General features: G+C 41.3%; 3 protein-coding genes and 1 long non-coding RNA gene across 4 annotated transcripts in view; 3 read left to right on the top strand and 1 right to left on the bottom strand.

Moving 5' to 3' along the window:
- The window catches only part of LOC131444100 (NLR family CARD domain-containing protein 3-like), a 20,148-nt gene extending 4,285 nt beyond the window's left edge, over window positions 1-15,863 (top strand). Inside the window, exons 4-11 of the mRNA XM_058614243.1 lie at window positions 4,804-4,896; window positions 4,978-5,091; window positions 5,916-5,926; window positions 11,371-13,165; window positions 13,262-13,435; window positions 13,533-13,706; window positions 14,646-14,692; window positions 14,773-15,863. Of these exons, the coding sequence (XP_058470226.1) occupies window positions 4,804-4,896; window positions 4,978-5,091; window positions 5,916-5,926; window positions 11,371-13,165; window positions 13,262-13,435; window positions 13,533-13,706; window positions 14,646-14,692; window positions 14,773-15,299 (2,935 nt within the window). The 3' untranslated portion in view covers window positions 15,300-15,863. The remainder of the gene's footprint in view (window positions 1-4,803; window positions 4,897-4,977; window positions 5,092-5,915; window positions 5,927-11,370; window positions 13,166-13,261; window positions 13,436-13,532; window positions 13,707-14,645; window positions 14,693-14,772) is intronic.
- Window positions 15,864-25,202: 9,339 nt separating this feature from the next.
- On the bottom strand, window positions 25,203-29,003 carry LOC131444099 (putative nuclease HARBI1). Its single transcript, XM_058614242.1, has 4 exons — window positions 28,729-29,003; window positions 26,624-26,768; window positions 25,692-26,394; window positions 25,203-25,561 (listed from the first exon to the last, which is right to left on the bottom strand). The coding sequence occupies exons 2-4, from the start codon at window positions 26,741-26,743 to the stop codon at window positions 25,203-25,205; spliced, it is 1,182 nt and encodes a 393-aa protein (XP_058470225.1). The 5' UTR covers window positions 26,744-26,768; window positions 28,729-29,003.
- Window positions 29,004-29,593: 590 nt separating this feature from the next.
- On the top strand, window positions 29,594-30,408 carry LOC131443529 (uncharacterized). Its single transcript, XR_009233639.1, has 2 exons — window positions 29,594-29,703; window positions 30,248-30,408. It is a non-coding gene; the product is annotated as an uncharacterized LOC131443529 (long non-coding RNA).
- Window positions 30,409-50,738: 20,330 nt separating this feature from the next.
- Window positions 50,739-63,676, top strand: LOC131443508 (NACHT, LRR and PYD domains-containing protein 12-like; the record flags this gene model as incomplete). The annotated part of the gene is made up of 6 exons (XM_058613194.1): window positions 50,739-52,804; window positions 52,901-53,074; window positions 59,960-60,133; window positions 60,232-60,405; window positions 62,926-62,972; window positions 63,053-63,676. Coding segments are annotated over 6 exons (3,162 nt in total), but the record flags the coding sequence as incomplete, so codon positions are not given.
- Between the last annotated feature and the right edge of the window lie 8,413 nt (window positions 63,677-72,089).

Below are 72,089 nucleotides of genomic sequence, written 5' to 3'. Positions count from 1 at the left end.
GTCTGTGTTGTTTACGTGTGTGTTGTGCGTGTTGGTGTTGTACGCGTCTGTGTTGTTTACGTGTGTGTTGGTGTTGTACGCGTCTGTGTTGTTTTACGTGTGTGTTGTGCGTTTTGGTGTTGTACGTGTCTGTGTTGTTTACGTGTGTGTTGTGCGTGTTGGTGTTGTACGTGTCTGTGTTGTTTACATGTGTTATGTGTGTTGGTGTTGTACGTGTCTGTGTTGTTTACGTTTGTGTTGTGCGTGTTGGTGTTGTACGTGTCTGGGTTGTTTACGTGTGTGTTGTGCGTGTTGGTGTTGTACGTGTCGATGTAGTACGTGTCTGTGTTGTTTACGTGTGTGTTATGCGTGTTGGTGTTGTACGTGTCTGTGTTGTTTACGTGTATGTTGTGCGTGTCTGTGTTGTTTACGTGTGTTGGTGTTGTACGTGTCTGGGTTGTTTACGTGTGTGTTGTGCGTGTTGGTGTTGTACGCGTCTGTGTTGTTTACGTGTGTGTTGGTGTTGTACGCGTCTGGGTTGTTTACGTGTGTGTTGTGCGTGTTGGAGTTGTACGTGTCTGTGTTGTTATGTGTGTGTTGTGCGTGTTGGTGTTGTATGTGTCTGTGTTGTTTACGTGTGTGTTGTGCGTGTTGTGCGTGTTGGTGTTGTACGCGTCTGTATTGTTTACGTGTGTGTTGTGCGTGTTGGTGTTGTACGTGTCTGTGTTGTTTACGTGTGTGTTGTGCGTGTTGGTGTTGTACGTGTCTGTATTGTTTACGTGTGTGTTGTGCGTGTTGGTGTTGTACGTGTCTGTGTTGTTTACGTGTGTTATGTGTGTTGGTGTTGTACGTGTCTGTGTTGTTTACGTGTGTGTTGTGCGTGTTGGAGTTGTACGTGTCTGTGTTGTTTACGTGTGTGTTGTACGTGTCTGTATTGTTTATGTGTGTGTTGTGCGTGTTGGTGTTGTACGTGTCTGTGTTGTTTACGTGTGTGTTATGTGTGTTGGTGTTGTACGTGTCTGTGTTGTTTACGTGTGTGTTGTACGTGTCTGTGTTGTTCATGTGTGTGTTGTGCGTGTTGTTGTTGTACGCGTCTGTGTTGTTTATGTGTGTTGGTGTTGTACGTGTCTGTGTTGTTTACGTGTGTTGGTGTTGTACGTGTCTGGGTTGTTTACGTGTGTGTTGTGCGTGTTGGTGTTGTACGTGTCGATGTTGTACGTGTCTGTGTTGTTTACGTGTGTGTTATGTGTGTTGGTGTTGTACGTGTCTGTGTTGTTTACGTGTGTTGGTGTTGTACGTGTCTGGGTTGTTTGCGTGTGTGTTGTGCATGTTGGTGTTGTACGTGTCGATGTTGTACGTGTCTGTGTTGTTTACGTGTGTGTTATGCGTGTTGGTGTTGTACATGTCTGTGTTGTTTACATGTGTGTTGTGCGTGTTGGTGTTGTACGTGTCTGTGTTGTTTACGTGTGTTGGTGTTGTACGTGTCTGGGTTGTTTACGTGTGTGTTGTGCGTGTTGGTGTTGTACGTGTCGATGTTGTACGTGTCTGTGTTGTTTACGTGTGTCTTATGTGTGTTGGTGTTGTACGTGTCTGTGTTGTTTACGTGTGTGTTGTGCGTGATGGTGTTGTACACGTCTGTATTGTTTACGTGTGTGTTGGTGTTGTACGTGTCTGTGTTGTTTACGTGTGTGTTGTGCGTGTTGGTGTTGTACGTGTCTGTGTTGTTTACGTGTGTGTTGTGCGTGTCTGTGTTGTTTACGTGTGTGTTGTACGTGTCTGTATTGTTTACGTGTGTGTTGTGCGTGTTGGTGTTGTACGTGTCTGTGTTGTTTACGTGTGTGTTATGTGTGTTGGTGTTGTACGTGTCTGTGTTGTTTACGTGTGTGTTGTGCTTGTTGGTGTTGTACGTGTCTTTGTTGTTTACGTGTGTGTTATGTGTGTTGGTGTTGTACGTGTCTGTGTTGTTTACGTGTGTGTTGTGCGTGTTGGTGTTGTACGTGTGTGTTGTACGTGTCTGTATTGTTTATGTGTGTGTTGTGCGTGTTGGTGTTGTACGTGTCTGTGTTGTTTACGTGTGTGTTGTACGTGTCTGTGTTGTTCATGTGTGTGTTGTGCGTGTTGGTGTTGTACGCGTCTGTGTTGTTTATGTGTGTTGGTGTTGTACGTGTCTGTGTTGTTTACTTGTGTTGGTGTTGTACGTGTCTGGGTTGTTTACGTGTGTGTTGTGCGTGTTGGTGTTGTACGTGTCGATGTTGTACGTGTCTGTGTTGTTTACGTGTGTGTTATGTGTGTTGGTGTTGTACGTGTCTGTGTTGTTTACGTGTGTGTTGGTGTTGTACGCGTCTGTGTTGTTTATGTGTGTGTTGTGCATGTTGGTGTTGTACGTGTCTGTGTTGTTATGTGTGTGTTGTGCGTGTTGGTGTTGTATGTGTCTGTGTTGTTTACGTGTGTGTTGTGCGTGTTGGTGTTGTACGCGTCTGTATTGTTTACGTGTGTGTTGGTGTTGTACGCGTCTGTGTTGTTTACGTGTGTGTTGTGCGTGTTGGTGTTGTTTATGTGTGTGTTGTACGTGTCTGTGTTGTTTACGTGTGTGTTGTGCGTGTTGGTGTTGTACGTGTCTGTATTGTTTACGTGTGTGTTGTGCGTGTTGGTGTTGTACGTGTCTGTGTTGTTTACATGTGTTATGTGTGTTGGTGTTGTACGTGTCTGTGTTGTTTACGTTTGTGTTGTGCGTGTTGGTGTTGTACGTGTCTGGGTTGTTTACGTGTGTGTTGTGCGTGTTGGTGTTGTACGTGTCGATGTAGTACGTGTCTGTGTTGTTTACGTGTGTGTTATGCGTGTTGGTGTTGTACGTGTCTGTGTTGTTTACGTGTATGTTGTGCGTGTTGGTGTTGTACGTGTCTGTGTTGATTACGTGTGTTGGTGTTGTACGTGTCTGGGTTGTTTACGTGTGTGTTGTGCGTGTTGGTGTTGTACGCGTCTGTGTTGTTTACGTGTGTGTTGGTGTTGTACGCGTCTGGGTTTACGTGTGTGTTGTGCGTGTTGGAGTTGTACGTGTCTGTGTTGTTTACGTGTGTGTTGTACGTGTCTGTATTGTTTATGTGTGTGTTGTGCGTGTTGGTGTTGTACGTGTCGATGTTGTACGTGTCTGTGTTGTTTACGTGTGTGTTATGTGTGTTGGTGTTGTACGTGTCTGTGTTTACGTGTGTGTTGTGCGTGTTGGTGTTGTACGCGTCTGTGTTGTTTACGTGTGTGTTGGTGTTGTACGCGTCTGTGTTGTTTACGTGTGTGTTGTGCGTGTTGGTGTTGTACGCGTCTGTATTGTTTACGTGTGTGTTGTGCTGGAGTGACTTAGAGAGGCTTAAATGTCTGGTGTAATACTGCAAACTTGCCTTATTATGGGATGTGAACATGTCCTGGTTCCTCTGAACGTGAAGAAGGCCCAACCCTTTTGAAGCAGCTCTGCTGACACAGTATAAATGCTGACATCTGCTGGTTGACATGTGATATTACACACTGGAATCACGTGGATGCTCAGAACCCACGAGCTGAACTTCTGTATGGTCTTAATTCACTGAGTGATGGTTTGACATCAAACATATTCAAATGTAACATCTATAAACACAAACTCTTGTTAACGACCAGATGTTGTTTGGAGCTCAAACGTCACCTGGTTGTAACAAAAGACTTTTCTACAAGTTCACTGTGTTTGTTTTTGTAGAGAGAGTCGTGTTCCTTTGTCACAGCTAAAGAATCAATCATGGAGTAAAAGTGACAGCTACAGTGAAAAGTGGAATTTCCTGTTCAATAATTCCTAAGATATGAACTCGCTTTCTTTTACTTTGACCTTTGTCTGAAAAGTGGATCCTCTCTCAGCTAACTTGGCTAGTGCTGCTAACTGCAAAACAATCACTTCCCTGTTACAGATCCATCATGTTCTTATGACCTAACTCCGCCTCCTCTGACTCATTCTGTCTCCATCAGCTGTTTAGTTTATTTCACATAGAAACAATATAAAAAAACACATAGACGATAACACATAAAAGTACATGTGACGTGCAGCAGAAACACGGATTGAAAAAGAAATGCACTGAAAATGAAAAAGTTGTGACTTTTTGTCGACGTGATGTTTTTACTGTGAAGCTCATGAATCTCACGTCACTGATTCTGTTGTTCAGCGACTAAAATGTTTGGAAATCACTGGTTTAGAGGACATTTGTGCTTTTGGTGAAAGAGAAGTTCTGCTGGACTGAAAGATCAGATAGTGACTGATAATTTTATGTTTCCGGTGAAAACAGATTACAGCCATTGTAGGTGAAAAAAAAGGATCCAGAGGACGAGGTCATATTTTGATAAGATTTAAGAAACTAAAGTTAAATTAAACGTTTATTCTCAATCGTCACAATTAACGACATCTCTTCAAAGTCCAGATGTTTAACATACATATGTATCTATCTATTGGGCAGCTTCTTACCTGACCACCAGAGGGCGGGCTCTTCTGTTAAACCAGTGGACTCACCTGCAGTGAAGGGCTGTAAAGTGTGACGCAAACAGCGTCTTGAGTGAGTTGTGAGTCGAGCTGTGACGTTCACGAACGAGTCAAATCTTTTTAACGGCTCTTTGAAATTAACCAGTGACTGAGTGACTGACAGTCCATTATTAGCATAAACTAATGGGCTGTGCCGATTGTTCAGTCAGCCAATGAGGGTCATGTCGGCCAATTCTGTGGTTAAAAAAAAGTCTTCTTGCTGACCGGCCCACATTAGGTCAATGTGGTCCACCCATGTTAGCAGAACTTGTAATGAGCGAGTTTTATTCTCCCAGCAGGTGGCGCTCTGCTATGAATCAGATCAAGGACAGTGAAGAGGAAGCTCCGCCCTCTAAAACCACTCTGTGTGAGGAACATGAGGGTCAGAGGTGAGATGAGGATCTCATGGATCATGTGACTCGTCTCCATGTCACAGCTCAGTGTTTTATTTACACATCATGTGTTTGTAGGAGGATCCATCAACAGAGACCAGACTCTGCCGGACCTGGACCTGGACCCAGCTGTGTGTCCATGAAGAGTGACCGGTCCATGGATGAACCTGTGACCTTCAAACAAGAACAGAGGTCAGATGATGGAGGGTGGAGGTCTTCACAGGTCAACAACTAAAATGATCCACCGTGTAGCACCAGAGACACCTAATATTTGAGAATTCAGACCCAGACCCATGCAGACCTAAGACATTCTGGACCCAAGTCCCAAACAGACCCATCCCCATTTAATCTCAGATCTGGACCCATGAAAAAATAAGAAATGTTGAATAATTGTGGAACAGTCCTGGCTCACGTGCTTGGGTTTGGGTAAAGTGATCTGACTGAAGATGTGGAAGTCTTAAATGTGTTAATCAGTGTAGTGTTTGGCACCATCTGGGTCACACTCAACCATTTCTGACACAAACCTGTTTTCCTTGTGTCTCCTGATACTGTAGATCATTAATTAATTTATTTATATATTTCGGTCATGTCAGTTAGATCACTCATCACACAATACACATAACCGAAAGGGAAAGCGGTAGAAGCAAAAGCTTATCTAGTCCCGCCCCCAATATCCACAGAATACATATTTTCATCATACAATACATAAATATTCATTTTCTTAGGACATTTTGACAAACATGTTTCAGCATCAGGTAGCACTCAGAGATGTAGTAGTCTAGCTCTAGACAGTCAATCAGACTCCCATCCGTCCCCATTGTAGCCAGCCATGAAGGTCCCATCTGGGCAACTAGGTTCACTAGAACCTGCACTTCTTGTTGAGAACACTTTGTCGATCACATTCAGTGACGAGCTTAGCAGTTCCATCTTGGATCAATTGATTCTCCATTGTGACTCGATTCACAGGGGCAGCTAAGTACTTCTCATGTGTAGACATTTGTGCTTATCAATGTCAGCTGTTGTTTGGGTACATTCACTTCTTGTTTTTGTTTGGTTACATTTGCTTCCACTGCCGTTCCCACACGGTGTCTACAGATTTCTGTCCCTGACGTTTGTCATACTTTCTTCCTGGGTCATTCAGTATTGTTTAATAGTCATCTCCACATACTTCTTTTTAAATACACTCCGTTTTGCTGATTTTTTTCATCTCCTCGTCCAGTTTATTCCACTGTCTGACCCCCGTGACTGATATGGTAAAGGATTTTAATGTAGTTCTTACCCTTCTCTGCCTGAACATCATGTTGCCTCTTAGATTGTGTCCCTCCCCTCTGTTCAGGAATAATATCTGTAGATTGTGAGAGAAGTTTTTGTTGGCAGCCCTGTAAATCATCTGTACTGTGTGGTATTTTATTAAGTCATATAATTTGAGTATTTTTGATTTGATAAAGAGTTGATTTATATGTTCTCTGTAACTGGCATATTGTAGAATTCTCAAGGCTCTTTTTTGGAGTATAAACAGGGGATAGGTAGTGGTTTTGTAAGTGTGTCCCCAGACCTCTGCACAGTATTGCAGGTGTGGAGAGACTAGTGCGCAGTACAACAAGTATAGTGCCTTCTGGTTAAATAGTTTTTGTGCCCTCCAAAGTATGGACACACTCCTGGCCAGCTTACCTTTTAAGTGTCTGGTGTTATCGTATCGATATCGAGATATGAACATTCAAGATATTCATATCGAAAAAGCAACGATATAAACAATATAGATTTTCCCCCGCGCTCGCCCTGCATGAACAGCTCTGGCGGTCACAGTAAACTTCATTTTTACGATTGCACTTGAATGCACCACTACGGCCAGCCAACCACAAACCTTATTTCATGCTTGCTGTGGATCGACAGCCGAAGCCAACCAATGACAAACATAGGAGGGCGGGAGGGAGACGGAGACTGAGACGCGCACACACACACACGCGACATACACAGCGGGAAAGAAAAGTGACATGAGCGCGGAAGATAATGCGGCCGGTGGCGATTTTGTGCCAAAACATAAATCATCCTCCATTATTTGGAGGTATTTTGGATTTAAAAAGGATGATGTCAACCCGAGCGAGGTGTTGTGCAGGTCGTGCTTGGCGAAAATTGCGACGAAGCGAGGTAGCACAACAAACATGTTTCACCACCTGAAACAACACCATCGCGTGGTGCACGAAGAGTGTATTACAATGAGAGAAACACCGGGGACTTCTCAGTCAGATATCTAGATATCTGGCATGAATATCGAGATATGAAATTTTGTCCATATCGTTCAGCCCTAGTCTGGTGTGTGGCTTCCAACTTAACATGTCATCAATAATCACTCCCAGAACTTTGTTCTCACTAACCCTTTCAATATCCACTCCATTATCTTGTATGTTAATACTAGTCTTGCAGCCTTTTTTACCATACAGCATATATTTAATTTTCTCTAAATTTAGTGATAGTTTATTTATATTAAACCACACATGCAGCTTGGCCATTTCATTATTGACTGTTTCCACTAATTGGTTCAAGTCATCCCCCGAACAGAAAATATAAGTGTCATCTGCGAATAGTATTAATTTCAGAATATTGGATACCTTGCATATGTCATTAATGTATAGTATAAACAGTTTTGGACCCAGCAGTGACCCTTGTGGGACCCCACAAACTATGTCCAAGCAAGTCGATGTGTGTTATCGCCCATCTTAACATATTGAGATCTGTTGTGAAGATAACTCTTGACCCATTCCAGTACTATGCCTCTTATACCATATCTCTCCAGTTTAGCTATCAAAATATCATAATTGATGGTGTCAAATGCTTTTTTCAGGTCTATGAATATTCCTATTGAATGTCATTTCTGGTCAACAGCATCAGTAAGGGTTTCCACAGACTCAGTTAAAGCTCGCGCCGTCAAGTGGTTTCTTCTGAATCCATATTGACTATCGTATAGCAGATTGTGTTAATGAAGTTGTCTAGCCTATCGTTAAATAGTTTCTCCAGAATTTTTGACAGTTGTGGTAGTATTGAGACTGGTCTGTAATTAGTACATTTCTGTATTTCACCTTTCTTGAACAATGGCACTACTTTCGCCACTTTCATTTTGGTGGGAAATGTTCCTGTTTGAAATGACGGGTTGCAGATATATGTTAAAGGTGAAACAATTTCAACTATTACTTTCTTAATTAGCTTCATGTCGAGGTCATCAACATCCGTGGATGTTATTGCTACGCATTTGTTGACCAGGTGTCTAATCTCTCAGTCCGTCTCTGGGGTGAGAAACATTGTGCTGGGGTTTCTGTCTCTGTCCTTATCAAAGTGGTCCCAGTGAAGGAGTGAGTCAGGAATGTTCTTCACCAGATTCGGCCCCACATTGACAAAGAATTCATTAAATCTTTCTGCTATGATTTCCTTGTTATCTTCCTTCATGTTATTGTCCAACCTTAATGAGATCAATCACAGCAGATGTTGTATTTACATGTCATGTCATGTGTTTGTAGGAGGATCCATCAACAGGGACCAGACTCTGCCAGACCTGGACCTGGACGCAGCTGTGTGTCCATGAAGAGTGACTGGTCCATGGATCAACCTGTGAGCTTCAAACAAGAACTGAGGTCAGATGATGGAGGGTGGAGGTCTTCACAGGTCAACAACTCAAATGATCCACCATGTAGCACCAGAGACACCTAATATTCAGAATTCAGACCCAGACCCATGCAGACCCAAGACATTCTGGACCCAAGTCCCAAACAGACCCGTCCCCATTTAATCTCAGATCTGGACCCATGAAAAAATAAGAAATGTTGAATAATTGTGGAACAGTCCTGGCTCACGTGCTTGGGTTTGGGTAAAGTGATCTGACTGAAGATGTGGAAGTCTTAAATGTGTTAATCAGTGTAGTGTTTGACACCATCTGGGTCACACTCAACCATTTCTGACACAAACCTGTTTTCCTTGTGTCTCCTGATACTGTAGATCATTAATGAGATCAATCAGAGCAGATGTTGTATTTACATGTCATGTCCTGTGTTTATAGGACGATCCATCAACAGGGACCAGACTCTGCCAGACCTGGACCTGGACCCAGCTGTGTTTCCATGAAGAGTGACCAGTCTATAGGTCGTATTATTAACTTCAAGGATGGACAAAAACATGGTGAACTGATGTAAGAATTTCACACATAGTAACACACACTTACATGATCCTCCACCAGGGGGAGCCTGTCTAGTCCAAAACATGTTGAATCCAGAAAAACACTCTTCTTTTCTTTGGTGGACCAATGTTGTTTTTCTGTCTCCACTAAACGTCTTCAGCCTGTCCTCGTCTCAATACGTGTCCAGCAGTAAATCTAGTCAGAGTCCGTGATTGGTCAGGGACCTCATGGACAAGCCTCTCTGATTGTGTCTTTGAGACTTCACACATAACAAACACTAGAGACTGTCCTTCAGGGACTTTTGTCTTCAACCTGTCAAACTCATGTCATGTGAACTTGGCTGAAGAAGAATCGTAGGTGCAGCACATTGAAAACCTGGTAGAAACAAATGATTGTTTAGTAAATGACACTGAATCTTTTCTCCTCAGAGTTGATCAGCAGAGGACAGAGGTTCTCAGTGGTCAGTCTGTCCAGCAGCATGGAGCAGACCTGGACTCCATATTTAAGGTGTGTAAATGTACAAACATGACACTACTGTTAATACTGAAGCAGAGTCCTGGGGCCTCATGTATAAACCGTGCGTACGCACAAAAAGACGGCGTACGCTTGCTTTCACGCACAGACGGCATGTATAAAAATGTACTTGGCGTGGAAGTTTGCGCATCGCAGCGCAAACTCTCGAGCTGCCGTGAGAATTTGCCGAGAGCTCCGCAACCTCTTGTCAGGTGGAGACGCTGCAATATTAAGCTCTGAAACTTATCACAGTGTTTGAAAATAATATTATTAATGTGTCTACAGTGACAAACATGAATTTTCTGTGACAAACAATACTGATACACCACGTACGTTTGAACATATGTGGATAACATCAGAGAGGACACTGAAGACAAAACTGATCCTGTGAGCGAACACACACACACTACAAACCTGTGTGTGTGTGTGTGTGTGTGTGTGTGTGAGAGAGAGGGAGACTCACTTATTTACTTTGAGCAAATTACTGAAATTAATTTTCCACAGATGAATATTTTCTTTATGTAACACAGTGATGTAAACACAGCTGCTGACATGAACACATGAACACATGAACACACGTCAGTCTATAATGTTTAAAACGCAAAATAAAGTTACAGACTCATTTGTTGTAAGAAAACGGGACTTGAACGTTGAGTAGAACATTTTCTTTATCCCATTTTAATCCACACGATAACGAAATAACTACGAAAAAGTTATTCCGCCACCGCTGCGCCTTTCATCGGAAGAGAAAGGCGCAGCATCCACAACACAATCAGTGACAGTAATGAATGGTTACATGGAGTAACTCCGTGAACTCTGTCTGCTTATTTTGTGCGTAATGTGTGTCGATGATGACGTGTGACACTTATAGATTGTTGAAATAATCTGTAAATTCAGCTCACATGGATCAGTCATGTCTAAACATACATGTTACACCAGAAAAAAACATGCACAGGATCAACTATCAATGCACAGCCAGTTTTTTAAGCATCAATATTAATATGAGAGCAGTCGCTGTGACCCTGACATTTAGTTCCTTTGTGTTTATAACTAATTCCAAAAGAAACCAACCAAAATAATCTATTTTTACAGATTTATACATCATAAATTGACGAGTTGATCGTGCACTTTCTTTCTTTTTTTATTTCCCTCTTTCTTTGCTGCCGCAGTTGTCCTTTTTCTTCAGGACGAAGGCGTTTTAGAGTCATTTGTATATTCATTTGTGGGTGGGCGTGGTGTGTTCCTCATTCATCTCCGCTCAGTTTCACGTTTGATGGGATGTATAAAGAAAAGGTGCGCAGGACTTGGCGTACGCACAGTTTTATTAATCTGAGATTTTCTTTGCGTACGTACTTTATACATTTTGTGCGTATGCCGTGTTTTAGTATGAAAGCTGCGCACTCTTTTATACATGAGGCTCCTGGTCCTGACAGTCTGGATGCTGCTCTGTGGACCTGCAGGACTTCACTCTGTCACTGATCATCTGAGGTTAAACTTCACATGTTCTGTTCCAGCTGCTGGAGGAGAACATCATCTGCTTTGTGAAGAACGAGCTGAAGAAGATCCACAAGGTTCTGGATACAGATCACACAGAAGTCTCAGAGAGTCAGAGGGAGGATGAGGAGCAGAGGAGCAGCAGAGAGGCCTTTCTGAAGATCACAGAGGACTTCTTAAGGAGGATGAAGCAGGAGAAGCTATCTGACAGTAAGAGGACTTTTAATGTGAAAGGAAGAACATCTTATTATCTCATTCTCCACTCACTGATTTATTTTCTTGTGTTCTGTCAGAAATCAGAGCTTCAGCTTGTCGACGTGAACTCAAATCAAACCTGAAGAAGAAGTTCCAGTGTTTGTTTGAGGGCGTGGCTAAAGCAGGAAACCCCACCCTTCTGAATGAGATCTTCACAGAGCTCTACATCACAGAGGGAGGGACTGGAGAGGTCAATGAAGAACATGAGGTCAGACAGATTGAAAGAGCTTCCTGGAAACCAGACAGACCAGAAACATCCATCAGACAAGAAGACATCTTTAAAGCCTCAGCTGGAAGAGACGGACCAATCAGAAGAGTGATGACAAAGGGCGTGGCTGGCATTGGGAAAACAGTGTTAACACAGAAGTTCACTCTGGACTGGGCTGAAGACAAAAGCAACCAGGACGTACAGTTCATGTTTCCCTTCACCTTCAGAGAGCTAAATGTGCTGAAAGAGAAGAAGTTCAGTTTGGTGGAACTCATCCATCACTTCTTCACTGAAACCAAAGAAGCAGGAATCTGCAGGTTTGAAGACTTTAAGGTGGTCTTCATCTTTGATGGTCTGGACGAGTGTCGACTTCCTCTGGACTTCCACAACACTGAGATCCTGACTGACGTCACAGCGTCCACCTCAGTGTACGTGCTGTTGACAAACCTCATCAAGGGTAAACTGCTTCCCTCTGCTCTCCTCTGGATAACCACACGACCTGCAGCAGCCAATCAGATCCCTCCTGACTGTGTGGACATGGTGACAGAGGTCAGAGGGTTCACGAACCCACAGAAGGAGGACTACTTCAAGAAGAGGTTCAGAGATGAGGAGCAGGCCAGGAGGATCATCTCCCACATCCAGACATCACGAAGCCTCCACATCATGTGCCACATCCCAGTCTTCTGCTGGATCACTGCAACAGTTCTGGAGAACATGCTGAAAACCAGAGATGGAGGAGAGCTGCCCAAGACCCTGACTGAGATGTACATCCACTTCCTGGTGGTTCAGTCCAAAGTGAAGAAGGTCAAATATGAGGGAGGAGCTGAGACAGATGCACACTGGACTCCAGAGAACAGGAAGATGATTGAGTCTCTGGGGAAACTGGCTTTTGAGCAGCTGCTGAAAGGAAACCTGATCTTCTATGAATCAGACCTGACAAAGTGTGGCATCGATATCAAAGCAGCTTCAGTTTACTCAGGAGTCTTCACTCAGATCTTTAAAGAGGAGAGAGGCCTGTACCAGGACAAGGTCTTCTGCTTTGTCCATCTGAGTGTTCAGGAGTTTCTGGCTGCTCTTCATGTTCATCTGACCTTCATCACCTCTGAAACAAATCTATTGTCAGAACCAACAACGAGCCAGTTGACCAGACCGTTTAGAAACAAACCTGAACTGAATCATCTGCACCAGAGTGCTGTGGACGAGGCCTTACTGAGTCCAAATGGACACCTGGATTTGTCCCTCCGCTTCCTCCTGGGTCTTTCACTGGAGACCAATCAGAAGCTCTTAAGAGGTCTACTGACACAAACAGGAAGTGGTTCACAGACCAATCAGGAAACAGTTGAGTACATCAAGAAGAAGATCAGTGAGAATCTGTCAGCAGAGAGAAGCATCAACCTGTTCCACTGTCTGAATGAACTGAACCATCGTGCTCTTGTGGAGGAGATCCAAGAGTCACTCACATCAGGACGCCTGTCCACAGAGACACTGTCTCCTGCTCAGTGGTCAGCTCTGGTCTTCATCTTACTGTCATCAGGAAAAGATCTGGAAGAGTTTGACCTGAAGAAATACTCTGCTTCAGAGGAGGCTCTTCTGAAGCTGCTGCCGGTGGTCAAAGCCTCCAACAAAGCTCTGTACGTGGATCAGTATATATATATTAATAAGACATATTCTAAAGAGCACAAGACAAACATGTTTAACCTTTTGTTCATCCCTGTTTTCTATCTCAGACTGAGTGGCTGTAACCTCTCAGAGAGAAGTTGTGAAGCTCTGTCCTCAGTCCTCAGCTCTGTGTCCTCTCGTCTGAGACACGTGGACCTGAGTAACAACGACCTGCAGGATCCAGGAGTGAAGCTGCTGTGTGATGGACTGAAGAGTCCTCACTGTTCTCTGGAGACTCTCAGGTCAGAACCCTGACTCTGACTCTTTGCTTCTTTAGGTTCTTGTTGATAAAGATGTTTTTTCTGAATCACTGAGTTCATCATATCCTCTTAACTCCAGTCTGTCAGGTTGTCTGGTCTCAGAGGAAGGATGTTCTTCTCTGACCTCAGCTCTGAACTCCAACCCCTCCCATCTGAGAGAACTGGACCTGAGCTTCAATCATCCAGGAGACTCAGGAGAGAAGCTGCTGTCTGCTGGACTGAAGAGTCCTCACTGGAGACTGGACACTCTCAGGTATTCTCCTCCTCCTCCTCCTCCTCTTCCTCTTCATGTTCATCAGCAGTATTCAAACTTGTCAGCAGGTTCAGGTTGAAGATGTCCTGTTATTATGTTTTCCTCTGTCAGTGAGTATAACCAAACATTAGTGACACTTTTTAAACACCTCGTGAGAACGAGTGAATGTCACATAGTTCAGCCTGAGAAACGACCAGAACCATGAACTGGACAGATCATCTGCACAGAGTAGCAGCATCATGTGAGAAGTCCTGGTACTGGGTACAGAACAGTCCTGGTCCACTTCAAACAGTCTACGGTCAAACTAAAGTAAAGATGTCTTTATTCTGTGGTGTTTGTCGTGAGTTGTGTACGAGATGTTCGTCATCTAACAGCTACAATCAAGTTGTTCTTCATTCTTCATTCAACGGTGAAAACACACAAGTTTTGGAAGCAGCAGTAACAGCGACGAGCCTCCGCAGCAGCAGCTGCATAAGTAGCCATGTGTTTCCTCTGTGACGCGCAGCTGAAAAAACCACGAAAGCACTGGAAACTAGGTATCGATTCAAGCAAGCGATCAAACAACCGTAATTCAAATACAAAGTTTATGCTTTTTAGACCCACAATACTGCGATTTGAAAAACTGTAAAAAATAAAAATGAAATCCCTCATTTTTATCTATTTTCTTTGTTTACTTGGTTTGTGCTGGGCCAACTTGTTGCTGGTTTACTCGTGGTGGGTTTCAAATGTATAAACAGAAGTTGTCTTCTGTGTTGTCCATGTGGTGGCGCTGTTGAGTAAATGCGTAGCCTCCTGAAACTGTGGTTCTGCAGACACCGTCTTCTCTTTGAAACACACCTGTCCTTGTAGTTCATCATTGTGTCCACCAGAGTGCGTCATTAAGACAACAGTTTGGACTCATGTTGGACAGAAACTCATTCAGACTGTTTCTTCCTCCAGGATGGACCATGCTGGAGAGCAGAGGTTAAAACCTGGTCTCAGGAAGTGTAAGTATGGATTTACAGGAAATAACAACATATCAGCTGATCATCAATAAACTGCAGCTGTGTCTCGTTGTCTTCATCAGATTCATGTGAACTGGAACTGGACACAAACACAATGAACAGAGAACTCAAACTGTCTGACGACAACAGGAAAGTGACCCGTGTGACAGAAGATCAGTCGTATCCTGATCATCCAGACAGATTTGAGTTCTTTCCTCAGCTGCTGTGTAGACCTGGTCTGACTGGTTGCTGTTACTGGGAGGTCGAGTGGAGAGGAAGAGTTTATATATCACTGAGTTACAGAGGAATCAAGAGGAAAGGCATCGGTTCTGACTGTTTGTTTGGACATAATGATCAGTCCTGGAGTCTGTTCTGCTCTGATGATCATAGTTACTCTGTCCGTCACTGTGGGACACAAACACCCATCATGTCCTCTGTCTCTCACAGAGTATCAGTGCATGTGGACTGTCCTGCTGGGATTCTGTCCTTCTACAGCGTCTCCTCTGACTCACTGATCCACCTCCACACATTCAGGACCACGTTCACTGAACCGGTTAATCCTGGGTTCCTGGTCTGGCCTGGTTCCTCAGTGTCTCTGTGTCCTCTGTAGGACATGAAGAGACAGCAGCTTCAGTGGTGGACGAGGTCAAAGCTCAAATAATATAAAATAAAATTCAAGGTTTTCAATCAAATAGAAAACAAAGTAAATAAAGATGGTAAGAGTTTGACTCTTTTTCTGAAGAACATCATCTTCTCATGGAGCCTTTCTGTCCCAGCATGCACTGCTTCTCCTCCTCCTCCTCTTCATGCTGCCTGACAACAGCGCCCCCTGCTGCATGTGAGCAGAACAACACTCAGAGTTACGCACACACACACACATGAACCTCAGCGGAGAAGGGGAAGGGAAAATGAAACACACATGAGCAGATTATGCCATGAATGAGGAAGTGTGGTTTCTGCTGTGATGCAGGTGGTTTCTGTGTCTGTGGCTTAATGAAGAATGACATTTTCAACATCAATAAAAACCACATCATATCACTTTAATCTACTTTGTTGTGTTGATGACGAGGTACTGACACCTAATACAATCTATGTCAGATTAAGTCTACGCTCTTTTAGGTCATAGATTAACAGCTCCATCCACTCACTCTCCCACACCAAAGCCCATAGAGAAAACCAGTGATTTTAGCTGCGGGGACACAGGAGCTGCTGGTCCTCTTCTGCCTCGTGTGGTCACTTTGTGTCACTGACGTCAATCTGAACAAAGGATTTCAAACACTGAAGTGACAAAATAAGACATTTGAACTTAGTGATGGAGGCAGCAGGGTGGGAGAGTGTGTGTGTGTGTGTGTGTGCACTTGTATTTGTGACAAATCAGGACATTTTTATGATAACACACCAACAATATCAGTACGTTGAGAGATATGAGGACATTTTAGAGGTCCTCATTTCTCTGACCATTATATGGTGTTCTGGACCCTCCAAACATGCTCCCAGACTAAAAATCTCCAAAGTCCTAAAATGTCGCAATATTCAAGAATCGAGTGTGTGTGTGTGTGTCAAAATTTTTGATTACTAGTGGCCAGTGTTGGTACTTAAAGATACTTTTAACACACTTGTACTCATGTGTCACTTGTGGACACACTCACACACTCTCCAACATTTGAGTCAAATAAATATATTCTCAATTGTTATAGTTGATCTAATTGTCTTATGTTTTATAAGAATGCAATATTTATGTCCTTTGCCTTGTGGCACAAAATCAAGATATGTGCATCTCTTTTCCAGGCCACCTGAGGTATCAGAACATGTATGCTACAGCAATTATTACATGAATGTATTTTTATCTGACCATAAAAACAAAAAAGAAATTGGAATATATACATGTTTGTGTGTGTATATGTATATATATACATATATATATTTATATGTATATATACAATGTTCATATATGTATATATATATATATATATATATATATATATATATATATATATATACATATATATTTAATCCACTTAATTCACTCATGTATTAAAGACATTTGAGATGAATGCTGCCACACACTGCATGTTTGGTTACTCAGCAGTCAATAACACAGCCTCTGATTGGTTAGCAAGTCGACAAGGCAGCCTGTGATTGGCCAATAGACTGAGCTGAGGCTTACAAAGATGGCTGAGTTGCTAAAATTGCTAAATAATCCACAGTGTAGGATCTATCATTGTGAAGGTATTTTATAAAGTCTGCCATGGTACAGAACGGTTCATGGCTTGATTTTAAAGCTTCTGAAACGTAGACCACACTGGCACTCTTGACGATCGTCCCATCCAGGAACTTCAGTACTGTGGAGATATCCATCTTGGCATATACAAGATCTTTGACGTCATTTGCAATGCGGACACGCTAACGCTGATCTGAAGAGGTAAGTTTCAAGGTAATTTAAAAGGAACTACAAACAAATTATTCCAACTGACTAGACGAAGTGCCTGATCATTAATTTTTCTTTATTGTTACCTTAATACATTCATTGTTAATTATGGCTGTTTAAGTTTTAACAATCCCCATGTGAGCTTAACTTAGCTAATTAGCTAACAATTAAGGTGATGGACACGCTGTCAAACTAACCAAACAAAAGTTTTTCTTCATTTTAATCTACAGAGACAGTTGTCTAAAATGTTGTCAACAGTTTGTTGTTACCCGACAATAGAAGATGCTGGTAGTTATTGACATGAGTCATAGATGTGTTCAGTCGTCAGGTCCTCATATTGTTAAGCTGTGAAAGACTTGAGTGTGTGTTTGGTTTGACGTCCTCATATGGTCTGACCCACTGACTGTAGAGTGTGTGTGTGTTACAGTGTCCCCATATTGTTGGGAAGTATATCATTTACAGTGTTAACAGTTTCTATAGAGTCTGGAAGAATAAGTCCAGATCCTCATGAAACAAGTGTGGTTATGTTTTATAACCGGGGGGTGGAGTGGCTCAGTGGTTAAGACCCTACCCTGTGTGCGAAAGACATCATGGTCGCAAGTCGCTGGCTGATTGTACTCAATTCCATTGTAAGTCGCTTTGGATAAAAGCGTCTGCTAAATGACATGTAATGTAATAACAAGTTCTGCTCTACTGTATGTTATAGTACACAATATATCTGACTGTGTACTGTTGTGTTTTGTTGCAGACATCAAGTGTTGAGATTGTGACTAATTCAGCAGACCCTGAAGTCAGCGAGAGATCCACTGCATCCTATGAACAGGTGATTACACATGTATTTTTTTCTATTTGGAATATAATAGATATCTCAGTTTGGTCCATTGCACCATTAAGTACTGTATTAAAACAATAATTACTGTATCAGTTGATGAAAAAATGTCCACAGAATTAATACTCTCATTACTTTACATCTGATTCTTAATTGGGACAGCTGAGAGGAAAATCTGCAAAATCTGAAGCAACACCATTCTTATTGTGAGAAACGTTATGATGAAGCCAAAATAAAGATCTTTGAGAGAGAGAGAGGCTTAGGACTTTGTGTCTGGCAAGCAGAATTAATAATTCTGTGAGTAAATAATTTAGCTGAAAATATTTTATTTACAAAAGTAGCTCATTCAAAAGTAGTTATTGTGTTACACTATTTCTTGGTCTCTTTCATATCATACATTGCAAACTGAAAACTGTTGTGCAAGTAGGGATTACTGTCCTATTCAATGAATTTTGATAACTGTATATTGTTAATAATGGTTTTCAAGGTTGAACATCCCTCAGTCCATGATGACAGACTTCATGTTGTAGACTCCTCAAGCTGTAGTGACCAGGTAATTAATCTGACATATAAATTACCTATTAAAACAAAAATTACATTGAAAATATTTATTATAATTGTTTGTTTTTAATGGCTCATCAAAAGCCATGTTATGCACACTGTAATGGTTTCAGAATGATACCCTTGCTATTAATATTTTTTTAAGATAATTTTGTTCTCCAATTTTCACTTAGATATCGGATCATGATTCCTCAGATCATTCGGATTATGAAGATATCGACTATGTTCCAGACTCATCTGGCAGTTCTTCAGACACAAGTCTTTGCAGTAGGGAACTAAGAATCTCAGAAAATCCTCTGGAAAAGGTCTTCAAGGACACATTTATGGGTATAGCTTCAACACACATTGGAGAGATTGCAGGTTCAGAAAAGCCTAGAAGTTTTAGTTCATCACCAATAAGCAACAGTCATAGTTCTTCAGTAAGAAGGTGCAGTGCCGATTCATCTGAGAAGATTCCAAACAATGACAGCGCAAAAAAGCAAGTACAACAAGAAGCAATATTGTTTGTATTGTAAAAAGCCCATTTCTAAATTGGCAAGACACCTTGAATCTGTTCACAGTAATCAGCCTGATGTTGCAAAGGCTCTCAGTTTTGATAAGAAATCTCGCAGAAGAAGAGAGTTGTTTAGGTGTCTTAAGAAGAGAGGAAACTTTGACCATAATGCCACTGTGGCAATTGATGGTGCTGGAGAATGGGTTCCTTGTCAAAGACCTTCATCAGTGAAACAATCTGATCCTTTCAGTCATTGCAAATATTGTCAAGGACTTTATGCAAGAGATTTCCTTTGGAGACACATAAGAAGGTGCCCTCAGAGGTCAGTTGAAGACTTTCCCACTGGGCAGAAGAGGATCTGACTTGACTTACCAAAACCTCATGAAATTCATGAAGCTGTTTGGAAGATTGCCTGTGAAATGAACCAGGATGAGATTTCCTTGGTAGTAAGGAGTGAAAGAGAAATTCTTTGCCTTGGCGAGTCATTGTACAATGCAAGGAAACCACATGAGAGAAGGAATGACTATACAAGCCAAAGGATGAGAGAGATTTATGCAACATGGCAGCTCATGGACATGCAGCGGCTCCTCTCTCTCCCGTCAGATCGGTGTTTTTATGTTTTTTGTGTTGTGCACCTACGTGCATATGTTCGTCACTGTTACGTCCAGCTAACCCAAGGCGCACATACTCCCGTGAGTTTCTGCTCGCCATCAGCAGAACCACAATCTTTCAGGATTATTACACAAATTACATAAAGACTATCAGCACTTAATGACTGTAGATTCTCTAACATGAGATTTCTAGAAAACGTCAGCAGGTGAATGACTCTGTGTGGGATTATTGAACCTTTAAAACTTTGCATTAGGCAACCCTCTTCACAGGGTAGAACTCTTTGCTCCCTGATACTGTATGTGGGCATTCTGAAAGGGAAAATATGTAGTTATTCTGGTACAAAGCTTGCATGCATCATTGCTAAACGACTGTAATCAATGGACTATAGAGATGGATGATAGGATAAATATATGGGCAGTCATCAGTGCTCAAATGAATCAAAATCAATTCAAATGACTGTTTCATAGAAGAGTAGAGCACTTCACAGCAGATACTAGGGTATTTTTTTTGTCTTTGAAAACCAAGATCACACCAAAATCATGTGTCAGTAGACGTGTCTGTTTACAAAGAATGGACACACTTACTGTATGAAATAAGGGAAATGTGTAGCAATGAGACCAGTGGGGAAAATAAAAGATCACAGTCTCATTCACTGTCAGCTTATGCTCTTACTTAAGAACATCTAAACTGAGACTGAGTGATGACCAAGACTGGACAATGCAAATCCCACACTACAGGACATATTTAAAATGAAAGGTGGAGCATTCAAACTATAAGCACATTCATTTAGAGTGGCAACAATTAATCAACTATTGATCAACTACTACATTAATCAAGTATTCATTTATTTCATTATGATTTTATCCTCTCGGGTCAGTGTGAATACGTTTTACTCCTCTATGACTGTGTGCTGACTGGACTCTCTAAAACTATTATGGACAAAAATATCTGATTACTTCATTGTGGTATACTTCAATTATATATATATATATATATATATATTTTTTTTTTTAAAACCATATTCAGACAATTATGGATTGACATTACAACACACCTTTCCTTTTCCGTTTCAGCACTGCACTGGGAGCAGGACAGCCTTCTTCCACAATGTCATCTATTACTGGAAAAGATATAAAATATGTGATCATGATTAAATAATGTGCTGACTATTACATCAATGTGAATAACATAAACAATAAAATCTATCACTTTAGAATTGGAGGCTGCTCTTGATGTGTCAAAAGGTATTTAAATGTTGTAAAGCTCCTGTGGTTTTCTATTGCATCAGAGATGCCTGGCAATGTAAGAATACAAGTTCACCATGAAAGCTCATAACATGCTCTTCTTTCGGGATGAATGGCAGCACACAGTGAACATTGTGGGTAAGTTGTACCCTTAAGGATGACCTGGCTTCAGCATGCTATTACAAACATATCTAGCTGCTGAAGTACTGAATGACTTCTACAACCCTTTCGGACTTGATAAAGTGGATGATTTACAGCACTACACTTGTACTTCATATTTAACATTTAACTGTAACATCCTCCACATCCACATTAATAACGTGAAATACTTAAATCAACTCCTGAAAGTGTCTATGTACCTGAAGCACCGGAAGCCATATGAACACCCAGAGACAATGTGGTGCACAGCAAAACACAGCACAGTGCTGTAAACGTCTGTGCTCCATGCTTTATGGACTATGCACTGTAGAGCATCAAATCAGGGCCCTAAGTGTCCTAACACAGTCTTTGTCCCTGGCCTCTGAAGGTGGGAAGGTCAGAAAGAATCCCAGAAACACAGGCGTGATGTATGATATGATATGTAATGTAATGTAAACAGCTTAATGCTAATACCTGTTTTCTTCTCTAGCCCTTTTTGTAATATATACATTTCTGCCATTCTTGTACACAATGGGATGTCTGGTGCTGAGAATTTATTAACATTTTCACATTGCACAAAGTAATAATATGGTTTTGTGGGGCTTGCCATTTGTTTCCTACATACCTTTTTCTAAAGCAACTGGGGCAGCTGGAGTTCCTTCTGAGGAATGGGAACCAGAGGTTGATGGTCCAGTTGGGGCTGCTGGTGGCCTAGTCAGGAACTTCACTGATGTAGTGGAGGTTGCTGAGGGACAAAAGGAAGCCACTGCTACTGGTGGGTCTGGTGGGGCCATTACTGGTCCAGTTGGGGCCCTTCGGGGATCAGGTGGAGCCAGTGTTTGCTGGGGATCTGGTGGAGCTACTGGTCCAGTTGGTTGTTCGACTGGGGCTGATGAGGGTTCATCCAACTGGCGTGTGGCATCTGGTAGGACCCAGTCTGCATAGCAGAGGAACAGGAGTCATTTTACTTTAGTAATATTACTTTAATTAAATTAACAGCATAATCTGCTACAAACAAATCAATGTAGAAACTGAAATATACATAATCATTTTAAATCATCACTTATGGACCACTAGAGGTGGTGTGGGGTAGTGGAGTGACATGCCTACTAAATGAGACCTGCTTAATGAAACGCAGAACCACACGAAATGTGTGGCGATGCCTGCTCGGTCAGATTTTGCTTTCCTCTGGATGTTTATTATTTTGGTGTGTAGTTGCCAATCAATAGAGCACACAGGCATTGATGAGCTACACATCCCATTCTATATCTATTTCTTCTGCAGAGAGCTGCAAAAAAGTGTGTAGGATTGTGTCGTCTGTATTCACACACAATCTGGTGTTATGCAGAGGTGTGGGCCTGTTTATTTGTGCTTTAAAATGTCACTGCAGTGAAACATTGAGTCAATAACATTCCTTTTTAACGTTTCCCCAATTCACTTCACTTATTGCATTAAACAATGATACCTAAAAGGATCATTTGGCACAATGAAATTAAGCTTCCTAAAATTAGATACTACATTTCATTGTATGACAGTATATTCCAAGTTGTTTTTGTCAGTAAGTAAACGTCAGTGATGTTTATGTTATAGGAGCAATGTGCAATAAAGTACAACATTTTAAAATTTGCATTTGGTCAGAAAGTGAGTATCCTGCTCATAGTTAAATTAAAAAAATATATACCACAAAGCATTTTTCCAGCCAGGCTGCTGTCAGCTGAACAGTCAATCACAGTGGACAGCAGGAGAGGAAGATGTTCCATTAACCTAATCAAGATTCTCACATTCTCTTGGATCTTTCTGTGTGGAGTTGACATGTTCTCCCCATATCTGTGTTGGTTCTCTCCAGGTACTCAGGCTTCCTCCCACCGTTCAAAGGCATGCATGAAGGGATAGGTTAAGTGTGTGTGTGTGTGTGTGTGTGTGTGTGTGTGTGTGTGTGTGTTGCCCTGTCATGAACTGGCAAGCACAAGTACTTGCGTGTGTCGGGTACTTGTGCCCGAAAGATGCTGGGATAGGCTCCAACCCACCCTGGCCTCAACAGCAGTAGAGAATGAATGAATTGATGGATGTTAACCCAGTTTAGCCAGAAAATTGTGTGGACTCAACAGAAATAGCTTTTTACTCTGCTAAGACCAGTGTTACTAACTACAAAGGTGTCACTCCGGCAGTTTGCCCCGCCCCCTACTCTGCCGGCCTGCCGGCCCTGATAACACACACCTGCTGACAATTAAGCCATGTGGACTTTAAAAACTCTCTGGCCGTTTCTCAATATCCATACTTGTGCGTACTTGCGTACTCCCGTACTTGTGAAAACGTCATCAGCCTCAGTCCAAGTACTGTTCCAATTCTCAAGTAAGCGAACAGCGAGGACGGTTCTCAAACCTGGAAATGTTCTCGCTCCGCCCATCTTTACCAAGTATGCATCGGAGGTGACTTAAGCGTACTTGCGATGGCCATGTATCCCAGAATACATTTCGGCGATTGACGATGGAACGCAGAACGCACAATTGTAAGTAAAAAAGCTTTAATAAAACCGTTCTTGTACCGCGGAACGTAGTTTTAAGATCATTACTGGCGAGAAAGTAGTAATTTAGAATTAAAAAATGTGGTTTGTGTATTAAAAATACCAAGTATTTATAGTTTGTCAGCGATGTTTTCGGAGGTGAACAGCTCCACTGTTCGGACGCTCAGTGCTCACAGTGCCCGGCACGGAGCAGCGTTACCTCGGCCTGAAATGATGAATTATCCGCTTTCTCAAATGCTGGTGTGATCAAGAGATTTGTTGTTGAAGCATTATTCTCCTTCTAAAATAAAGTTATGGATATGAGCTGAAAGTTTGGATATATTTACATGTAAATTCAGTTTGATATTAATGAATGTACTCCTTTTAATGATTATTCTAAATATAAGCATTTGTTGTATTACTAATACTACCACTGCTGTTATTTTTGCACATACTATTATATCCTACATACATGTATATGTTACATATATATAAATATATATATACATATATATATATATATATATATATATATTATATACATGTATAATACTTTACACTGTTGTAATGAACTTATTGTCAACATGATTCTGTGTATTTTACTTTAGGGACAAATGAAGAAACCCAGGCTCTCATCGAGTGGCGGGTGGCCAATGAGAGCCTGTTCACAGGGAGGCGAAATGCGTCCCAGACTGGATGGGAGTGAGTAATGATCAGTGGTCATGTTATCTGTCTGTGAAAGTGATTGACAAACATTTCGCCATTCAACCTATATATCTTCATGAAAGTAACAGTGCATCACTCTGTGTGCTTATTTTGCCCAGTGTCTTTGTTGCCACTTCTGGCCTGCACGTCACTGCGAAGCAGGCCAACAAGAAGTGGAACAATCTGAAGGACAGATACAAGGTAATCTGTTTTACTTGTTTTTCTCTCAAAGGATACTTCTTATTTTTACAGTCTGTATTTATAATAATTCATCAGAGACAAGCACTGGTCGTTGCGTTCTGGTTTTACTATTTAATAGTTACAGATTTTTCAGGAGCTCAGACATCCTCCCACTGGTAGAGGGGTGGAGGCTGGTAGTGTGACCGCTGCCACTTGGCAGTGGTACAGTGCCATGGATGCTGCACTCCAGGGGCAGCATTCAATTACTCCACCCCTGGTTGTTGCAGCAAACACCATAGCCACCACGGGTGGTGTGCTGACCACACCACCTGAAACAGGCACGACCAGTGGTGTGGTCAGCACATCAGCATCTGCTCCCCCTGTGGAGGAAGCTACAGCCAGTCAGCCATCCCGAAAAAGGTCCAGAGATGGCGAGGACATTCTGGACCTCCTGAAGGACCGGGCAGAGAGGGAGCGAGAGGCACTGGCAAGACAGGGGGAAGCAGAGAGAGCAGCAGCAGCCAGAGCTGACTGCTTCCTCTCTCTATTTGAGAAACTGGTAGAAAAATTGTAAAATAAATTGTATGAAAATAATTCAGTGCACTCCATTATTTCTATTAAGTGTAATATTAGAACAGATACAACAGAGTTGGAGCAAAACATAATATATGTAAACATATTGTTCACTGCAACATTAGCTTTTATATATATATATATATATATATATATATATATATATATATATATTTATACACACATACACAGGTAATGGAAAAACATGATAAAAGACAGCAGATACCATTTATATGTTTTGTTTTATTCAATTATAATCATGTTCATGTAAGAAATGTGGCAACTCAGTGGGTGAGGAAACCTGTGCGGCAATCCTTTGCCTGGTGCCATTTCCTGACAGGTCCTCACCAGGGGCTTCATCCTCACTGTTGCCCCCGTCCTCACTGCCATCATCGTCCTCCTCCTCCTCCTCTACGATGTCTCCTACACCCATGCAGATGTTATGGAGGATGCAGCAGGCACCGATCACTTTCGGTGTGAAGAGAGGTCGGACTTCAAGAGCTTGCAGAAAGATAATGCGCCAGCGGGTCTTGAGCATCCCAAAGGTGCGTTCGATTATAATGCGGGCCTTGGCATGGTGGTGATTAAATCTGGATTCCACTCTGGCTGTTAAAACAGAAAAAAAACGAATAAATATTCACACAAAAAAACCCACAATGAACTACATTTCTAAGTCACCAAAGTATTAACCGACATTCTCTTTTGTGTTATTTGTGTGTTCCATGACTAATCTTACTGGCTACGGGCTGGCGGTACGGTGTCATGATAGCCACCGGATGCTGCAGACACGGGTACCCTCCATCTCCCAGCAGAAAGTATCCAGCTGGTGGATACAGGGCCTGTCGGAACATGGGGGATCTGCGGAGAACCATCGAGTCATGGACCAATCCTGGATTCCCTATGTAGACATCTAGGAACTTGACCCCAGCATCACAGACACCTTGCAAAATAACTGATGGGAAGAGTTTTCTGTTCATGTAACACCTCTTCTGTGGGTCTTTAGGGGGAAGAACACGGATGTGGCACCCATCAATGGCTCCAACAGCCCGACCAAATGCCTCATGATCAGCCAGACGGGCAAAGCCAGACCCCACCACCTCCAGTTCCTCATGTTTGGGGAAATGGATGACCTGGTGAATGATCGTCATCATGTTGTCTACAGTCTTGTGGACGATCCTGCAAATGGTTGACAGAGGCATATCGAAAATATCCGCTGTCACCCTGTAGGAAGCTCCACAAGCAAGCCAGTATACAGTCACCAGCACCTCAACCTCGTGACTCCAGCCATGGGACTTGTTATGGGGCAGCATTTGAAAAAATATATCCAAGCTGTCCCTGGATAGTCTCAGGGCCGGCTTTGTGTCTGCACCAGACATAAACATGCTGATGATTGGCACATTTATATTCATCTGTGCATATCTCTGCATTGGTTGTTTCTTCTGTGGAGAAACAAAACATATTTAGAGTGGTTGTAATATAATATGTACACATATATACATGTATGTATATATATATATATATATATATTGCTTGCAATGGTTCAGTAAGAGGTTTCTTCAGTTCTGAAGAAGCCTGAGAGGGATTCCCAAAGTTTTTCATATGGCTGTATATATATGCTGTTTGAGGCAATAGATGTGATTATTAGTTAAAGTGATGAGTAGTTCTTACCTTGTTCACAAGATATGCTAGAAGGGCAAGCCTCCTCTCCCTCCTCTGCAATCTGGCTCTTCTTTCCCTGATCCTCCTCCTCAGGTCAGCAGCCTCCTCTTCGGCCTGCCGGTAAAGCATCCCGACAGCGAGAACAGCAACACACCTTGCATCCATTTTAGTTAGTATTTTTTTTCGTACTCCAGCTCACCTATACTCATTAACCTCCTCAACTCCAGTGCCTCTTAATCTAGCCCTGCATTTTATAGCCATTGCCCTGCTATAACACACCTGATTCAAATGAACATATGGCTTCTGCAGAGATTGAAGACAAGCTGACAATTTAATCCAGGTGTGTTAGAGCAGGGTAACATCTAAGTCATGCAGGACAGTGGTCCCTGAGGACCAGATTGTACAACACCATCAACCTCCCACCAATGGTCTGTTATATGAAGACAAAAGACTACAAAACATTAAAAATGTGTTGAATATAAATAACGACATGAGTTGTGGTTCTTTTTTATATATAATATAGCTTTATTGTAAGTGATTTAATGTTATATATAGGATTACATATGTTTATATGTGCATAGCATATATACAGTCTATGCATTAGGTGGCGGTAATGAGGCTGCAGCACTTGGCGCCAGCCACCATTCGAACAGAAGAACAATACATGTATACTTGCTTACTTGAGTATTGACACACGGGCCGTTTCTCAATATCCATACTTGTGCGTACTTGTGCGTACTTGCGTACTCCCGTACTTGTGAAAACATCATCAGCCTCAGTCCAAGGGCTGTTCCAATTCTCAAGTAAGCGAACAGCGAGGACGGTTCTCAAACCCGGAAATGTTCTCGCTCCGCCCATTTTTACCAAGTATGCATCGGAGGTGACTTAAGCGTACTTGCGATGGCCATGTATCCCAGAATACATTTCGGCGGAGCATAGCAGCAGATAATAGAAATATAAATCTGAAATAAATATTTTTCTGTGTCCCGGAACAAAGTTTTAACATCATTTGAGGCGAGAAATTAGTCATTTAGAATTCAAACATGTGGTTTGTGTATGAAGATATGACGTATTTATAGTTTGGCAGCAACGTTTGTCGGAGGTGATCAGCTCCGCCTCTGCGGACGCTCGGCGCTCACTGTGCCCGGCACAGAGCAGCGTGACCTCGGCCTGTCCTGATGAAATGATCCGCTGGCTCAGACGTGGCTGTCATTAGATGCTCGGTGTGATCCATAGATTTGTTGTTGATGTGTTATTTTGTTTTTAATGGAAACGTTTTGACCTGAAAGTTTGAAGGTTTGTATATTGTTAATGTTTTATTTATTTTAACTTTGAATTTTTGATTTATATTAAAGTCGAGATTTATATTTCAATATAATATGTAAATATTAGATATGTATAGTATAGTATGTAGAGTAGTATATATTTGTACACGTACATATATGTCATACATACATATATATATATATATATATACTACTCTACAATGCTGTAATATATCTATTTTCCACATTGTATTATTTGTATTGTATATTTTAATAGAAATAAATTAATAAATGAAGTTAAATATTTAAAATGTAAAAATAATAACAACATATATATACATTTATTAAAAGTATTTCATATGTTAATTTATCAACACTGTAGGTGGCGGTAATGAGGCTGCAGCACTTGGCGCCAGCCACCATTCAAACAGCAGAACAATACATACATACTTGCATACTTGAGTATTGAGAAACAACCACATACTTGTGTACTCCCGTACTTGGCAAGTATATACTCCCAGCGTACTTCTCAAGTATATACTTCCCAAGTACGCAAGTACATACTTGCTTACTTGAGTATTGAGAAACGGCCTCTGTTTCCCTGTTTCAGTGCCAGTGTGTTTTCGTCCATGCCTGATCACTAGAGCTCCTCGTTACAGCCACAGATGCCACAAGTTTTTGATCCTCTTTGTGAGCGACGCTTTCTTTTGTAAGTTTTCTTATCATAGCCTGTTAGCTGATACCTTAGTTAAGATTTATAGCCCCTTTTGTTTTCCTCCTTGGGAGAGATTTCTGTTTGTTCATTTTCACAGCCTTTTAGGAACTCCAATCACTAGGATTGTGACTTACCTTTTATAACGCGACGGCGCTCTACGACATCTTCCTGAAGGGGCTGGCGAAACCGATCCAGGAGCAGCTGGTGCCGCTGGACCTGCCGACAAGCCTGGACGCCCTAATTGCTCTGGCCATCCGGACCGACAACAGACTCCACAAGCTCAGGCAGCGCGACGACCGACCACCACGCTCTGCAACGCCGACTGGGCTGGCGCCCCACCGATCACCTCCCGAGCAGCCTCGATACCCCAGGGAGGGAGTGGGAGAGCCCATGGAGCTGGGGCGTTTTTTCTTGTCCCAAATTTTTTTTCAAATTATTAAACACTGCCCTCAATATCAAGTTAGAACATTCTGCCCACTGATATCCATCTCTGGGGTACCTCGTGCTCCATCTAGTCTCACTGAGAAAAACTCTGATGTTGTTGCTTTTGCCTCGCTCATAGCCCGCAGATGTATTCTATTACATTGGAAAAGCGTGAACGCTCCCACTACTACTTCTTGGTTAAGTGATTTAATGTCTTTTTTTTTCATTGGAAAAAGTTAAATATTCCCTTAGAGGCTCAGCTGCCAATTTTTATGTGTGACCGGCACTAGGATTACTTGTGTATGACAACGCCACTCTCTTTAAAGGGGAGAGACCCTGGACTACGCGCAGTGTGACTAATCTACAGCAACCACTCCCCACTCAGGTTAATACCTATTAGGGCAAGGACAAGCAGAGGCTCTTGAAGTTGTACAAAAATAAAGTTTATTTTGACAATATCCCCTCAACAATAAAATCAATACTTTTGTATTTGATAAGGCTGATACCTAGAGTTGGACACACACATAACCAGGTGAATACTGTTATGTATTTAAAGGTTCAAAGGCACTGCACACTTAAACAGCTCAAAACACTGTATACTTAAAGGTTCGAAGGCACTGCACACTTCCAGAGCAAACATTAAATTCTACGACACCATGGAAAGGTGGATGGTCACAACTATCAAGGTAAGTGCAACAAAACAAAAATGGAGACACTAATTATAAGGATTTCTGGGAGGAGAGAACAGTGGCTGCTCTGCCGACGTGTGTCGCCAGTTCAGCCTACAAGACAGAATAAATACATTACAAGAAATTCAACAGTATTATTAAAACTGACCCAGATGATACCCATGCCCAGTCTCTCGTACCTGCTTTGAGCTAAGCTGTATCGCATCCAGGTAATACAGTAGATTGACTGGGACAGCTAATGCTGCTTGTCATAAAGTGCTGATGATTAATATCTACAAATATAACAGGAAATACAAAGTTAAATAAACCACCGAATGTACAGCAGCAGACGTGTGGCAACATCATATTAGGTGGACATTATTAGTAGCTCCCACCTTAAACTGCTACGAGGTAAGGCCTACAGGTACGAGGTACAATGCAGTTTAACCCTCATGGCACCAACCGACACACTAAGAATGCAAGGAGAGGTAAATAATCTAAACTCAACCTTAAACACAAGCATATAGACCCAGAAAAGTGTTTGTACCTCTTTTCTTCTCAGACCTGCGACGCCGGCAACAGGAGCATGGACGAGGGTGAGCTACGAGAACAAACGTGGACTTGCAAAGTCCCGCGAGATCCTAGTCTCATGTACTGTGAGGCTGCTGTTGCTAGGTTCCCCACCTGGTGACCTGGGTCCTAGCGTCCCATATGTTACATACACCCCCACTTTAAAAGGTCGCCGTCCCGGTGACATAACTCACTTTACTTAGCAGGAACATTAGTCTCGTGGCCTGTGTGCTAAAGGGTCTGGGGGCCGTTGGACTAGGGGTTGGGGTAGACGGAATGGGTTTGAATGCTGCCCAGCTGTGGTTCGGTGGGAGCGTCGTATCATCTCTGGTCCCAACAAGAACTGGAGGGCTGTTTCTGGCCCTTCAGGAGAGGGTGGATTGCTCTCTGGGAGACCTGCAGGTTCTTCCATGGACACAAGGCCAGTCTCTGGGGGCTGGGGGTCTGGGGCTGGCTCCTGTTCGGCAATAGAGCTAACGTTACAGGGGGAGCTGATGAAACCTGACAGAAGGCTGCTGTTGCTGTCCTCATCCTCGCTAGCGTTTCCTAAGGGGGGGGTTTCATCCCTCTGTCTGGGGGGAGGGGGGGCCACTAGTGGTTCTGAGACCAGCACGCCTCTCTCAGTGATTGGTCTTAGTTCAGGGCGATGAACAGTTTTCTGCTGTTCTGGGTTGGATCGGGACTGGATCTTGTATACTGTACCGACATTATCCAGGCATTTCACCACTTGGTAGACTGTTGATTCCCAGACATCTTGGATTTTTCTACGTCCTAGTACATGGTTCTTCCGATAGACCAGAGTGCCAACTGGAAGGATGGCTGTGGTTGTTGGAGGTTGGCGCTGCTCTCTGGCTGTGGCAGCTGCCTCCAAATGCTTTTTAGCTGCCACATACACAGAAGCCAAGTGATCTTGATGCTTGGTGACCCAGTCATCTGGTGTGATTGAAGCTGGCTCCTCATCCGCTTGCCCCAGTAGTAGGTCAACAGGTAGCTGGGGTTTCTGACCAAACATCAGTTCGTATGGTGAATGACCTGTTGACTGGTGGACTGTTGTATTGTAAGCAAACACCAACTGGGGGAGCAATTGAGGCCATTTTCGCTTTTTCTCTCCTGGGAGGCAGCGCAAAAGATCAAAAAGGGTTCGATTAAACCTCTCGCATTGTCCATTTCCCTCCGGGTGGTAAGGGGTCGTCCTGCTTTTTGCAATCCCATACAGCTGGCAAAGGCGTTTGAGTAGTTCACCTTCAAAGTTGCGGCCTTGGTCCGAATGAATTCTTTTAGGCACTCCATAGGTGTAAAACCATTTTTCCGTGAGGATTTTGACAACAGTATGGGCCTTCTGGTCCGATGTTGGATATGCTTGAGTGAATTTGGAGAAAACGTCGGTCACGACCAAGACATGCTCTCTCCCATCACTGGCTCTTTCCAAGGTGGTAAAGTCAATGGCAACAACCTCTAAAGGTTTGGAGGCCGTCAGATGTCCCATGAATGTCCGGACTGAGGGCCGCACTGCTTTGGCAATGATGCAACGTTCACACTCTTTGCACCACTGGTCAATGTCTGAACGCATATTTGGCCAGTAGCATCTTTCTCTGACCAAGGCTGTCGTCCTTTCTGCCCCCTGGTGGCCGTGATTGTCATGTAAACTGGTCAGTACTTCTACTTGTAGTGCTTTTGGTAATAGCAGCTGGTGAACTGTCTGTCGGCTTGGGGGCATCTGTACCTCTCTGTAAAGCACATTGCCCTTTTCCTTGATTCTCCTCCATTGTCGGACAAGCTCCAAAACCTGGTTGGGTTCTCTAGACCGTTCTGCTCTGTCTGGGGGGCGTCCTCTCCTCCAGTAGGGGAGAAATGCTTTGACCACTGGGTCTGTGGCTTGCAGGGCCTGCAGATCAGCCTTCTCCCGCACCGGAGCTGCGTCCACTGCCATGACGTTACCAGTGAGCTGTGGTTGTGTGGGAGAGTACTTTTTGGAGCCAGTCGTTTGTGATGGAATGTTAAAACCAGACACGATGTCAGAAATGGAATGTACGGCTGGGGTGTTCGGTTGACGGGAAAGGGCATCAGCATTACGGTTGGCTGCTCCGGGGCGGTATTTAATGTAAAAGTTGAAACTGGCCAATTCGGATGCCCACCGTTGCTCTACAGCTGCTAGCTTGGCCGTCTGGAGGTAGCTCAGGGGGTTGTTGTCTGTGTACACGGTGAAAGCCGTCCCCAGAAGGTATTCCCTGAACTTTTCTGTGATGGCCCACTTCAAAGCAAGGAATTCTAATTTCATGGAGCTGTAGTTTGACATGTTTCGTTCACTTGGTCTAAGCCCCCGGCTGGCAAATGCGATTGGCCGACGGGCTCCATCCTGTTCTTGAGCAAGTACTGCACCCAGGCCCTGGTGGCTGGCATCCACTTCTAGGATAAAGGGCTTCTTGAAGTCCGCGTAGCCAAGGACAGGAGTAGTGACAAGCTTGTTTTTAAGTGTCTGTGCTTAATGCTTTTTCACATGACTCACTCCACTGTCCTTCCAACTTGGCACTGACCTTTGACCTTGGTTTTTTCTTGCTTCCTTCTAGCTCTCCAACCAGTCGATGAAGCGGGGCTGCATGCTTTGCGAACCCTTCTACAAAACGCCTGTAGAAGGAGGCAAAACCCAAGAAGCCGCGTAATTCAGTGACGGTGGATGGGCGCTTCCACTCTGCCACTGCCCTGGTCTTCTCTGGGTCGGTTGCCACACCGGCAGGGGAGATGATATGACCAAGGTATCGCACCTCCCGCTGAAAAAAATGGCATTTAGACATCTTCAGTTTCAGGTTATGCTGCTGGAGCCGACTCAGGACCATCTCCAACCGCTGCAGGTGTTGACTGAAGGATGTGGAGAAAATTATGATATCGTCCAAATACAGCAGCAATGACTGAAAACTCTGATCCCCGAAGATACGTTCCATTAGGCGCTGGAAAGTTCCTGGCGCATTACAAAGTCCAAATGGCATTCTGTTGAACTCAAAGAGGCCAAACGGGGTGCAGAATGCCGTCTTCTCTTTGTCTCTCTCTGACATTGGCACCTGGTTGTATCCACTTGCCAAGTCGAGCGTTGAGAACCATTTGGCACCAGTAAGAGCATCCAAAGATTCTTCAATGCGCGGCAGCGGATATGCGTCTTTCCTCGTCTTGGCGTTGAGTTGTCGATAATCGACACACAGCCGGATGTCACCACACTTTTTCTGGACAACTACGATGGGGGAGGAGTAAGGGCTGGAGCTCACTCTCACAATCCCTCCCTGTAACAGTTCTTGTATGTGGGACTTGACCAGTGAAAATTGAGATGGGGGGAGACGGCGGTACCGCTGGCGAACAGGGACGTCATCCATCAGTGGGATATGAAAGATGGGAATCTCTCATCACATATGTAAACACCCTCTCCTCTCTGGACCCCAACTGAATCAATCTGATTTTTTTTTTTACCATGTAACATTTTTTAGGGAGCACACTATTATACTATTGTTTTTACTATTATTATTGTGGATTTTCTCTTTCGCCTCCCTCTGTGTTTTGTTCTATTTTGTTTATTTGTTCTTTATATTTATGTATCTGCTTCTTTTTATTTTTGTTTGTTGTTGCTTATATTTGTTTGTTTTTGTTTTGTTTTGGTTTTTTTCTCTCCCTCTTTGTTCTTGGGGGATTTTCTTTTCCTGGTTCTTTGTTCAAAAATAAAAATGTATAATATAAAAAAAAAAAGAACACAGAATCAAGATAGAAATAAGCAAAGAGCTGTGGAAACGCAAGAAACACAACTAAGGGCAGATGACAGGATGTATGTGAAGAAAAGAGACTTTTGTGACGTTCATAACAGGAGTGATCAATAGTACAGCCGAAGTGAAATCAAAAAGTGTTCAAATCCAGCTCATCGTTCATGAACACAAAACCTTATGTTTAGTACTTATATTTATTATAGTGTTTACTCACTGTAAATCATTAAATAAAACTATAATGGCATATTATTGCTACTCATCATTTATTACAATTACTGTATTTTCCTCTTATTTAATTACCTTTTGATTTTTTTATATGGTATAAAACATAGTTTCAATTAACTTGGATGGAAAAAAGAAACACCTGTAAATGCTCCAATGCATTTTATTTTTTCAGAAAAAAAAGGTAAAACAAACATCTTGTTATGACAAACGTATTCAAATATTTGAAACAACAATTATGTGTGGGTGTTACAACCCTAACTCGTTGGGGAAGGGGAAATAACATAAATAACCAGATGGAATTGGTTTAGCAAAAATGAGTTTGTTTTATTAATACGGAAGGTAAAGTTAACATAAATCAATCACAATAAACCAAGGGAGGAGGCGGCTATTCCCAAAATCAAAATACTAAAAACACATCAAAACCAAAACACCAAACTGGGAATAGCACCCCTAAGTCCGATGTAACAAGGACAGGGTTTGGCACTAAAAAAAATACAGGCTCAGGGCCGTCAATGTAGAGCACACCCACTTAAAACCAAAAGGAATAGTTTAACTCAAAGTCTGGCGCACAGGCCGAAACAAATTGGCTAACAAATAAACTAGTACTCACAACAGTCAAAACTCACAAATCTCAAAGTGAATACTCAAAAGCTGCTCCCAAAACAGAGCGACAAAGGGGCCAACTGCTCACATGAAAGCACAGTGCCCACGAGTGACTCTCTGCTGCTGATTCTTAACAGGTGTGACTGTAAACAAGCTGAGGCAGGATTGGGTAGGTGAAGCTGGAGCAGGTGACCCAATCACAGTGCAGGAGAACAGGCAGGCCGAGGCAGGCGGGTGAATTGGTGGAGGAAGACCAGGCAGGAACCAGAGCCACCAATCAGGAGCAAGGGCTGGCACACGTCTTCTGTTTACTTAACACATGACAAACACTTGTGGCAGGGCGTCACAGCCAAGGGCCATGACAGTGGGTGTTGTACGTGTTTGTGTTGTGACTGTTGGTGTTGTTTACGCGTGTTATGCGTATTGTTGTATGTGTCTGTGTTGTTTACATGTGTGCTATGCGTGTTGGTGTTGTACGTGTCTGTTGTTTACGTGTGTGTTGTTTACGTGTCTGTTGTTTACGTGTGTGTTGTGCGTGTTGGTGTTGTACGTGTCTGTGTTGTTTACGTGTGTTGGTGTTGTCCCTGTCTGTCTGTTATTTGTGTGGATGTTGAATGTGTCACAGATTTACAAGAAAAAAACATGGATGTCCCCTGAGATTAAAGTGGTAAATCCATAAACAAACAAAATTCACAAGAAACCCTCACTTAAATGTACAAGAAACTACAAATAAACAGGATCTGTTTCCTCTTCCTAAATGAAGGGAGACCAGAGCATGAACCAACAGGCCATCATATCAGAACAATATCTAATTCCATCAACATAGACTGATGAAGAACTGAAACAATAATGTCTTATGTCTTCAGTTGTCCAATTTTCCCATCCTTCAGCACGCTTCCTACAGCATTTAAGTGTGTGTCAGTGTTGTTTGTGTGTGTTGTACGTGTGTGTCTGCGTTGTACGTGTGTCTGTTCATCTGCTTGCTTTACAGAAAATATAAAGGTTTTCCCCACACGTCAGAAATTGTTTTACTGGTGCGGCAAAAAAAATGAGTCAACAGTTTCTTACAGAAGAATTGACATCTCTTTACATTTCAAGCTGATTTTTCAAACGCTGTAGCTTTGGCTTTAGGTCTAATGAGAGCAATACCTGTTGGATGAACTGAAATGTGAGCTTCATAGTCTTGGGGTAGTTAAGATGGAGTGCATACGTGAGTCCAAACAGAATGCACATTGCTGTCGGCAGATTTTGAATGTTGTCCATCACAACTTCTCCCTCAATGATGATTTGCAACGAGGCTGGACTGAGATGCTGGGAAGATGTGTGCACAGCACCTTCACGCTCAATGACAAGTGTCCCAATGTCAAGGTCACAAAAAGAATCATCATCATCATCATATTCCTTAATAAAGAGTAACAGAAGAGCACAATCATTACATTAGAGTTCTCATTTGAAAAACAAGTTTCATCAATATAAGAGTGTCATGGCAAAAATGATAAGAAAGCAAGAGCTTACTTACAAAGCCTGCTTTAAAGAAGTTTGTGGGGTTGTCCCCAAGGATGATAGGAAGCCCTCTGAGCACCTGTGTCCGGAGCGCAGTTGACTCTGTAGTCTTTTGGGAATTAAACACAGTAACACAAGTTAGATAGCTAAAATGAAAAACAAATAATGATCTATAAGAAAGCTTGAACAAACCAAGCAATGTTTGGATTAAATTATACAACTAATAGAGTATCATTGTGATATGATGTTTTTCAAAACCTGTGAAAAACAATGCCAAGTACAAAATGTCTATGGACCTACATTGGTCTGTTGTGAAATCTGTGTCAACAACTGTCCAACATTCCCTCTCTTGGATCCAAATAACTCCAGGAGACGAGGACTGTGCCCATCGATGTTCTCATAAAAGTCCTGCTTGAGGTTCTTGCCCACGATCCTGCTGAACTCCATGAACACCTGATAAATAAAGAGTTACACACTAAATGAGTTACACTACTAGAGACTATTTCTGGCCTGAACATCTTCCAGTTGTGTGTTCTGTGCTCCTTACTTCTGTGTGCATTAAATGTAGAATACACATGTGTGTGAAAGTTACACTGGACTCTGTGATTTACCTTTAAATGTGTACTGTGCAAGTGAGTGAGAAAGATCGCTTCTGTGCAGGGTGCAGAAAAATCACATGACTGACAGTGAAAGGTTACTTGAGCAGTTTCACTTTTATTTGATCGTGTTTGAAACGATAATGTTTTAAAAGGTGACCCCTTTTATCACAGATAAACTCACAATACTTACACTTCCACAGCTTCCTCACACCACAGGGATCTGTAAAAATAGAAAACGAGAACATGTTTAGTTCAACAACTCAGCTCAACAACGTCACTGTTAAATACAATAAGGTATTAGAAGCGAAACAACGCCGATGTTACAGAGAAAACTGACATGTTAACGAGCGTGTGTGTGAGAGTGAGTGAGAGGGAAAAAGAGCGGCCAAGGACGGGTCAAGCGGATCAACGCGCTGCAAGCAGCTCGCGGTGTTCGCAACGTAACCTCCTCCATAGCGCCTGCTACACTTCTTTACCCAGACAGCGGTAGAATCACTTTTCTTTTGCGTAAAATCACGGTTATAGAAATGATACAGTCGCAAACACTCGCCGGTATGTGAGCCGTCCTCAGACTGAGGACACGAAGCGAACATTAACATTCAGCTGACTCTTCTTTGAGTTAACATTAGCTAGTGTTAGGAATAAGTACTATTAACATGATGCACACGTTCAAAAAAAAAAAAAGAAGCTGCGCCAACAAATTATCCACAAGCTTTCGAGTATTAAAAATTCCCACAAAGATAACTAGGCTAACAGTTACTTATCATACTAACCGTTCCACTTGGAGTCGAGTTGCTTCCAAGTTAGGGTACCGTCTGCTGCCGATGCCTGCTCGTCCCGCCAGGTGTCCAAGTTACACGACGCTGGTCTTGTCACGTGACCAGGCAGGTTTTTGAATTAGCCCCCTCCCCTTTCTTATAAAGGTAAACATACCAAGTTATCTCTGCTAAACCTGATTAGTGCAATTAATATTTCAGCTAAATAGTACAAACAACTAATGTTGTTTCATAATGATAGCAGGTTTTTACTAAACATAAAAGAATAAGTCATGATCACTCGGAAGTTTAATTAGAAACAAAATCTGGGTTTACAGTGCGGGCAAAACAGTCAAAAAATAATATGGTGTAAATGAGAACATAACCTCAGGAATGTTAAGGTCAGCAGAGGGAGCCATCCCCCAGAGTAAGAGCAAGATAAATAGGAAACTGGTACCGTGGTGGACAGAAGAATGTCGTCAAGCTGTTAAAAAAAGAAACAGAGAATTGAAACAACTCAAAAGAACCCATAGCGTGCAGCAGCTAGTCCAATATAAGAAGGCACAGACAGTAGTGAAAAGAACAATACGCCAGGCCAAGAGGGCAAGCTGGAGAGAATTATGTGAAAAAATAGGAAGAACGACACCTGTAGGAGAAGTATGGGGAATGATAAAAAAGATGGGGGGAGATAGAAAGGTATGGGATTATCCGGTCATGACGTGTGGGGAGGAGACTGCAATTTCTAACAGGGATAAGACAGAAATGATGGCAAAGTCATTTGCAAGAGTACATGGCATTGAAAATCTATCAGAAGAGGGGAGGAGGAGGAGGAGGAGAGAGAAAACAATGAATCAGTATCCAGGTGTGCTAGACAGGAGGGAAGAAACAGGGGAAGCAACTGACGAACCATTTACTATGGCAGAAATGACGAGGGCAATAAATAAATCAAGACCAACCTCCCCAGGGAAAGATAAGATATGCAATATAATGCTAAAACAACTAAGGGAGAGAGCATTATTAAAGTTGCTGCTATTGTACAACAAGGTATGGAAAGAGGGAAGATTACCAAGTGCCTGGAAAGAAGCAGTAGTGGTCCCCATAAGAACACCCAGTAAGGATCCCACACAACCCACTAGTTACAGGCCAATAGCCTTAACATCAAATCTGTGCAAAATAATGGAAAGGATGATAACAGAAAGATTAACTTATGATCGTGAAAAACAAGAAATGCTGGCAAATGATCAAAGTGGTTTTAGAAAAGGAAGAAATACGATGGATGCAGTGATAAGGCTAGAGACAGAGATAAGAAAGGCACAGGCAAATAAAGAAGCAGTAGTGTCAGTGTTTTTTGATATAGAGAAAGCATATGATATGATGTGGAAGGAAGGATTATTAATAAAGCTGTGCAAGATGGGTATAAGAGGAAGGGTGTACAACTGGATTAAGTAGAGAATGGGACCCCTCAAGGGAGTGTGATTAGCCCTTTACTCTTTACAGTAATGATCAATGACGTGTTCTCAAAAGTACCAGAGGAGATAGGTAGGTCACTCTTTGTGGATGATGGGGCCTTGTGGAAAAGAGGAAGGAATGTGGCATATGTTGTGGGCAAAGTACAAGGGGCTATTGATGAGGTGGTGGAGTGGGGCTATGACTGGGGATGCCAGTTCTCAGTGGAAAAAAACCTGGACAGTGTATTTTAGCAGGAAATGAAGAGAGGAAGGAATGAAACTGAAAATGTACGGGAATGAGCTGCAAAGAGTTGGAACATTTACATTTGTGGGTGTAGTGTTTGACTCACAGTTAACATGGGCAGGGCATATTGGTAGAATAGAAGAGAAATGCAAAAAAGTGATCAATGTGTTGCGATGTTTGACAGGTAGGAGTTGGGGAGCTAGTTGCTCGGCACTGAAAAGAGTGTATGTGGCTTTAATACCATCAGTGTTTGATTATGGCAGCATTGCCTATGGGTCAGCTGCTAGATCAAGGCTTAAGAAGCTGGATGTGATTCAGGCACAGGCGCTGAGAGTCTGCAGTGGGGCTGTTAAGACAACGCCAGTACCTGCGTTACAGGTAGAGATGGGAGAGGTGCCTCTGGGGCTGAGAAGGAAGCAGTTGATGGGAAATTACTGGGCGAATTTGAAGGGACACAATGATTCTCACCCGATGAAAGTGGTACTGCAGGAGTGCTGGGAGAATGGGAAGAGTCAGAGGGAAAATCAGAGGGAGAGTAGGAAAGGAATTGGCAAATGAACTGGGAGTCTTAGCGGTGAGAATAAGCCCTACAATAGTCTGTAGTCCAGCAACACCATAATGGATGCTTGAGGGCCCGAAAATAGACTGGCATCTGTTAGAAATGAAAAGAAAAGGAAAGGGTCAAATAGATTTGGAAGGTGCGTTTGAACGTCATGTAATGGGAGAGTATGGAGACTTGGTGCTGATATATACAGATGGGGCTAGGGAACCTGAAACAGGAGTGACAGGATTAGGGGTGGCTGTGCCAGAGAGCAGGATTGGGCTAAGTAGGAGAACATCGAATATGTTGGGGGTCTACACGGTGGAGATGCTGGCAGTATTGGTAGCTCTAAGATGGGTGGAAGAGGCCAGGACATGTTGTATGAAATATTGCAGTCAGTTATTAGAGTAATGAACAGAGGACATCAGGTTGGATGTTTTTTTTGGTGGGGATTTGAACCAGCGACCCTCCGGTTACAAGTCAAGTTCCCTTTCCACTTGGCCACGGGCTGCCCAAGTTAGGGTCAATAGGGTAGGTATGGGACACAGGAGAGAGGAGGTTGTGATAATGTCTCCTTAATGAACCTGTTTTGCCAGTTTCCAGCAACATTTGTAGACCGTCAAGGGTGCACACTTGCTGCTCCTACATAATCATCCTGTTAACATTTCTCACTCGTTTCCATTACTCCTTTTAAATGAAATTCTTGATCCCTAATTTCCTTAGATTAGATGATACCTGCCCACCTTGGGCTTACACTGAAATGTCATCATCCCACTGCTCTCTACACTCTGTGTGATTTGCTCACAGCTGTCCATATGTGTTCACAGCGTATCGCACAACCCGGTCGTTACCAACACAATTAGGTCTTGGCTTCAGTTGAGGAAACAATACGGTCTGCTCAGGGCTTCGGCCCGTACTCCAATCTTGAATAATCACTCATTTCTCCCCTCCTGCTCTGACCCCACTTTTCGCACATGGTCGAACAAAGGCCTCAAAACACTTATTGATTTGTACGAGTGACACTTTTTCGTCTTTCATGTCCTTGTCAGCTAAGTACAATCTGCCCAATAGCCACTTTTTTAGATTCCTCCAAGTACGACACTTTATCCAAAAGCAGTTTCCACACTTTCCGAACCGCCCCCCTGAAGCGGAAATTGACCAATTTCTCTGCCTTGATGCTGATCAGAAAAGACTGATTTCCACCATCTATAATAGAATCGGCCTCTTGTGTCCAGTCCCCACAGCATCACTTAAGGGTGTGTGGGAGCAGGAATTAGGGGTGGGCATAGATGACGACCAGTGGAGAAGCGTTTTAAAACTGGTCCACTCCTCATCCATATGCGCCAGACATGGCCTTTTACAATGTAAAGTGCTCCATAGAGCTCACTATACCAATGCTAAATTGGCTAGAATATATTTTGACCACAGCGATGCTTGTAAGTCTCCAGCTGACCATTTGCACATGTTCAGGGTAGAGGGAGGCATTTATATCAAATACAGAACAGTGTTAGGGTCAATAGGGTAGGTATGGGACACAGGAGAGAGGAGGTTGTGATAATGAGGTTGAGGCTAGGGCACTGTGCACTGAATAAATCACTTAAATTGGCAGGGAAACATCAGACAGGACTGTGTGAGAGGTGTCAGGAAGAGGAGGAATCTGTGGAACATGTACTTTTGAGGTGTAGGGCATATGAGGCAAATAGAGAGGTGATGAAAAATAATCTAAGGAAATTAGGGGATCAAGAATTTCATTTAAAGGGAGTAATGGAAACGAGTGAGAAATGTTAACAGGATGATTATGTAGGAGCAGCAAGTGTGCACCCTTGACGGTCTACAAATGTTGCTGGAAACTGGCAAAACAGGTTCATTAAGGAGACAATCCTTTACTAGTCTCCCATAGAAAACCATGTCAGGCTTGCTGTGATGACTCCGCCCACTTTGAGGAGGCGCTATGAAAACAACATGGCTGATACTAAACGGAGTCGAGTCGATTAGAGTAAAGTTGAGATCAGAGCAGTTATTTGATCACATTCATCACATTTCCTTCAGATGAGACTTGAGAAAACTTTGGTCTGTGGTTTGTTTCCTGTTCAGCAGCAGAATCACTTCACAGACGTTCAGCAGCTTCATGACGATCATTTCCTGCTTTCACAAGGTAACGAAACTAAACTCATCTCATCACACGTGACTTTGAGTGGACGTGATGTTTTTACTGTGAAGCTCATGAATCTCACGTCACTGACTCTTGTTCAGTGACTGAGGTTTTTACACAGAATGAATTGACCCTGTAGTGACACTGAGAGGCTTAAATGTCTGGTGTAATACTGCAAACTTGTCTTATTATGGGATGTGAACATGTCCTGGTTCCTCTGAACGTGAAGAAGGCCCAACCCTTTTGAAGCAGCTCTGCTGACACAGTATAAATGCTGACATCTGCTGGTTGACATGTGATATTACACACTGGAATCAGTGCTCACTGTTGTTTGTAGTGAGGTTTTATCATTAACACGAACAAACTAGAATCTATCAGATAAGTATGATTTAAACCAGCAGAGGGCAGCACCTGTGATACCAAGAGTCTGCTCCAATCTCTGCAGTAGAATATCATGATCAATGGTGTCAAATGCAGCACTAAGATCTAACAGGACAAGTAAAGAAACTAGACCATTATCTGAGTTACTAACTTTAACTAGTGCTGTTTCTGTGCTATGGTTTAATCTAAAACCTGACTGAAAATCTTCAAACAGGCCATTAATGCGCAAATATTCACATAAATGATTAGCAACTGCCTTTTCTAAGATTTTAGAGACAAAGGGAAGATTAGATATCGGTCGGTAAATAGCTAAAATATCTGGGTCAAGGGTCGCTTTTTTTAGAAGGGGTTTAATAACTGCTATTTTAAACGTTTGGAGCACATATCCAGTTAATAAGGATAGATTAATCTGAGTTAATATAGAGTTGTTAATTAAAGGAAACACATCTTTAAACAGTTTGGTGGACATAGGATCTAACTGACAGGTTGATGGTTTAGATGATGAAACTAATGATGTTAACTCAGGGAGATCTATAGTGGAGAAACTGTCGAACTGTGCACCTGGTGCTTCTAAAGCTCTTGTGCTAGAAGATGAGTCAGTCCCAATATGAGGGAGGAGATGATCCATTTTTTCTCTAATTGATGTTATTTTATTCACAAAGACGTTGATAAAGTCATCACTGCTCAGTGTTAAAGGAATAGATGGTTCAGTGGAGCTGTGGCTCTGTGTCAGCCTGGCTACAGTGCTGAAAAGAAATCTATGATTATTCTTATTTTCTTCAATTAGAGAAGAATAATAGGCAACTCTAGCTTTGTGTAGGGCTTTTTTGTAAGCTACAAAACCATCTTTCCAGGCTATATGAAGTTCCTCTAGGTCACTGGAACGCCAGTTCACCACTTTCTTTTTCAGAGGGGCAACACAATCTAATGTAGTACGCAGTGACGCTGCTGTACTATCAACAAGGTTATCTATGAGGGCGGGAGTAAAATCACAAAAGGTACCTTCAGATGTACTGACATATGGCACCGAGTTAAATAAAGGTTGCACTGTCTCTTTGAATGTATTCATATTATTATCAGACAGTATTTCTTATTTATGTTATTGTAGTTCATTGTTGTACAATTAAATGTGAGTAAATAATGATCAGTAAGGAGAGGGTTTTGAGGAACTATGTTTAAGTTATCAATATCAATACCATAAGTTAAAACAAGGTCGAGGGTGTGATTAAGGCAATGAGTTGGTTTATTAACGTGTTGAATAAAACCTATTGATTCCAACAGTGAGTTAAATGCGCAGCTAAGACTATCACGGTCAACATCTACATGGATGTTGAAATCCCCTACAATTATGATTTGATCTGTTTTAAGCACCAACTCAGATAAGAACTCAGAGAACTCTGATAGGAACTCTGAATAAGGTGCAGGTGGACGATAAACTGTGACTATTATAATTGGTTTCTGTGATTTACAACTAGGATAAGATAGATTAAGAATAAGGCTTTTGAACGATGAATATCCTGGTTTGGGCTTGGGATTGATTAATAATCTAGTATTAAAAATGGCTGCTACTCCTCCTCCTCGGCCTGAGCTTCTAGGAATATGGGTATTAGCATGAGTGGGTGGAGTTGACTCATTTAGACTAACGTAATCTTCTTCATGTAACCAAGTTTCAGTTACACAGAATAAATCAATACAATTGTCAGAAATGAGATCATTTATTAAAACAGATTTTGAGGAGAGAGAACTTATATTTAATAGTCCACATTTGAAAGTGGTATTATTTGACTCTATTTTATTGTTGGTATTAATCTTTATTAAGTTAGAATGTCTAACTCCTCTTCTGTTTGTTATTGATTTATTTACTTTATTTACTTTAGTTTTTACTTTAGTAGGTCGAGGGACAGACACAGTCTCTATGGGGTTTTTAATTGGTGACTGCTCGAGAAGAAGCACAGAGAAGCATGAAAGACTGCAACTCTGTGTCCTGGTCTCAACTCTGGATTGTCATGGGTTTCTAATAAAATGCCCTAAGCTGCTAGATAAGAGAGCTGCTCCATCCAAAGTGGGATGGACGCCGTCTCTCCTCATGAGACCAGGTTTCCCCCAGAAGTTTTGCCAGTTATCTAAAAACCCAATGTTGTTTTCTGGACACCACCAGAAAATGAACATAGTTCCAAAGCCACTTATGAACAGTACCAGTGTCCAGATTTTTCCTGGCTGATCCTTTCAGCTCAATACTCTACAGTGTTCAAGGATACTTTTGTAAACCAGTTTCTCCAAGATTTTTCAAAGAAATGGCAAAATTTCAAATAAATTCCTGAAACTTTACAAATCCCAGACTTTATTCACTGTTCTATAAAACCTTGGCAGCAAAAACAATGATCACACTTCTGTGTCCACACAACCGAAGACGGAAGTGAAGACCTGCTTCAGCGTGGAGGACATTTCTGAATCTGTCACTCCATCTTCAAACAACTCCTTAAATCCTAAATCGCCTTAACATTCCAGTGCCACCTTTGTATCAGGTGTTAGCACAGAGTTACCCAAACAACACATGAAGAAGACGTCAACAGACAACTTCTTGTTCATGTGCAAGTGAGAGAGCGTTAATATCCACATGGTTGTTTTTGTTTGTTTATTTTGCTACATTTGATTTGAGCACAAAATGACTGCTGCTTTGAACAGGAAACCAAGTGTCAGCTCCTATCTCTGCATCAACTAGAGTCAAACATTAACAGAACAGACGTTAACACAGAACAACAATGCTGCCATCTTCAGTCAAATGAATGGATTTCTCAGATGTCAAGAATACATCTCATCTAACAGCCAAACAGCAGAGACAGTAGTTGACCGTTGATTTTTATTGTGCAGGCTTGCTGTGATGACTCCGCCCACTTTGAGGAGGCGCTATGACAGTGGTTCCCAAACTTTTTCTGTTGGGCCCCCCTTTGGAGGAAGAAATTTCCCGGGGGCCCCGCGACATTTTTGCTTTAGCGATACAAATAACCTCAATATTGCTTTGTGAGAAAGCAATTTTCAAATAAAAATATGAAATGTGTAATTATAACTATAATAGCGTCATTTTTTAAACAATAAATACATTTGGATAACAAAGAATACTTTACAAATATCAATCATTTGCTGTGCAATATTTTTTTTGTTTTAACAATACAAAAGCTGTCCCCTGCCAATGTTTTGAGACACAACACACACAGAGGTCTTCGGTGGCATTTTCTGGTCTTGGGTTTTGGTCGTTGTGAATCATTGTTCCGTTCGGCTGACGCTGGCTTGTTGTTAGATGCACAGTTTTCTTTTTGCCCCTCAGAAACTTCTCTATTCTCCAAACCTTGTCACCAGTGTAGGTTTTGTTGTGGTACGTCACTTAAATGAGTCCAGCTTACAGCGAGACCAAAAGTTCCGCCTGCTAAACTTTAGTTAGGACTTAAGAACTCGCTCCCCCCTGGAGAGTCTCCACGCCCCCCCAGGGGGGCCCGCCCCCCAGTTTGAAAAAGGCTGCACTGTGAAGTCATGGAAAACAACATGGCTGATACTAAACTGAGTCGAGTCAATTAGAGTTAAAACTGTATAAGTTTATGTGTCTGAGCGAGATCATTGTTCAGTGATAAGATCTGATTCTGTTAATATTTGACTGCAGTTGATGGAGTTGAGTGTAAAGTTCAGATCAGAGCAGTTATTTGATCACATTCATCACATTTCCTTCAGATAACGCTTGAGAAAACTTTGGTCTGTGTTTTGTTCGCTGTTCAGCAGCAGAATCACTTCACAGACGTTCAGCAGCTTCATGACGATCATTTCCTGCTTTCACAAGGTAACGAAACTAAACTCATCTCATCACACGTGACTTTGAGTGGAAGTGATGTTTTTACTGTGAAGCTCATGAATCTCACGTCACTGACTCTTGTTCAGTGACTGAGGTTTTTACACAGAATGAATTGACCCTGTAGTGACACTGAGAGGCTTAAATGTCTGGTGTAATACTGCAAACTTGTCTTATTATGGGATGTGAACATGTCCTGGTTCCTCTGAACGTGAAGAAGGCCCAACCCTTTTGAAGCAGCTCTGCTGACACACTATAAATGCTGACATCTGCTGGTTGACATGTGATATTACACACTGGAATCACGTGGATGCTCAGAACCCACGAGCTGAACTTCTGTATGGTCTTAATTCACTGAGTGATGGTTTGACATCAAACATATTTAAATGTAACATCTATAAACACAAACTCTTGTTAACGACCAGATGTTGTTTGGAGCTCAAACGTCACCTGGTTGTAACAAAAGACTTTTCTACAAGTTCACTGTGTTTGTTTTTGTAGAGAGAGTCGTGTTCCTTTGTCACAGCTAAAGAATCAATCATGGAGTAAAAGTGACAGCTACAGTGAAAAGTGGAATTTCCGTTCAATAATTGCTAAGATATGAACTCGTTTTCTTTTACTTTGACCTTTGTCTGAAAAGTGGATCCTCTCTCAGCTAACTTGGCTAGTGCTGCTAACTGCAAAACAATCACTTCCCTGTTACAGATCCATCATGTTCTTATGACTTAACTCCGCCTCCTCTGACTCACTCTGTCTCCATCAGCTGTTTAGTTTATTTCACATAGAAACAATATAAAAAAACACATAGACGATAACACATAAAAGTACATGTGACGTGCAGCAGAAACACGGATTGAAAAAGAAATGCACTGAAAATGAAAAAGTTGTGACTTTTTGTCGACGTGATGTTTTTACTGTGAAGCTCATGAATCTCACGTCACTGATTCTGTTGTTCAGCGACTAAAATGTTTGGAAATCACTGGTTTAGAGGACATTTGTGCTTTTGGTGAAAGAGAAGTTCTGCTGGACTCAAAGATCAGATAGTGACTGATCATTTTATGTTTCCGGTGAAAACAGATTACAGCCATTGTAGGTGAAACAAAAGGATCCAGAGGACGAGGTCATATTTTGATAAGATTTAAGAGACTAAAGTTAAATTAAACGTTTATTCTCAATCGTCACAATTAACGACATCTCTTCAAAGTCCAGATGTTTAACATACATATGTATCTATCTATTGGGCAGCTTCTTACCTGACCACCAGAGGGCGGGCTCTTCTGTTAAACCAGTGGACTCACCTGCAGTGAAGGGCTGTAAAGTGTGATGCAAACAGCGTCTTGAGTGAGTTGTGAGTCGAGCTGTGACGTTCACGAACGAGTCAAATCTTTTTAACGGCTCTTTGAAATGAACCAGTAACTGAGTGACCGACAGTCCATTATTAGCATAAACCAATGGGCTGTGCCGATTGTTCAGTCAGCCAATGAGGGTCATGTCGGCCAATTCTGTGGTTAAAAAAAGTCTTCTTGCTGACCGGCCCACATTAGGTCAATGTGGTCCACCTATGTTAGCAGAACTTGTAATGAGCGAGTTTTATTCTCCCAGCAGGTGGCGCTCTGCTATGAATCAGATCAAGGACAGTGAAGAGGAAGCTCCGCCCTCTAAAACCACTCTGTGTGAGGAACATGAGGGTCAGAGGTGAGATGAGGATCTCATGGATCATGTGACTCGTCTCCATGTCACAGCTCAGTGTTTTATTTACACATCATGTGTTTGTAGGAGGATCCATCAACAGAGACCAGACTCTGCCAGACCTGGACCAGGACCCAGCTGTGTGTCCATGAAGAGTGACTGGTCCATGGAAGAACCTTTGACCTTCAAACAAAAACAGAGGTCAGATGATGGAGGGTGGAAGTCTTCACAGGTCAACAACTCAAATGATCCACCATGTAGCACCAGAGACACCTAATATTTGAGAATTCAGACCCAGAACCATGCAGACCCAAGACATTCTGGACCCAAGTCCCAAACAGACCCGTCCCCATTTAATCTCAGATCTGGACCCATGAAAAAATAAGAAATGTGGAATAATTGTGGAACAGTCCTGGCTCACATGCTTGGGTTTGGGTAAAGTGATCTGACTGAAGATGTGGAAGTCTTAAATGTGTTAATCAGTGTAGTGTTTGACACCATCTGGGTCACACTCAACCATTTCTGACACAAACCTGTTTTCCTTGTGTCTCCTGATACTGTAGATCATTAATGAGATCAATCACAGCAGATGTTGTATTTACATGTCATGTCCTGTGTTTGTAGGAGGATCCATCAACAGGGACCAGACTCTGCCAGACCTGGACCTGGACCCAGCTGTGTGTCCATGAAGGGTGACTTGTCTATAGATCGTCTTATTAACTTCAAGGATGGACAAAAACATGGTGAACTGATGTAAGAATTTCACACATAGTAACACACACTTACATGATCCTCCACCAGGGGGAGCCTGTCTAGTCCAAAACATGTTGAATCCAGAAAAACACTCTTCTTCTCTTTGGTGGACCAGTATTGTTTTTCTGTCTCCACTAAACGTCTTCAGCCTGTCCTCGTCTCTGAATACGTTTCCAGCAGTAAATCTAGTCAGAGTCCGTGATTGGTCAGGGACTCATGGACAAGCCTCTCTGATTGTGTCTTTGAGACTTCACACATAACAAACACTAGAGACTGTCCTTCAGGGACTTTTGTCTTCAACCTGTCAAACTCATGTCATGTGAACTTGGCTGAAGAAGAATCGTAGGTGCAGCACATTGAAAACCTGGTAGAAACAAATGATTGTTTAGTAAATGACACTGAATCTTTTCTCCTCAGAGTTGATCAGCAGAGGACAGAGGTTCTCAGTGGTCAGTCTGTCCAGCAGCATGGAGCAGACCTGGACTCCATATTTAAGGTGTGTAAATGTACAAACATGTACTACTGTTAATACTGAAGCAGAGTCCTGGGGCCTCATGTATAAACCGTGCGTACGCACAAAAAGACGGCGTACGCTTGCTTTCACGCACAGACGGCATGTATAAAAATGTACTTGGCGTGGAAGTTTGCGCATCGCAGCGCAAACTCTCGAGCTGCCGTGAGAATTTGCCGAGAGCTCCGCAAACTCTTGTCAGGTGGAGACGCTGCAATATTAAGCTCTGAAACTTATCACAGTGTTTGAAAATAATATTATTAATGTGTCTACAGTGACAAACATGAATTTTCTGTGACAAACAATACTGATACACCACGTACGTTTGAACATATGTGGATAACATCAGAGAGGACACTGAAGACGAAACTGATCCTGTGAGCGAACACACTCACTACAAACCTGTGTGTGTGTGTGTGTGTGAGAGAGAGAGGGAGACTCACTTATTTACTTTGAGCAAATTACTGAAATTAATTTTCCACAGATGAATATTTTCTTTATGTAACACAGTGATGTAAACACAGCTGCTGACATGAACACATGAACACACGTCAGTCTATAATGTTTTAAACACATAATAAAGTTACAGACTCATTTGTTGTAAGAAAACGGGACTTGAACGTTGAGTAGAACATTTTCTTTATCCCATTTTAATCCACACGATAACGAAATAACTACGAAAAAGTTATTCCGCCACCGCTGCGCCTTTCATCGGAAGAGAAAGGCGCAGCATCCACAACACAATCAGTGACAGTAATGAATGGTTACATGGAGTAACTCCGGGAACTCTGTCTGCTTATTTTGTGCGTAATGTGTGTAGATGATGACGTGTGACACTTATAGATTGTTGAAATAATCTGTAAATTCAGCTCACATGGATCAGTCATGTCTAAACATACATGTTACACCAGAAACAAACATGTACAGGATCAACTATCAATGCACAGCCAGTTTTTTAAGCATCAATATTAATATGAGAGCAGTCGCTGTGACCCTGACATTTAGTTCCTTTGTGTTTATCACTAATTCCAAAAAAACCCGACCAAAATAATCTATTTCTACAGATTTATACATCATAAATTGACGAGTTGATCGTGCACTTTCCTTCTTTTTCTTTTATTTCCCTCTTTCTTTGCTGCCACAGTTGTCCTTTTTCTTCAGGACGAAGGCGTTTTAGAGTCATTTGTATATTCATTTGTGGGTGGGTGTGGTGTGTTCCTCATTCATCTCCGCTCAGTTTCACGTTTGATGGTATGTATAAAGAAAAGGTGCGCAGGACTTGGCGTACGCACAGTTTTATTAATCTGAGATTTTCTTTGCGTACGTACTTTATAAATTTTGTGCGTACGCCGTCTTTTAGTATGAAAGCTGCGCACTCTTTTATACATGAGGCTCCTGGTCCTGACAGCCTGGATGCTGCTCTGTGGACCTGCAGGACTTCACTCTGTCACTGATCATCTGAGGTTAAACTTCACATGTTCTGTTCCAGCTGCTGGAAGAGAACATCATCTGCTTTGTGAAGAACGAGCTGAAGAAGATCCACAAGGTTCTGGATACAGATCACACAGAAGTCTCAGAGAATCAGAGGGAGGATGAGGAGCAGAGGAGCAGCAGAGAGGCCTTTCTGAAGATCACAGAGGACTTCTTAAAGAGGATGAAGCAGGAGAAGCTAGCTGACAGTAAGAGGACTTTTAATGTGAAAGGAAGAACATCTTATTTTCTCAATGATCCACTCACTGATTTATTTTCTTGTGTTCTGTCAGAAATCAGAGCTTCAGCTTGTCGACGTGAACTCAAATCAAACCTGAAGAAGAAGTTCCAGTGTTTGTTTGAGGGTGTGGCTAAAGCAGGAAACTCCACCCTTCTGAATGAGATCTTCACAGAGCTCTACATCACAGAGGGAGGGACTGGAGAGGTCAATGAAGAACATGAGGTCAGACAGATTGAAAGAGCTTCCTGGAAACCAGACAGACCAGAAACATCCATCAGACAAGAAGACATCTTTAAAGCCTCAGCTGGAAGAGACGGACCAATCAGAAGAGTGATGACAAAGGGCGTGGCTGGCATTGGGAAAACAGTGTTAACACAGAAGTTCACTCTGGACTGGGCTGAAGACAAAAGCAACCAGAACGTACAGCTCATGTTTCCCTTCACCTTCAGAGAGCTGAATGTGCTGAAAGAGAAGAAGTTCAGTTTGGTGGAACTCATCCATCACTTCTTCACTGAAACCAAAGAAGCAGGAATCTGCAGGTTTGAAGACTTTAAGGTGGTCTTCATCTTTGATGGTCTGGACGAGTGTCGACTTCCTCTGGACTTCCACAACAGTGAGATCCTGACTGACGTCACAGTGTCCACCTCAGTGGACGTGCTGCTGACAAACCTCATCAGGGGGAAACTGCTTCCCTCTGCTCGCCTCTGGATAACCACACGACCTGCAGCAGCCAATCAGATCCCTCCTGACTGTGTGGACATGGTGACAGAGGTCAGAGGGTTCACGGACCCACAGAAGGAGGACTACTTCAGGAAGAGGTTCAGAGATGAGGAGCAGGCCAGGAGGATCATCTCCCACATCCAGACATCACGAAGCCTCCACATCATGTGCCACATCCCAGTCTTCTGCTGGATCACTGCAACAGTTCTGGAGAACATGTTGAAAACCAGAGATGGAGGAGAACTGCCCAAGACCCTGACTGAGATGTACATCCACTTCCTGGTGGTTCAGTCCAAAGTGAAGAAGGTCAAATATGATGGAGGAGCTGAGACAGATCCACACTGGAGTCCAAAGAACAGGAAGATGATTAAGTCTCTGGGGAAACTGGCTTTTCAGCAGCTGCAGAAAGGAAACCTGATCTTCTATGAATCAGACCTGACAGAGTGTGGCATCGATATCACAGCAGCTTCAGTTTACTCAGGAGTCTTCACTCAGATCTTTAAAGAGGAGAGAGGCCTGTACCAGGACAAGGTCTTCTGCTTTGTCCATCTGAGTGTTCAGGAGTTTCTGGCTGCTCTTCATGTTCATCTGACCTTCATCACCTCTGGAACAAATCTGTTGTCAGAACCAACAACGAGCCAGTGGTCCAGACCATTTAGAAAAAAACCTAAACTGAATCATCTGCACCAGAGTGCTGTGGACGAGGCCTTACTGAGTCCAAATGGACACCTGGACTTGTCCCTCCGCTTCCTCCTGGGTCTTTCACTGGAGACCAATCAGAAGCTCTTAAGAGGTCTACTGAAACAAACAGGAAGTGGTTCACAGACCAATCAGGAAACAGTTGAGTACATCAAGAAGAAGATCAGTGAGAATCTGTCAGCAGAGAGAAGCATCAACCTGTTCCACTGTCTGAATGAACTGAACCATCGTTCTCTTGTGGAGGAGATCCAAGAGTCCCTCACATCAGGACGCCTGTCCACAAAGACACTGTCTCCTGCTCAGTGGTCAGCTCTGGTCTTCATCTTACTGTCATCAGGAAAAGATCTGGAAGAGTTTGACCTGATGAAATACTCTGCTTCAGAGGAGGCTCTTCTGAAGCTGCTGCCGGTGGTCAAAGCCTCCAACAAAGCTCTGTACGTGGATCAGTATATAAATATTAATAAGACATATTCTAAAGAGCACAAGACAAACATGTTTAACCTTTTGTTCATCACTGTTTTCTACCTCAGACTGAGTGGCTGTAACCTCTCAGAGAGAAGCTGTGAAGCTTTGTCCTCAGTCCTCAGCTCTGTGTCCTCTCATCTGAGACACATGGACCTGAGTAACAACGACCTGCAGGATCCAGGAGTGAAGCTGCTGTGTGATGGACTGAAGAGTCCTCACTGTTCTCTGGAGACTCTCAGGTCAGAACTCTGACTCAGACTCTTTGCTTCTTTAGGTTCTAGTTGATAAAGATGTTTTTTCTGAATCACTGAGTTCATCATATCTTCTTAACTCCAGTCTGTCAGGTTGTCTGGTCTCAGAGGAAGGATGTTCTTCTCTGACCTCAGCTCTGAACTCAAACCCCTCCCATCTGAGGGAACTGGACCTGAGAAACAATGACCTGCAGGATCCAGGAGTGAAGCTGCTGTGTGATGGACTGAAGAGTCCTCACTGTTCTCTGGAGACTCTCAGGTTGGTGCTCAGCTGATTTATATGGACAATTCTACTCTGATTATTTTTACATGCATACATCTCACATCTGTTGTCTGCTCTAAATGCCTAGACAAAAAAAACAAACAATGAAAAAAGGAAAAACACACAGTAGCAACTATGTACAGGTTAGGGAGTGATCCTTTTCGTATAGTACAGTCATTGGTTTGTAAAAATAAAATCAAGTCTATGGAGTGTGACATATTTGAACCAGTTCCCCCAGTATGAAGCAAATTTCTCCAATTGATGGTTAACAAATGCAGTTATCCTCTCCATTTTATAGATGTCCATTGTAATGTCCATCCATAAATTTAAAGTTGCGCTTTCCTGTGACAACCATTTCCTGGTTATACCCTTTTTGCAGGCCACCAGCAAGATATTTAGTTGATGTTTATCCCCTTTCAGCCATTCCTCAGGTATGTGTCCAAAAAACATAGCCTTACTCTCGAGGGGTATTTCGCAGGTAAAGATCTCCTGTAGAGCCTTATGTATCCCTCTCCAGCCCTTAATGACAGGATAGTCCCAGAGAACATGGTAGTGGTCAGCATTTTGATTTCCACAGTTCCTCCAGCAGACAGGGGAATTATCATCATAGTGAGACTTCTGAGAAGGTGTAATAAAGTACCTAATCAAGCTTTTCCATCCAAATTCCCTCCACTTCTGTGAGCTGGTACATCTCCATTGATACCTCCAAATTGTTGTCCATTCTTCCTCAGATATATTTATCCCTCCTTCCTTCTCCCATTTTATTTTAATATATGAAGTAGAGTGAGATTTCAAATTAGACAGACCCTTATATAAGCATGACACAGTTTTATTAATAGCTTTTGTAAATAATTGAATTAGACATGTGTTTATCTTTGTTAGATTTTTCATCTTTGTATTGACGTAATGCCGTAACTGCAGGTATCTATAAAAGTCTTGTTTTTCTAAAACATGTGTCCTTTTAAGTGTTTCAAAACTGAGGAACTTTCCATCTTTCATTACTCTACATAAGGCTGTTATACAGTTAGCTATCCAGTCCTTAAATCTAGAATCCAATTTATTAGGTCTAAAATCCGAATCATAAGCACACCATTTAAGAGCCAAAATATCATTTTCAAGTTTATGTTCTTTTATAATAATTTTCCATACTTTAAGCATCTACACTCATCACAATTGCTTCAGTTTGATTTCTTTGTATATGATCCATAATATGTAGTGTCTTTGGTATATTGTCTTGTGTTTGGCGTTGGTGTATGAAACCTGTCTGATCATTATGTATCAGTGTCGGCAGGAATTCTTCTAATCGTTTGGCCATAACAGAAGTAAATCATTTATAGTCCACATTAAGAACAGAGATTGGCCTAAAAGAGCCACACTCCACTTAATCCTTGCCTTCTTTTGGTATGGCTGAAATGATTGCCTCCTTCCAGCTGGGTGGCGTTTGTGCATTTTTTAAAGCCCAATTCAGAGTAGGAAGTAAAACAGGTATTAGTTCTTTTTTAAATTCCTTGTACCACTCTGCCGTGTAGCCATCAGATCCTGGTGATTTGCTTAATTTAAGTCTACCAATTGCAACTTTTAATTCTTCTTCAGTTATATCCGCAGTCATCATTTTATTTTGATTTTCATCGAGAGTGGGTAAATCTAGGGAATTCAGGAAGCTGTCAATTTGGGCCACACTCCCACCTGGGACTTCAGAATATAAGGTTTTGTAAAACACTTCAAAAGCTTCCTGAATTTCATTTAGTTTATTTTTTATCGCTTTTGTCCTTGGATCCCTAATTTTATGAATTGTATTTTCGGCTATCCTTTTTTTCAATTTCCATGCCAATACTTTCATAGATTTGGAGCCACTTTCGTATTCTTTCTGTTTCAGAAACATTCAATTTTTCTCCATTTCTTGTGTGGCCAAATTATTAATTTCATTCCTGGTGTGTCTAATTTCTCTCAATGTATTCTGTGCCAAATCTAATTTCTGTTTTCCTTCTAGTACCTTAGATTGTTTTTTAAATCCTCTAACTTTTTATTCCTATTTTTTTTTCTTAAATGACGATATTGCTATAATTTTCCCTCTCAGAACAGCCTTCAGAGTATCCCATAACATGGGAGGTGAAACCTCTCCAGTATCATTGAATTCTAAGAAGAGACACATTTCTAATTTAATTTGTGCTTTAAAAGACAGATCATTCAACAGACTGGAATTCAATTTCCATGTATTATTTTTTGATCGCAGGCCAAAATCAGCAGATAAGTATACTGGTGCATGGTCACTTAGATCTATTGTCCCAATTCCACAAGTATGTATTTTATCTTTATCCTTCCCAAATGTTATGAAATAATCTATTCTTGTATAGAGAGAGTGAGAAGCAGAGTAGTAAGTGTAATCCCTTCTGTTAGGGAAAAAATCTCGCCATATATCAATCAAGCCCACCTCCTCAAATAGTGTGTTTACTTTCTTATAGAAGGACTTCCTATCCTGGGTTTTTCCACAAGATGAGTCCAACTTTGGCTGCAGATGTATATTTAGATCCCCTCCACAGATCAAGAGGCCTTCTGTTTCAGTTACCATGATATTGGTTATTTTTTGGAAGAAACTAATGTCACTCCCTGGGGGTGCATAGACATTCAGTAAGGTAATTGGATTCCCATCTATCTTACCCCTTACTTAAAATAAATGTGCCCTCTTTATCACCCATTTCGAATACTTTTTCAAAATGTAGCTTGTTTGAAATGAGAATAGCAACTCCTCTTCTATGCCCTGATTTGTATGAAGAAAAAAACAGATTTGTAAAGCCCCTTTTCTTTAGCTTTATATGCTCCTTGTCTGTCAAATGGGTCTCTTGTAAATAAACCACATGGGCTTGTTCTGTTCTCACTTTAGATAGGATTTTACTACGTTTCACTGGATTCAACAGCCCATTGGCATTAAACGAAATGAATTTTCATTTGTCACTAGCCATACTTATTTACTTGTAAGTGTACCAACAAACTTAACAAGATGAAAATTGAAAGATCTGCTCCCTGAACAAATAACAACACCAAACATAAGCAAGAAATAGAAAAAAGGACAAACAAAAAGAGTGATCCCAAGGCCGGGGTCTCTAAGAAAAGACCCTGGCCTGAGCTAGATAAAATATCTAGCTGTGAGGGAAAGCCTCTCCCACCTGTGGGCTGAGGGCCCCCACCATGGCGCTCTAAAAAAGAAAAGAAAAGGTCTCTGTTCATTCCACAGAAAATGTGTCCTTATACAGCAACCCTCGCCTGTATGTGGGTCAATGACATATAAGGTTTTTTAACAGGTAAATTTAAAAATATAACTATGAATTTCTATTGCAATTGGTCAAAGCTTTACAATGTCATGTGTACATGCATACATGTTAAAATCTTGAATTACGATATTTTGGTGGTTTTTCACGTAAATGAATTGGTCGTTACCCTCCAAAATGTCATGTGGTGCGACCATCAATCATCTTAAAAATGTATTTATTTAATCAACATATTTACCCTTTTTTCACAAGTTCTTAGTAAAATGATGTGTCTAGAAACTAATTATTTGGATTTCTGTTGAATTGTCATACATACTGATATAATCCTCATTCCTCTAAAGTCATATTTTTCTCGAATATATTTTTAACAAGAAAAAATGCAGTTGGACAGTATAATTAGCCGTCATGTCATTGACCCATAAATATTCTCATCATGTGGTGAATATAGCACGTTCTGTTTAGCTTTCCAACTCTTCAAAAATCAGTCAAAGCTTATACTTCTTCTGGAGAGGATGGGGACGGCCTTCTGAAAGCTTGCAGTTTCTCCTTGATACCCTTCTCTCGCTCCTCACCTGTCCCTTATTATTTTTTTAATTACATATGTGAATAGATTTTCTTGAACTCCTCCTCAGAATGAGTGGCTGTAAACTCTCAGAGAGAAGCTGTGAAGCTCTGTCCTCAGTCCTCAGCTCTGTGTCCTCTTGTCTGAGACACGTGGACCTGAGTAACAACGACTCATGGTCACCGTTTTGCATGTAGTTTGCGTGCTAATTTTTCCTGTAAAATGCATAAAAATAATGAAAATGTAAACAAAATCCCACTAACTTCATCTTACCCCATCAGTGAATAAGTTTCTGCCACAGAAAGAAGGTATCACTTTTTTTATTTTGCTACAGTTATTGCTATTAATGGTCGCGCCACATGATGGGTGGTCGCACCAAATGATGAAACCAGCTTAAATCTCTTACAAATCAATAGAATAAGAGACAATCATTTGTTTAAAACAGATTTTATTAATTTAAATATTGAAGACAAACATCTCTTTTCAACACTTTTCTTTTCATTTCATTTTGGCGAACACATTAACTTTCATTGCCATTCTTTTACAAACACTGTGTTGAAGTGAACGGTACATTCATGTATATTTTTGTAAACATTTCACAAATCAGTAAGGAACAAGATGAACTCAGACAGATCAAACTTGAAGACATCTAACTATTCATACCATCATCCTCATTCTTATATGAATGTTGGAGATATGGTTTAGGTATTTCCTTAACCCCAGGAACTTTTAAACTTTTTCCAGTCTTGGCTTCTCAATTTAGAACAGCGAGAAATTGTTGGCTCAGGTTCAGAGATGACTGCTATGACATCTTTCTTATAGTAGAATATGGCATCTGGAGCTTGTGGCCACGTGAATAAGTTCTTACTCCCTGACTGTAAAACCTTCCAGCAGGCAAAACTGTAACTCTTTTTATCTATTTATTGTTATAGTTGGTATCAAAGCACTGTTGTCATCAAAATGCATCATCAAAGCTCTTTTGTTATATGTTAACCTTCGTATGTGTCTTTGTTAAACTACTGATCAACAGGATCTGTACGCATAGCATTGACCCTGATATCTTCTCCCACAACCTCAAGAACCTGGCCTACTTATGGAAGTTCATCGTATGTTACAATCACAAAACATAAACCCTGATCACTTTCCCCCTTCTGTGACTGTGAGGTTGAGGCCTCCTCCATGTTGGATGTGGTGTTCCGCATGTCAACTTTTACAGGCTGGTAACATGAGCATATTTTCATTTTGGCATGTTTGCAAAAGCACGATACCTCCCTACATAAGGAATCTTTCCCTGCTGCTTTCTTCTCTGGTAGCTGAAACAAATTTAGTATTGTGTCAAGCTACAGTGTATACAGTTTGGCTTTTTTCAGATACAGCAGACTGACATTTCAATTAAAATGTGTATTATATTTTAAATCCCCTCCACACAATATAACTTCATGTAATTCAAGTTGCTTTTTAATACAAAGTTTTTTTTAGCTTTTACATAAACCTTACTGTTCTCCTTGCAAGGTACCCAGGGTCAGAGTTCACACGCTGCCTGTGGTGCACGGTCTTCACTGCTTGAGAGCGGCATCTAATGAAATGGATTTTTTTTTTTTAAACTTTAGAAAGACATAATGGCAACATGACATGTTACAAATATTTGTTCTTTATTTTTTTGTGCCAATGTTATCAATAAGGATTTAACATAAAGCATTGCTTCTGAATTGTATGAAAAATTAAGAAAAAGCACAATTTTATCTTTTAAATATTATAACAATTTACTACCTTTTAAATATATAAACCATCAAAATGATATTAAAACACAAAACTTCCTTTAAAATAAGTCTACAACTCATTGAAAGCTAGCTGCAATGGTCGCACCACATGATATTTGGTCGCACCACAAGATATTTGGTCGCACCACATGATATTTTCATATTCAATCAACATTTACAGGCATAGCATTGGACACCTAAACAAAAGTTGGTATCAAATTATGAATTTGTAAAAATAAATCAATATTTATTGTGTTTTTGAGATCATACCACATGACATCCATATTTGGAAACTATCTACCAGCCATTTTAAAAGCAGTTATTTTAAAAGATGAGAGAGAGTTACAAACCTGCTAACTGATTCTGTGGGTCCTCTGCAAAGTTGTTTGTGATGTAACTTCCTGTCTTGGGGTGGCTTTGAAAATGAAAGTTCCAAAATGGTGGTTTCTTCATGGTCGCACCACATGATATTTCATAAAATGGACATACTCGGACAAAGTTTACTTAATAAACGTAAATAAGAGGGAAATGTCATTACAAGATCACTGTAATTTCACATGAGGTTACAAAACACTTTAGAATTTATGCCACATAGGGCAGAAAATACATTTGAATAGATTAAGATTCATTTTAAATAAATGTCCAAAACTGGATTCATGACTGGACGGTCACACCACATGATATTTTTACACTTTCCGTAGCAATACAAATGAAATGCCTAATGATTTTTGAATATATTTTTCTCGAATATATTTTTAACAAGAAAAAATGCAGTTGGACAGTATAATTAGCCGTCATGTCATTGACCCATAAATATTCTCATCATGTGGTGAATATAGCACGTTCTGTTTAGCTTTCCAACTCTTCAAAAATCAGTCAAAGCTTATACTTCTTCTGGAGAGGATGGGGACGGCCTTCTGAAAGCTTGCAGTTTCTCCTTGATACCCTTCTCTCGCTCCTCACCTGTCCCTTATTATTTTTTTAATTACATATGTGAATAGATTTTCTTGAACTCCTCCTCAGAATGAGTGGCTGTAAACTCTCAGAGAGAAGCTGTGAAGCTCTGTCCTCAGTCCTCAGCTCTGTGTCCTCTTGTCTGAGACACGTGGACCTGAGTAACAACGACCTGCAGGATCCAGGAGTGAAGCTGCTGTGTGATGGACTGAAGAGTCCTCACTGTTCTCTGGAGACTCTCAGGTCAGAACTCTGACTCAGACTCTTTCCTTCTTTAGGTTCTTGTTGATGCAGATGTTTTTTTCTGAATCACTGAGTTCATCATATCTTCTTAACTCCAGTCTGTCAGGTTGTCTGGTCTCAGAGGAAGGATGTTCTTCTCTGACCTCAGCTCTGAACTCCAACCCCTCCCATCTGAGAGAACTGGACCTGAGCTACAATCATCCAGGAGACTCAGGAGAGAAGCTGCTGTCTGCTGGACTGAAGAGTCCTCACTGGAGACTGGACACTCTCAGGTATTCTCCTCTTCCTCCTCCTCCTTCCTCTTCATGTTCATCAGCAGTATTCAAACTTGTCAGCAGGTTCAGGTTGAAGATGTCCTGTTATTATGTTTTCCTCTGTCAGTGAGTATAACCAAACATTAGTGACACTTTTTAAACACCTGTTGTTCTTCTCCGTCTTCTGGCTCCTCCCTTTAGGGGGCGCCACAGCAGATCATCTGCCTGATAGATATTGTTCTTGTTTGACAATAAACTAGAAAACTAGAAACAAACACTAGACTCTGGTGAGAACGAGTGAATGTCACGTAGTTCAGCCTGAGAAACGACCAGAACCATGAACTGGACAGATCATCTGCACAGAGTAGCAGCATCATGTGAGAAGTCCTGGTACTGGGTACAGAACAGTCCTGGTCCACTTCAAACAGTCTACGGTCAAACTAAAGTAAAGATGTCTTTATTCTGTGGTGTTTGTAGTGAGTTGTGTACGAGATGTTCGTCATCTAACAGCTACAATCAAGTTGTTCTTCATTCTTCATTCAACGGTGAAAACACACAAGTTTTGGAAGCAGCAGTAACAGCGACGAGCCTCCGCAGCAGCAGCTGCATAAGTAGCCATGTGTTTCCTCTGTGACGCGCAGCTGAAAAAACCACGAAAGCACTGGAAACTAGGTCTCGATTCAAGCAAGCGATCAAACAACCGTAATTCAAATACAAAGTTTATGCTTTTTAGACCCACAATACTGCAATTTGATACACTGTAAAAAATACAAATGAAATCCCTCTATTTTATCTATTTTCTTTGTTTACTTGGTTTGTGCTGGGCCAACTTGTTGCTGGTTTACTCGTGGTGGGTTTCAAATGTATAAACAGAAGTTGTCTTCTGTGTTGTCCACGTGGTGGCGCTGCTGAGTAAATGCGTAGCCTCCTGAAACTGTGGTCCCCGGTTCTGCAGACACCGGCCGTTTCTCAATATCCATACTTGTGCGTACTTGTGCGTACTTGCTAGAAAATCCACGGCATGTGGAAGTTATATGGCAGTTTTTTGTGATTTTTGTCGCCATGGTTAATTGAAACACTTAGAAAAGTCATAGCACACAAGTCCCGGTCGAGCCGCACGTTTTGATATAACGTGTGGGGGTTTTCTCAAAACTGTGGGAGGAGTTAGACGTCAAAGTTTTGGGTGGAAGAATACAGAGAGACTGACAAGCCCCTCCCAAAGTCCCCTCTGCTCCTTACACACGCGCACGCACACACACGCACACACACGCCTGTCTCTATCTCTCCAAAATCAGCAGAGAAAGCAGAGAAAACAGCATGTTTTAAAGTTGTCATATTTCAAGAACGGTTGATGATAGAGATACAATTTTTGGTTTGTGAGCGTCAGGAGGCTTTCGGCAACTCCCACATTTAAATTTGTGACAAACGGACGTTTTATATACTGAAAAAAATGCTAGAAAATCTATATAAGGTTAGTTTTGCTTTTCTGAGGCAGAATTGTTCGGAGATTCGGCAAGAACACATTCTCCCGAGCTGCTGCAGAGCTTGGTTCTGACGCCTGACTTGTGACTAAATCAAATCCCTTTGTTCGGTACAAGTCCTGTGTCAGTGGGGTCTTTTCCTGCATCATCAACTCATCACCTATCGTTCATAAGAAGAAGGAAGCCTGACAAAAACGACAAAAACGATAAGCTCTGCCTCTGCGGACGCTCGGCGCTCACTGTGCCCGGCACAGAGCAGCGTGACCTCGGCCTGTCCTGATGAAATGATCCGCTGGCTCAGACGTCGCTGTCATTAGATGCTCGGTGTGATCCATAGATTTGTTGTTGACGTGTTATTTTGTTTTTAATGGAAACGTTTTGACCTGACAGTTTAAAAGTTTGTATATTGTTAATGTTTTTTTTATTTTAACTTTGAATGTTAGATTTATATTAAAGTCGCACGGTCATTGTATCTGTATTTAAATATAATATGTAAATATTAGATATGTAGAGTAGTATATATTTGTACAAGTCATATATATATACATATATACTACTCTACAATGCTGTAATATATCTATTTTCCACATTGTATTATTCGTGTTGTATATTTTAATAGAAATAAATTAATAAGTGAAGTTCAATATTTAAAATGTAAAAATAATAACAACATATATATGCATTTATTAAAAGTATTTCATATGTTCATTTATCAACACCGTAGGTGGCGCTAATGAGGCGGCAGCACTGCAGCACTACAGCAGAACTACAGCAGAACAATACATACATACTTGCATACTTGAGTATTGAGAAACAACCACATACTTGTGTACTCCCGTACTTGGCAAGTATATACTCCCAGCGTACTTCTCAAGTATATACTTCCCAAGTAACAAGTACATACTTGCATACTTGAGTATTGAGAAACAGCCACCGTCTTCTCTTTGAAACACACCTGTCCTTGTAGTTCATCATTGTGTCCACCAGAGTGCGTCATTAAGACAACAGTTTGGACTCATGTTGGACAGAAACTCATTCAGACTGTTTCTTCCTCCAGGATGGACCATGCTGGAGAGCAGTGGTTAAAACCTGGTCTCAGGAAGTGTAAGTATGGATTTACAGGAAATAACAACATATCAGCTGATCATCAATAAACTGCAGCTGTGTCTCGTTGTCTTCATCAGATTCATGTGAACTGGAACTGGACACAAACACAATGAACAGAGAACTCAAACTGTCTGACGACAACAGGAAAGTGACCAATGTGACAGAAGATCAGTCGTATCCTGATCATCCAGACAGATTTGAGTTCTGTCGTCAGCTGCTGTGTAGACCTGGTCTGACTGGTCGCTGTTACTGGGAGGTCGAGTGGAGAGGAGATGTTTTTATATCACTGAGTTACAGAGGAATCAAGAGGAAAGGCATCAGTTCTGACTGTTTGTTTGGACGTAATGATCAGTCCTGGAGTCTGATCTGCTCTGATGATCATGGTTACTCTGTCCTTCACTGTGGGACACAAACATTCATCATGTCCTCTGTCTCTCACAGAGTATCAGTGTATGTGGACTGTCCTGCTGGGACTCTGTCCTTCTACAGCGTCTCCTCTGACTCACTGATCCACCTCCACACCTTCAGGACCACATTCACTGAACCGGTTTATCCTGGGTTCTGGGTCTGGCCTGGTTCCTCAGTGTCTCTGTGTCCTCTGTAGGACATGAAGACACAGCAGCTTCAGTGGTGGACGAGGTCAAAGCTCGTCTCAGTCATTCTTTGTTGAAACCATCAATAAATAAAGACTTAAAAATCAACATGTCTGTCATTAACTGAGCCGCCGTCCTGCGCTGTGAGCGCCCCCTGCTGCTGAGAACCAGCCTGAAACACACAGGTTCACACACACTGAGATAAAAATAACAAAAAGTGAATGTTTGAGAGTGAAATTAAAAGATACAGAAAGTAAAATCAAGTAAAAATTAATAAATGCTTTATATAAAATAAAAAGAAAGAAGTCAAAATAATATAAAGTAAAAGTCAAGGTTTTCAATCAAATAGAAAACAAAGTAAATAAAGATGTTAAGAGTTTGACTCTTTGTCTGAAGAACATCATCTTCTCACTGACGAGCCTTTCTGTCCCAGCATGCACTGCTTCTCCTCCTCCTCCTCTTCATGCTGCCTGACAACAGCGCCCCCTGCTGTGTGTGAGCAGAACAACACTCAGAGTTACGCACACACACAAACACACACACACACGGAAAATGAAACACACATGAGCAGATTATGCCATGAATGAGGAAGTGTGGTTTCTGCTGTGATGCAGGTGAAACTGAGTGTGCGTGACCTCAGGATGACCTCTGTCCTCCTGCTGCTCTGTGAACGACAGCGAAGAACGTGTCCACAGTGACAGGAAACTCATGACACTCAGAGGGTTTTTGCACTTTCCAAACATCATCAGTGTCTGTGGTTTCTGTTTCTGTGGCTTAATGAAGAATGACATTTTCAACATCAATAAAAACCACATCATATCACTTTAATCTACTTTGTTGTGTTGATGACGAGGTACTGACACCTAATACAATCTATGTCAGATTAAGTCTACGCTCTTTTAGGTCATAGATTAACAGCTCCATCCACTCACTCTCCCACACCAAAGCCCATAGAGAAAACCAGTGATTTTTAGCTGCTGGTCCTCTGCTGCCTCGTGTGGTCACTTTGTGTCACTGACGTCAATCGGAACAAAGGATTTCAAACACTGAAGTGACAAAATAAGACATTTGAACTTAGTGATGGAGGCAGCAGTGTGTGTGTGTGTGTGCGTGAGTGTGTGTGTGTGTGTGAGTGTGTGTGGGAGAGTGTGTGTGTGTGTGTGTGTGAAATTGTACTTGTGACAAATCAGGACATTTTTATGATAACACACCAACAATATCAGTACGTTGAGAAATATGAGGACATTTTAGAGGTCCTCATTTTTCTGACCATTATATGGTGTTCTGGACCCTCCAAACATGCTCCCAGACTAAAAATCTCCTAAAAAAGTCCTAAAATGTCACAATATTCAAGAATCGACTGTGTGTGTGGATGTTAAAATTTTTGATGACGCCAACTAGTGGCCAGTGTTGGTACTTAAACACACTTTTAACACACTTGTACTCATATGTCACTTGTAGACACAGTCACACACTCTCCAGCACTTAAACAAGCTTTATACATTCATTCATCTTCTACCACTTTATCTTGCACATTATCTATAAAATCAGAGTCAAATAAATATATTCTCAATTATTATAGTTGATCTAATTGTCCTGTGTTTTATTGGAATGCAATATTTATTTCCTTTGCCTTGTGGCACAAAATCAAGATATGTGCATCTTTTTTCCAGGCCACCTGAGGTATCAGAACATGTATGCTACAGTATTTATTACATGAATGTATTTTTATCTGCCCATAAAAACAAAAAAGAAATTGGAATATGTATATGTGTGTATATGTGTATATATATATATATATATATATATATATATATATATATATATATATATATATACATACATATACATACATATACAGTATTTATATTTATAGATACAATGTTCATAAAGATATATATGTACATATATATACACACATATATATTTAATCCACTTAATTCACTCATGTATTAAAGACATTTGAGATGAATGCTGCCACACACTGCATGTTTGGTTACTCAGCAGTCAATAACACAGCCTCTGATTGGTTAGCAAGTCGACAAGGCAGCCTGTGATTGGCCAATAGACTGAGCTGAGGCTTACAAAGATGGCTTAGTTGCTAAAATTGCTAAATAATCCACAGTGTAGGATCTATCATTGTGAAGGTATTTTATAAAGTCTGCCATGGTACAGAACGGTTCATGGCTTGATTTTAAAGCTTCTGAAACGTAGACCACACTGGCACTCTTGACGATCGTCCCATCCAGGAACTTCAGTACTGTGGAGATATCCATCTTGGCATATACAAGATCTTTGACGTCATTTGCAATGCGGACACGCTAACGCTGATCTGAAGAGGTAAGTTTCAAGGTAATTTAAAAGGAACTACAAACAAATTATTCCAACTGACTAGACGAATTGCCTGATCATTAATTGTTCGTTATTATCACCTTCATACAGAGTTAAAGTTTTGTTAATTTTGGCTGTTTAAGTTTAACAATCCCCATGTGAGACTAACTTAGCTAATTTGCTAACAATTAAGTTGATGGACACGCTGTAAAACTAACCAAACAAACGCTATTCTTCATCTTTATCTACAGAGACAGTTGTCTAAAATGTTGTCAACAGTTTGTTGTTACCCGACAATAGAAGATGCTGGTAGTTATTGACATAAGTCATACATGTGTTCATTCGTCAGGTCCTCATATTGTTTAGCTGTGAAAGACTTGAGTGTGTGTTTGGTTTGACGTCCTCATATTGTTTAGCTGTGAAAGACTTGAGTGTGTGTTTGGTTTGACGTCCTCATATGGTCTGACCCACTGACTGTAGAGTGTGTGTGTGTTACAGTGTCCCCATATTGTTGGTAAGTATATCATTTACAATGATAACAATTTCTATAGAGCCTGGAAGAATAAGTCTAGAGCCTCATGAAACAAGTGTGCTTATGTTTTATAATAAGTTCTGCTCTAATGTATGTTATAGTACACAATATATCTGACTGTGTACTGTTGTGTTTTGTTGCAGACATCAAGTGTTGAGATTGTGACTAATTCAGCAGACCCTGAAGTCTGTGAGAGATCCTCTGCATCCTATGAACAGGTGATTACACATGTATTTTCTCCCCTCTAATCTAAATAAAATTCCCTTTCACTGCATTAAAACTATACATTAGTGTACAGTTCTCATATCACAGTATTGTCAGCATTTGTTTCTTAAATATTTAGCAGAGCGAAACTTTTGTTACATTTAACTTCCCATTAAAACATTAAATTGATCATTACTTCCACTAAATTCTATAATATTTGTTATTTTGCAGATGTTTTTGTTCATTTAACCTCCTGTTAATTAGTTTAAATGATTGAATTTAAGAGGAATTTGATGTATTTAGATGAATTTCTGGTCTACAGCTTTCTTAGACAGCAACAGAAGATGATAGTAGTTATTGGAATGAGTACTACATGTGTTCAGTCGTCAGGTCCTCATATTGTTTAACTGTCAAAGACTTGAGTGTGTGTTTGGTTTGACGTCCTCATATTGTTTAACTGTTAAAGACTTGAGTGTGTGCTTGGTTTGACTTCCTCATATTGTTTAACTGTCAAAGCCTTGAGTGTGTGTTTGGTTTGACGTCCTCATATGGTCTGACCCACTGATTGTAGAGTGTGTGTGTGTTACAATGTCCCCATATTGTTGGGAAGTATATCATTTACAGTGTTAACAATTTCTATAGAGTCTGGAAGAATAAGTCCAGATCCTCATTAAACAAGTGTGCTTATGTTTTATAATAAGTTCTGCTCTACTGTATGTTATAGTACACAATATATCTGACTGTGTACTGTTGTGTTTTGTTGCAGAAATCAAGTGTTGAGATTGTGACTAATTCAGCAGACCCTGAAGTCAGTGAGAGATCCTCTGCATCCTATGAACAGGTGATTACACATGTATTTTTTTCTATTTGGAATATAACAGATATCTCAGTTTGGTCCATTGCACCATTAAGTACTGTACTGTAGTATCAGTTGATGTAAAAATGTCCACAACATTAATAATCTCATTACTTTACATCTGATTCGTAATTGGCACAGCTGAGAGAAAGCCTCTGTCTGCAAAATCTGAAGCGACACCATTCTCATTGTGAAGCCAAAATAAAGATCTTTGAGAGGGAAAGAGGCTTAGGGCTTTGTGACTGACAACCAGAATTAATAATTCTGTGAGTAAAGAATTAAAGATGAAAATATTTTATTTACAAAAGTAGCTCATTCAAAATTAGCTCTTGTGTTACACTATTTCTTGGTAACTTTCATATCATACATTGCAAATTGAAAACTGTTGTGCAAGAAGGGATTACTGTCCTATTCAATGAATGTCTGATGACAGACTTCATGTTGTAGACTCCTCAAGCTGTAGTGACCAGTTAATTAATCTGACACATAAATTACCTATTAAAACAAAAATTACATTGAAAATATTTATTTTAATCATTTGTTTTTAATGCCTCATCAGTTTCAAAAGCCATGTTATGCACACTGTAATGGTACTGTTGGGAGACGGATACCCTTGCTATTAATATTGTTTAAGATCATTTTGTTCTCCAATTTTCACTCAGATATCGGATCATGATTCCTCAGATCATTCGGATTATGAGGATATCGACAAGGACATCTTTATGGGTATAGCTTCAACACACAGTGGAGAGATTGCAGGTTGCAGAGACTGGTCTACCATCACATTTTGTTAAAATGTTTTTGAATGTTTTTTAAAATTATGTAAAGAAATCCCCTGTTATGGGTGCACAGTGTAATTTGTCATGTAAATATTGTTTGTAACAAACATGTGTTGTGTACTGCATGACCTGCAGCACAGATCTGTGTTGCTCATAGCCTATTCTGGGCCTTGCTTGCCTTTTCATTAAAAGTAAGAAAGGCAGAAAGTGTTCCCAGGATTTTCTTTCACTTGAACATTTACTGCTAAATAAATCCAACACAATGATAAGTAGACTCACTTTTTGTTGTATGAACATGTGATAGTTCTTACCAGATTACCTGATTAGTGAGCATATGCATGTATGATTATTATGTAGATATTTCAGACGTATATAATTAAAAATTATGACTCTGTCCCTACTTGGACTTTATAAATCACAAAAACCTGAAAATGGTGTGTATCTAAGGGTTTCACAGTTGACTGACATATGTATATAAACATATATAATGACACAACATGAAATAACAGTGTTTGATGTCATGGTACTCATTTGTTACATAAACCTGACAATGTCCCCATAAGTAGCATTAAATTCAGGTTTGACCAAAATATAGCCATAGCCGAAATCTCAATAGATCAATGCATTCCTGAAAGCAGCCACAAGAGGCATTTTCATTCCCAGGGCTCTAGGTCACTGGGAAAGGCACGTCCTCATATGTCACGTTTTTCTCACACGTCCTGATATGTCCTGAAAACACGTATGTGTGTGTGCGTGTGTGTGTGTGAGTGTGTGTGTGTGTTTGTGTGCATGTTTGTGTGTCTGTGTGTGTGAGTGTGTGTGTGTGTTGTTTGACGCGCGTCAGTATGTTAATTACACCTCAGACCCTGAGATCACACATTCCTGTCAGAAGTGTGTTGACATTATATCTGTTTATCTTATCATTACACGAGTTTGAGCTCAATTAAAGGTCTATTTAAATTTCTACTTTTTCTGACTGAAAACTGAAGTTTGTAAACCACTCACTCTCTGCACCAAACTCCAGAGAGAAATGAGTCATTTGACATGACAGCACACAGGAGTCGTTGATCCACTGCTGCCTCCTTCACTGAGTTCATATGTGGTATGATAGGACCTCGGTGTATGAAAACCACAGTGACACAAAGTGACCACACGAGGCAGCAGAGAAGCATTTAAAATGGTGGCTCCAGAAAGCAAATCTTTACTCAAGTTCAATTCAATTCAATTGTATTTGTACTGCGCCAAATCATAACATCCATTATCTCAAGGCTCTGTACAAAGACATCATGGAGAAATCTGTGACAGAACCAGACTCACAGACGTGCAGCAGCTGCCTCGACCGGTTGGGGTGAAAGAGGAGAGGAGGGGGAGAGACAAGGGGGGAGAGGTAGAGACCAGGAGCAGATACACAACAACTGTATCACGTTCTAAGTTTATACAGGACACTTAGAGTCAGAGATGTGTGATGATGACATGTTCATAGGACTATGATGTCATTTATAGAAGCAGCAGCAGAGACTGTTGATACAAGTTATACTGATAAGCACTTTTAATGATGGCATCATTATAATAATGCTGATGATCTATTCACACCATATTCATATATATTCATATTCACACCCTGAGTGTGAGAGAGTGCAGTCCAGGTCTACAGCAGCATAACCAAGAGCTGCTCCAGGTTTATCAAAAAGGAAATATTCCTCTATTTAAATATTCATATTTCATTGCTCTTATGACTTCTCATGTGTGACATGTCAGGTGTCAGCCTCGTTTCACAGCTGTTATATTTAGTGTTAGTCCAGTTTAGTTCTAGTTATTTTAATCACAGAACAGGAATTGCTGCAGGAAACGGCTTGATGGACGCCCACACTTGCCTGTGTGGGCGCCAGAGGAAATGAAAGACACTTATGGTGGAAGACAGTATTAAAAAAAAACAAAAACGCGGCATCCAAGACAAGAATGTTTTTTTTGCATGAAATAACTCCAAAAAAGTTACTTGAGAAAGTTTCTGTATGTATCGTAGACTAAAACTGACGTAGTTTTTATCAGGTTTTCACACAGGAAACTGAAGTTTGTAAACCACACACACACTCACACACACACACACACACACACACACACACACACACACACACAGCCAAAAAGAAGTGTGAGCCATTCCAGCAACCACTGGTAAATGAACTGTTATTTCACTCAGTCAATTGCAGCCTACCTCCTTTAGTCGTTTCTCGTTTATTTCATTGTAGTGAAATACTTTTTGCTTCGAACATTTTCGGCAGCCTGAAATTATGCAAAAAAAAAAAAGGGAAAGTAGAAGAAAGAAGAAGAAATTTAGAAAATGACTTTGACATCCCACAGGTGAATACAGCTGCATTTTTACTGTCAAGATTCCCACTTTTGGGATATTCACAGGGGTTAGCACAACCGAAGCAATGGCTGAGCTTCGCCCTGTGTTAACCACCTTATCTCACCTGTTCACCGTTCTTTGATTTTTATTGTGGATAGTACCTGGCACACCTTGGTCAAGGTTCCAAGCTGAGCTGGTACTAAAAGGTGGTGTGACATTACTGCAAACCAGCGATTAGTCACACAACAGTTGATGTCCTGCATAAAGCCTTGACCACGCTGTGGTCAATTGACAATAGACTTGTCAAGAACAAAGCTTCATATGTTATGTGTAGCGTAGCTTTTTATGTGTGTAGTGTGTTGTCAATGTTGCAGTAAATGTACAGTGTAGCTTAGAGTTTGTCAATAAATAAAGGCTGCAGCTTCTCAAGACCAAAGTAAAGCTTGTTTCCCAACTTCATTGCTCTGACAATCACCTCTGCCTACATCAAGGGGATACTATTCAAAGTACTAGCTACAGTGGAAAAGGAAGTAGAGGACCCACAAGTGAATAGATTAGAGTTGAGCTGTACAATGTTGATGCAGAGAGGAAGAGATAAGTGTCCATCTTGTCCTATATGTATCCAAATTAGTTTTTGTTTTATCTCATGAGTAATTTCTCTTATACATGTAGACAATCTATTATGTTTTTAACCTTACTGATAATAAGAGGGATTGGGTTTGCATCGCTCTTTACATGTGTCTGGTTCATTGTGTCAACATGCACACAAACCAATATTATCATGCTGCTATCAAGGATTGCATTGCACATTTAATTTGATGAGAAGGCTGTACCACAAAAACAAAAAAAAATACCTGTCTTCCTCTTTTTCTTCCCTTCACCTTTTGCACTGGTCAGGGAGATATTAGGAGTTTGAGAGGGGAAGCACTGTGCCGACACACCTGTGACAAAGGGGGGCAGAGAGAGGGGATGACATGCAGCTAAGGCCATATTTTAAGTAATGTGTCTGTGCTGGTTGTACATATATATATATTGTTATTATTAATGCTTGCTAATACTCACCTTCAGTCATGGTATTTTGAGAAGAAGGTGCTGAGGCGGTGCTTTGAGGCTGAACAGGGATGAGGGTTAGGGTGTAAGTCTCCTCCTCTTAGTCCATTTGGGGATGAGAAGTAGATGGGAGAAAGGTGGAAGGATCTGGAGGATGAGGCAGAGAAGAGGGTTGAGAGGGAGAGGTGGTAAACTGTGGAGTTGGAGATGGGCTGGGAGCTTCTGGAAATTGCATCTTTTTAGAATCTGAAATCATATATATATATAAATATTACTCATAATGACAGCACATCCCAAAGCATAAATCCTAATAACAGATGTTTGCCTTACTTTTAACAATGTACTCATATGCCCTGCTCATCTTTTCTAAAAAGGGTTTTACAGGCCCGTCCCCTCCAGGGCACATGTAGGTGATCATTTCT

Source organism: Solea solea, chromosome 17, assembly GCF_958295425.1.
Source record: "Solea solea chromosome 17, fSolSol10.1, whole genome shotgun sequence".
NCBI lineage: Eukaryota > Metazoa > Chordata > Actinopteri > Pleuronectiformes > Soleidae > Solea > Solea solea.
The sequence above is the reverse complement of the archived record's forward strand: the minus strand, read 5'-3'. Positions and strand labels throughout refer to the sequence as shown.

Bases quoted from the DNA above. Each gene is read 5' to 3' on its own strand.
- LOC131444099 (XM_058614242.1), bottom strand. From the start codon at position 26,743: ATGCTTTACCGGCAGGCCGAAGAGGAGGCTGCTGACCTGAGGAGGAGG. The intron at 26,395-26,623 runs GTAAGAACTACT...GTTTCTCCACAG, and splicing joins TAGCATATCTTGTGAACAAG to AAGAAACAACCAATGCAGAG. The intron at 25,562-25,691 runs GTAAGATTAGTC...CTGTTTTAACAG, and splicing joins GTACCGCCAGCCCGTAGCCA to CCAGAGTGGAATCCAGATTT.